The sequence below is a fragment of the Amphiprion ocellaris genome, chromosome 2 (genome assembly GCF_022539595.1).
Source record: "Amphiprion ocellaris isolate individual 3 ecotype Okinawa chromosome 2, ASM2253959v1, whole genome shotgun sequence".
In the NCBI taxonomy this organism is placed as follows: Eukaryota; Metazoa; Chordata; class Actinopteri; family Pomacentridae; genus Amphiprion; species Amphiprion ocellaris.
This window is the reverse complement of record NC_072767.1, coordinates 12,452,942-12,525,030: the sequence shown is the minus strand read 5'-3', so window position 1 is coordinate 12,525,030 and position 72,089 is coordinate 12,452,942. Positions and strand designations below refer to the sequence as shown.

General features: G+C 39.8%; 3 protein-coding genes across 4 annotated transcripts in view; 2 read left to right on the top strand and 1 right to left on the bottom strand.

Moving 5' to 3' along the window:
• Positions 1-349, top strand: part of LOC118471701 (small integral membrane protein 44) — a 9,051-nt gene extending 8,702 nt beyond the window's left edge. The window contains exon 3 of the mRNA XM_035957665.2: positions 1-349. This exon is cut by the window's left edge and continues 547 nt beyond it. The gene's annotated coding sequence lies outside the window, so the exon portion shown is untranslated.
• An 11,089-nt stretch (positions 350-11,438) lies between these two features.
• rhpn1 (rhophilin, Rho GTPase binding protein 1) lies at positions 11,439-37,368 on the top strand. 2 transcript variants are annotated; one of them, XM_023291205.3, is made up of 16 exons: positions 11,439-11,642; positions 11,819-11,912; positions 16,745-16,860; positions 22,731-22,859; positions 23,511-23,586; positions 24,156-24,233; positions 24,420-24,544; positions 25,914-26,080; positions 26,538-26,725; positions 27,618-27,774; positions 30,154-30,279; positions 30,432-30,626; positions 30,710-30,786; positions 30,892-31,038; positions 32,818-32,970; positions 33,062-37,368. In XM_023291205.3, exons 1-16 carry the CDS (start codon positions 11,620-11,622, stop codon positions 33,269-33,271), a joined length of 2,061 nt encoding a protein of 686 aa, XP_023146973.2. In that variant the 5' UTR covers positions 11,439-11,619; the 3' UTR covers positions 33,272-37,368. The 2 variants fall into 2 exon arrangements, with proteins under 2 accessions (XP_023146973.2, XP_023146972.2); XM_023291204.3 differs by having other exon boundaries at positions 33,059-37,368.
• Positions 37,369-56,431: 19,063 nt separating this feature from the next.
• On the bottom strand, positions 56,432-69,202 carry atpaf1 (ATP synthase mitochondrial F1 complex assembly factor 1). The gene is made up of 9 exons (XM_023291199.3): positions 68,988-69,202; positions 66,853-66,961; positions 66,489-66,551; positions 63,475-63,537; positions 63,324-63,374; positions 62,905-62,952; positions 60,723-60,818; positions 59,109-59,216; positions 56,432-57,235 (listed from the first exon to the last, which is right to left on the bottom strand). The coding sequence occupies exons 1-9, from the start codon at positions 69,200-69,202 to the stop codon at positions 57,053-57,055; spliced, it is 936 nt and encodes a 311-aa protein (XP_023146967.2). The 3' UTR covers positions 56,432-57,052.
• Between the last annotated feature and the right edge of the window lie 2,887 nt (positions 69,203-72,089).

The window sequence follows — 72,089 nt, the reverse complement described above, 5'->3', positions numbered from 1 at the left end:
GTAAGCTTTGACATGACAATACCACTCTGTTAATGTGACTTGCAGTTCACTGTAACCACTAGCAGTATTTAATCACCTTAAATATACAACACGCATCGATCAGTACTTATTGTAATGTTGCTGGTAGCAAGGTTAAACACTCCACCTTCATAAAAAAAGAAACAATCACAAGTTTTGAATCTTTCTTGATGCTGTGAGGCAAGATTAATTATGTTTTTGTAATTGTGGTAAAATTTGCATTAAGCACCTCAAATGACACCTTCGCCCTTTCCTGTATAATAATGCTGTAATTACTAATGGGCAAAAAAATTCTCTTTCTGATGATAAATAAATGTATTTTCTAATTTCATGTTATTAGCTTCAAGTGCTTAATCACCTTTAAGAGCTCTGGTTACACCGAAATGCAAAAAATCGAATATGAAAGTATCAAAGCCATTGTTCCGTTATCAGTGCTCAACTTTCTGGTCAAGTGTCTAAACGTGGCAACACCTTTGAAGCAAAAAAATTTTTCTTTTTTCATATTTTCAATAATGTCACATATAACGGCTATTTTCAAAGCCTTTGTTTACCTTTATTACCTCACTGTTAAGGGCTATGTAATGCTGCTGATGAGTCTGTCACATCACTCAAAGCTACAGCTAATGGGGCTTCTGTTTGTGTGCATGCGGTGGTTATTATCCTCTACACACACAGCAACCATAGAAAGAAACTGATGTCTATACTACATTTTTGTCTCACACATATACATATTTGAGGTGAAATAGAGGAGAGAAGGCCTTGAATACAAATGGTGGTGTAATAAAGCTGTGTTTAACTCTGCAGCAGTGAAAATGATCACCTTGAAGTCATCAAACACTGTATTCCTCTTAAATCACTGAATTAAAAACTCACTGGCAAAAGTGTTCATTTTATGTCCTTGTTTATTGTTTTCTTATATATTACAACCTCTAAATGAACCTCCTGATATCTGCACATTTCTGCTGTTTAAGTTTGTCATTGACCTTTAAAACTGTAATTTGATGGAAAGAAAATAGTTTTTAGATTTATTTTTAGGTGACAAACACAATTGCCAAAGCCCAAGGCAACAACAATAAACATCAAATACCACATGAAAAGAATTCAAAATAGAACAATACACGTATACATCCTCTCTTAGACATTTTGATTTATTTAATTTTAATTTTATTTATATAGTGCAAATTCATAGCACACAGTGAGGATGCTACAAAACTGTTCAAAAAATCCAAAATTTCCTTTGCATTCCCTTAAAGCAACATTTGGCTGCAGTGGGGACGAAAACTTCCTTTTACTAGGCAAAAATGTCTGACAGAGCCAGGCTCTGGGAGGGCGGCAAGCTGCTTCGTTTGTTGGAGTGGATTACAGAGGATAAAGAACAGGATAGCAGACAGAAAACAATGCATAAGAAAACAATAACGGCTTTGGTGTAAACTGAGGCCAGAAACTACAGATCAGAAACCTGTAGCTCCAGATCCACAGATCCCTGCAGAGAGGACAGAAGTTACATAGAATGTTGCCATATGAATGTATGGAGAGTGAACAAGGGAACTTCCAGTAAAGCTCCCAGCAAAACTGCCATTAAGAGTAGCAACCGAGGCCTATAGCAGCATAACTAAGGGATGGTTCAAGGTCACCTGAGCATCCCAAACTATAGGCTGAGAGATGGGAGAGATGGCGAGGGAATGTGGACGGATTAGGTGTGTGGTGTAGCAAGAATGGCATCTCAGCAGGTGCAGGAACCAGGTGGAGATTCTGAGAGTTGAATCGAGACAAAACCAGGTTGGATATAGACAGGCAGGAGCTGCAGCTATGGCAGGTACAATAGTACCTATCTACAGAGCAAGAGGCAGCATTCTCAGGACCAGCACCAATAGGACCTATGCTTACAGTTTACAGCAGCTGTCATTACATAAAATGTGGCAGTTTGCAGTGTTCAGTGGTTCAAACATAGCTTGTTTTTCACAGTCCAGCAGGTTTGCTGCGCAAAGGAAGACATCAGAAATATTAATAACATTAACAAGAAATAAAATGATTCACCATCAGTACTCATGTTGTGACTGCAGTCCATCATGACAAGAAATGCTGTTACTTCCTGTGGTACACCATGACCCCAGAAGTGTGGTCCTAAGAGTGTAGCCCCTGGCTCTGCAGACTTACTCTACTCACACATTTGGAGTGCTCACCTCCAGCAGCCAGGCCTGTGGTTAAGAGGTGAAGGGCTGAGGGCTGGACCTCAGCTCTTACAATACAACAGCACTCTCACTGAGTCTTCTCTCTGGAGGCTCTGGCAGGACATGCTAGCTGCACTTTCAAGGTAGCAAGTGGGCTAATTTCATGCAACATTTATGCTGTAGATGTCACAAACCTGCACAAGTGAAAGGTACAAGTAACTGTACTACAAAGAATAAAACATGCTGATGTTTTAGTTCAAATCTGATGAAACATGATCACAGCGTGTTGTCTTCAGTGCAAAGTGACTATGGGAGAGAATAAACGAAGACGGACTTTTCAGATTAGATTTATATTCATTAAATAACTGACTAATAAGTGCCACCTAATGGACATTCAAGAGCAGCAGGATTCCCCACATGAGATTATAGGTTGCTTAAATTATTGCATCACAAAAAAAAAAAAAAAAAAAAAAGATTTTAATTTACCTAAACTGGTCTGGGATACAGGGTCATTCTGCTATGGAAGAAAAAAACTTGAGTGTATATAAAAATCTGATCAACGGAGGGTCTTGTCTTTGTCTTTAAGAATTATGGGGGAGCTGTATAAAGATATTATAAATGCAATTAGTGAACCGAAAACATCTGTGTCCACACATAGCATCACTGCACACATCATGCTAGTCACACTGCAAAAGATGTGCCCTATTTACTTATTAAAATTAAAGCAGCATATCAAAAGCAATGAGCTGCAGAGTGGCGCTGTGGTTAGCACTGTCACCTTGCAGCTAGAAGACCTGGGATCTTTCTGCATGGAGTTTACATGTTCACCCTGTACATGCGTTGGTTTTCTCCATGTACTCCGACTTCCTCCCACAGTCCAGAAATATGCTGAGGTTAATTGGTGACTCTAAATTGTTCGTAGGTGTGAGTGTGATTGTCTGTCTCCATGTGTAGACCTGTGATAGACAGGTGACCTGTCCAGGATGTCCCCTGCCCCCCATGACCCTAATGAGGATTAAGCAATGTGCAGATAAAGAAATAGAAGCAATACTACTTCTGAATACGTGCAATTTCACCAGTTTCATTATCAGTATTTGCCGCTTATGAAGCATCGGTACAGTATCAGTGATTTTCTATTAACAGCATAGTCCTGTGCCATTGTTATTTTCCACATTCTGAAGAATCTGTGCAAGATCTAGATTCTCTACTTGTAAAGTAATCCTTCCAATATCAGTGGTACAGATTTTTATACTGATGTCCCTAAGTTTTGCGCTATCCCTTTGAGGCTGTGGAATCAATAAAGAATTAATTTAATTTGATTCATCTAACTACAGTACCACTGTGCCATCTCTAAATAACAAACTCAGTCACTCTTTATTTTAAGTGTTAGCATGTAAAGCAAAAACACTTTGAACAAAAACACACGCTTGTGTTGTACATTAAGAAAACCATAAAACAGGCAAGTCTACTTTTAAGAAACAAGGGTCAGATTTCAGGTCAGCCTTCCTCTGTATAATAGTACTGTAAACACCCACACCCACAGTGACAACAAAAGCACCTTAGGCATAGGTCAAAGTTGTCAAAATCTTAGATTATAGCGAAAAAATACAGTGAATAACTATGATTATATAATAATTATACTTAAATTATATAATAATTATGTAATAAAATAATGTACCATGTACCATATTCACATATCAGTGTATTACAGCCACTTACTGTCTTCACATGGTTACAGGTTTATCTGAGCTCTTAAAAAGTTCACCTCCATATCTCCAGTCCCATAACCAAATCAAAACCTGAAATGTCAAGTTTTGTGTAATGACGATTTATCTTAATAAAAACATCCTGACAGCTCTGATGAAGCCGCATCAAGAGAGGCTTTAATACAAATAATTTCACCGTATGAACCTGAAGTTACAGCTGCTGTACCAAATGTTTAAATGCCACATCACTCAGTTAAAAGAAGCACGTATTGATTCTGCTGCTGTGTGATGCTGAAGCTAAGTTTGATACACAGAAGTTATTTAGCAGCAAAAATGACTTCAGTAGGTCTATTAATGTTTCTGCTAATTCCAGAATTACATTCAGAACCTGAAAACTCGTATTTTAGATATTAATTTGATACATGGCAGACCTGCCTGAGCTACATTAACAGCATTATTTTAAAACACATGAAAATATGTTCAGGAACTTAATAGATATTCATGGTGCAGCGCTACCTGGACATAAGTGGGGTTTATCAACCCTGGCTGGGTCATGAAGATAGAAAATTGATCTGTCTTATTGTAATTTGCTATTTAATTCCTATGTATTTCAATTTGTTAAGGAAAACATAAGTATGTGAACCTCCACCTCCCAGTTATATACTTCATAGCAGCGGTGTTTGTTTGTTGAAGCTTCACTGCTTCATGCTAACCAAAATTTTTATTAATTGGACAAAATTTTATCATTTCAGTTTTCTTCCCTTGAATTAGAATTCACTATAACAAATTCCTTTGTAAGGTCAAACGAACAACAGAATAGAAATTTTATCTCAGTGGTGTCCTTGAAATGGCATTTCAAATCACAGAACCAACAACAACAACACTGATGCATTGCTTGGACATTTTACTATAAAACCACAAAAGATGCAGATGGCACTGGAATAACATGACCTTGGGGATGCTTGCTACAGTATGTTTTGCTTCAGCTACCTCATAGTCGGAGAGGTTCTTAAACACAGTGACCCGCTGCAGCGCTGCAGAGATGCAGGAAGAAATACCAATGAGCACAGGATGTGCTCATTGGTATTACAGCTAATGTGTACGGTGGTGAAAGAAGTATCCAGATCCTGAAGTGTTGTAAAAGTACCAATACAGCGATCTAAAAATACTTTATTAGAGGAAAAGTACATAGGTATTAGCAGCAAAATGTAATAAAAGTGTTTAAGTAAAAATAGCTGTCTGGCCTCTACTGAGAATACATAGTGAAAGATCAGTTTGTCAGCAGCACGTTCCTGCTGTAGCTGCTTACAGCTGCTGTACCAGTTCATGCATCTGAACTACTTTACCTCCAGTTTTGTATGGAGGGAGAGGAGATAAATTCTGTTATTCAGAAAGGAGGACTCAAATGCAGCATACACAGCAAACAGGCAGGTTGAATGAGCAAAAGGTTACTTTAACAAAGTGAACTGGTGGGGTGGATAACAAAAACTGGCAGGAAGGTAAAGCTGTAACACAAAGTGTCTGGAAGGTGCAGTAAAAAACTTCAAAAACTCAAAAGACACAGGGCTAAATAGATGCAGAAAATGTGGAAAACAGGCAGATAAACAGACAAACTGTACACACACAGAGGCTGACTGGATGAAGGGACTGGTGAAAGCAATGAGGACAATCTAAAAGAAGGGAACATACACTGAGGCAGAAAGCCAAAAAAAGACTGGGCCGGGACTATAGCCACCTGAAGGGTTATGAGATAATTAAGGACAAAGGAAAGAAGAAGAGGCAAAGTTCAGATATAAAACCGTGTTTTAATTTTTTGGGGATTTTTTTTTTCTTTTTCCAATCTTTGACTTTTGCAGAGATATTAGATCATTGGATCATTTACTGAAATGAAACCAGAGGGAAAAATCACAATTAGGTGAAACAACTCATAGTCATCTAAAATGTGAGTCTGACTAAACACTGCTTTTTGTTAGAAGCCAAAAAGGCTGGAAATCACAGCTTTAATTCTCAACAGTGTGTTGTATCTTAAAAATGTGTTACATAGTCAATAATAGAAAATATTCATGAACGAGTAATGCTGAGATAAATGTAATGGAGCAGAAAGTACAATATTTCCCTTTAAAGTGTAGTGAATCTCATTGCATAGAAGTCAATGAGAAAATGACTCCAATTATATTACCTAAGGAAACATTTTCCTAATGAGTACAGGGTATCAGTCACTAGTTTTAGGACTTTTTAAATACAGCATTAGATTTGATTAGATTTTTTTATTCATCACATACACATACAGTATGGCAGTGAAATGCAGTGACTGTCCACCAGGCTTCATAAATACAAAATGTTGAAATAGGTAGAAATATGAAATACAAAAGAAAAATATAATTAATGCAAAAAATACAAAGCGGTAAAATTACAATATACAAGAAATACAAACAGGCACAATGGACATATTTATGGTATGTACACAAGAGGTGGTGGATGTGCAAAAGTGAGGATGTGCGTTCATACAGAGAATGTGCAGTCTGTGTGATGTGCATGTGCAATGTTGCAATATTTACAGTTATATGTTTACAGTGGTGTAGTGGTTAGCACTTTCGCCTTGCAGCTAGAAGGTCCCCAGTTCGCGTCCCGGCCTTCCTGGAATCTTTCTGCATGGAGTTTGCATGTTCTCCCTGTGCATGTGTGGGTTTTCTCCGGGTACTCCGGCTTCCTCCCACTGTCTAAAAATATGCTGAGGTTAATTGATAATTCTAAATTGTCTGTAGGTGTGAATGTGAGAGTGATTGTTTGTCTCTATATGTGGACCTGCGACAGACTGGTGACCTGTCCAGGGTGTCCCCTGCCTTCACCCTCAGTCAGCTGGGATAGACTCCAGCCCCCCTGCGACCCTAATGAGGATTGAGCGGTGAATAGATAAAGGATTGATGAATGGATGTCACTAGTCCTTGTTTGTGAGGTGCTGACTGGAGGTCAGAGTTGACAGTCCTGACAGCTTGAGGGAAAAAGCTCCTCCTGAGTCTCTCTGTTTTCACCTTGATGAGGCGAAGGCGTCGACCGAAGCACAGCCACTCGAACAGCTCATTGTGAGGGTGTAGGGGATCCTTCATGATCCCTGGCCATGCTCCTACTGTTCATGTCCATTTTTAAAAAAAAAATCTGCTCACATGAAGAGTAAAATAGACAATAAAACAGGGTTTGTTTTAGGGCAAGTGTATCTTGTGATTGGCAGGTTTCCAGGTCCAAACGTTGTTACGTCTGGTTTCAAAAGATGGTGACACCACAATCCCAAACTTGAGGCTTCAAAACTGTTGTTCACAAACTGATGGGTGGCTACATCCATCTCTACATGCAGTGTATAGCACCAACCTGCTTTCTTATTTTGATCTGGTTGCTTTAGGCTGAAATATCTCAACAATTACTGGATGGCTTGTCATGAAATTTGTTAATGCTTTTGTGTCCCCTTCAGGATGGATTATCATCACACTCATGGCACTTCTCATCTTTTCCTTTACAGCTAAACAATTTATATTACCCAACATTGTAAAACATCATCAAACCGAATTACAGGTATAGTTATAATTTGAATTTCACAATTATACCTGCTAAATATTAGCATGTTACCATAGTTACAGTGAGCATGTCAGCACTCAGGCTTGCATTTAGCTCAAAGCACTGTGCATCCTGTGTAATTCATTTCAAAGTAAATTATTATTTGAAATTGGTTCAATTTTACAATTTTAAAATACTTTAAAAGATTGTATTAATTTAAAAAGTGCATACACAATAACACACATTAACAGTCAATTACACATAGATACAGTTTTGCTGTTTTCGCATGCATATTTAGTCAAATATTTTCCTTGTTTATGTTTTAAAACATGATATATACAAAAATGATTTGTGCAATGAATTGCCGGGGAAATGACCTCAGGGTGCAGATATCTACTAGAGAGAAGAACAATACAAGTTTAGTATGTCTGTGTCTATGGTTGCACATAACAGACTGATTCATAGCAAGCTACAGAGTTCATTTTTATTTGAAAATAAGAGAACAACACAAACGTACAAGATCAGTTTAATCTGAACTACATGAATTCATCAGAGTACACATATTTGAAATATTTAAATTCACCATTTCAGACAAGATTAAATGTCTTTTACCAAAAGGAGAATGTGCAGCAGAAGGTGTATCTAATTTGACAGAGCACAAATCACAACCAGCTGTGGTTTAAATTTTTCATCACCTTAAAGCACCTTTTCAGTTTGAAGTGTTTCTGCCTTCCTCTATCCTGAGGACAACCTCCAGCTTCTTACTGCTGAGTGGAGTTGTTGCCTGTCAGAGGCCTCCCTTGTAAAGAAATGGCTGACACAGGAGCTAATGAAAGGGCAGCAAGAACCTCCAGCCCACCCAGGTGACCATCTGTTACAGAAACTGCCCCCTTGCTCACAAAGTGAGACCTCCTGTCACCTCAGCAGCTTCAGCCCATGAGCTGTCACCTCGCCTCACTAGTCCTGTTACTCAGTGAGCACTCTGAGCCTTTGTCACCAGCAGACAGGATGATGCATGCCTGTATTATCATTTATTCAGTTTGTCAAATCTAACCAGAAGCTGCATAATGCTTCACATTTTAGGGAAGACTGGAGTTGTCACATCTTCTGTAACAAAATCACATTTTCAGATATTTGTGTCACAAACTTGCCTTCTGACTCATTGGATATAGACTGCAGATGGAAGCCTGCCACTTCCACGATGCATTTCACATGACTGTCTGTCCATTCTGGCTCCACTAACTGCATGTTACCAATTTTCAAGTTCCCTTTACTGGACAAAACAACAACCTCCAAGCAGCAGCCTACAAGCTACAAATTGCAAGTTTTGCAGAGAATCTAGATCATGCAGTAAGGCAGCCCCGATTGATTCTTTGACTGAAATAGCCATTTTAATGACAGTACTTGCCACCCTGTGTACAAATGTTCAACTAAAACAGCTCCCCCAGCACTGCTTGGCAGTGGCACTGCTGCCACATCTAGGGCTTAGCATGATCCAACATAATTATAATTATGAGTTTAAAGAAGTACAAACACACCAGAGTCAATCATACGTCACTGAAATGACGTGTAGCAAAACTCATAGTGGATATAAAGGATCGAAGTGACACTAGAACATCCACGTACAGTTCCACAAGTTAGAAGACCTCAATCAAAGTCCCATGAAAATACACTCATAACTAAGAATAATATAAATACTGAATTATCTTTCTCAATACGTCAGCTCTCACTTCATTTGTTTAGACAAAGGCAGCATTAAAAAATTACTTAATGTTGTTATTTATTTAATATTTGTGGGTTTTTTGTGACCTAGATGATGGCTTTTCTTGTTACATCACTTTATTTTCATAAAACCTAACCAAAGATTGCATTGAGTTACAGAAGCTAGAGGACCAAAGGCCTGTCTGACTGTGGCAGCAGGAGGGCTGGTTCTGTCCTGGACTGCTCCCTGGACTCCACAGAGGAAGTGGGTGAGAGGATGTGACTGAGGGGGCTTTAAGCAGCTCCTTCAACAGCAGACTAAGACATCCATCCTGCAAGAAGAAGTGCTATCGCAGGTCATTCATACCATCTGCTAAGACTGTACAACATCAGTATCACAAGCTGATGTTAACATAAACTGAACTTATATCATCAGCATCATCTCAAACCATAATAAAATTTGTACAGGAATTTTTGCACTGCTGCATCTTTGCAATTTACATTTATTTTACAAGCCACTTTATATTGTTATTGTCTACAGTGTAATAATATTGTATTCTTCATTTTCATTTTCCATCCTTGCACATATTTTACATATTATTAGTATTATTTTTGCTATAATACGTGTTATATTGCTGCTGTAAAAATGCTGTTGTAACAATGGAAGTTTCCCCTGGCGTGGGGGCAGGAAAGGAATATCTTATCTTATGCTTAGTTCACTGACTCAAACCTGCTTAAGTGGATATTCTTAACAATTTTAACTATTGATTAGCATCCTGCGCATATTAAAAATGACACATTTTGTGGCTCGGCTTTTGCTGGAGCATGTCCCAGCTGGGTCAGGGCGAAGGCAGTCTATCACAGGGCTACATGTATAGACAGACCACCAAGCACAACTGACATTCACACGTACGGATAATTTAGAAACACCAGTTAACATCATCATGTCTTTGGACTGTGAGAACCCACGCTGCACAGGAAGAGCATACAAACTCCACACAGAAAGATCCAGGGCCCGTTTTAATTTACTGCCTTATGAAAAAGCACAAAGCTGCCCCCAAGTGACCAAATAGTAAAATGCAGAAAGCAAAAAAATCTAGTTAAAAGGATAAAAATGTAGAATACAGTGGGGCTGGAGGTAACTAAGTGAATTTACCCAATGACTGTACTTACTTTGTCGATAAATATTTCATGTACAAAGAGTCTACAAAATAATTCACATTGTTGTAATACACAAGACCATACAAAACTCTTTGAAATTAACATCCCAACATTCACCTCCACTATTAAGACTATGCTGCATGCTAGGCCCACCGTTCAAAATAATTATTAATTCACTAACATTTACAGATAATTTTCTTGCTTTGGGGATGGCAAATTATAATGACTTAAAAATTTCATCCATGCATGAGCAGCTGGATGTAGACATATGTGCAATAACTTCTCAGAAAATTATAATTATTGTGTGTAAAATCATATTTTTAAACAACTGAAATGAAAAATAAATTAATAAATTCGACATTTTTTATTGAAGGAGCATTTTTATTCATATTTTCATATATCTTAAAAAATACCCGCAGGGGATTATTTGTATAAAATCAGTACTTAAAACTGTTTTTTTATATATATATATATATATATATATATATATATATATATATATATATATATATATATATATATATATATATATATATATATATATATATATATATATATATATATATATACTACTACTACTACTACTACTACTTCCAGGCTACTATAACGATAATAATAATAATAATAATAATAATAATAATAATAATAATAATAATAATAATAATAATAATAATAATAATAATAATAATAATAATAATAAATAGAATTAGAATTAGAATGGCTTTATTCATATTTATTCATACATGGCATGACGAATATATAAATAGTAGTAGAAGCAGTAGTAGTAGTGGTGGTTGTAGTAGTAGTAGTAGTAGTAGTAGCAGTAGTAGTAGTAGTAGCAATATTTTCAGTTCACAGAGAGGTGGAGCTTTTACAGTCTTTTCACAGCCCACCATGGAGCCCACACACAAGCCACAGCCCCAGCGTTACCATGGCAACGGCCCGCTGAGCAGAGGGACGCCTCAAATGGCTTGTGATTGGTCATATTAGGCTGTCGTTCGGTCCTGATCCTCCCTTTGATTGGTTTATTTGGCTGTCGCTCTAAAATACTGCAGCATGATTGGCCATATTCTGCATCCGCCGCCCACCTCGGAGAGTAAGCTCTTGCAGCTGCACACAACTCATAAAAAAAGCTAGTGGAGGAGGCGGTATTAAAGCGCAGAGAGCTGAGGCTGGTTTGTTGTCGGGAGTGAAAAGTTCATCTATTAGTATCTCCTCCTTGGCGTTTTGCGTTTACTTGGAATTTGATAGATTTGGCGAACAAGTTTGGAGAAATGTAGGGACTTCTCGGCTGCCAGTGTCGTTGGTTTACGATGGAGGAACCTGGAGAAACGAGGCAAGTGGTAAATGTTAGCTAACTTAACGTTAAGTTTAGTTTAATGCTGTTTGCGTCAAAGCTGTTATTTTCTTCGTTTAAAAGCTGAGAGTTGTGCTTAAAGTACACAGTATGTGACAAGTAGTTCTGCACAGTGGCTCATGAGAGAGAAAAACGACTGTCGTTGTTCCCCACAGAGAGTTTGAGATGTCCCTGTCAGACGGTGGGTCGGACGACGACATCCCCTTAACGCTGCCCGCAGATGGCAGCCACAGTGGAAGCATCCGAAAGGTGGGAGAACCATTTCTAGTGTTTGAACACGGTTCTTTGTGTAAAAATGCTTATAAACAATGAGGTTACTTTTAGAGTCTGAAATGTACGTACATTATATACAAGAATAACTCGTGTTATTGTCGGACATTATTTCTTATTTATACATAACATCAACAAGAAACACACATCTACACTATTTGAGATTTTAAAAAAAACAAAAAAAACAATTAAACCTAAACTTAAAAGATGAATTTGTCTGAACTGGCATGTTTAAGCATACAGTGTTTTTCCCGTAATAATTGTGCCAAAACGGTTTGGATTATTTTGTCACCTGTAGCATTGTTGTAAAAAACAAACAAACAAACAAAACAAAACAAGACAAAAAATAGCAACTGCTGTTTCCTTCCTTAACTCTTTCGGTGCTCCACTGATAACCAGTATTAGCAGGTATATTTGCCCGAGTTTTGACATGTTGACCTGTATTGACCAGCCTAATGCTTTGGAGGTGAACAGAATTTGAACTGTTCGATGGAAGGAAAGGTACACTAATGTGTTTTAATTGAAACTATTTGTAATAAAGACTGAAATAGGTCATTCAGAGACGTTTGTTTGGGAAGTGAACTTGCTTCTGTCCAGGGCTGCTCAAATGTTGTTCCAATTTCGGAGCTGTGCATTTCAACCTGGAGCCTCTGCAGCTTGTGGTTACCCACAAAACTGTCCACTGTGCAGGTCAACAAAGATATGTTGAACGTTGTCACAGAAACATAATGGCAACTTTACTTAGGGTAACCCACTGGACTGATTGTGTAATGTGAAGCTACTTTTTTTTTTTTTTTTTAATGTAGGCGCCATAAATCTAATTTCATTCACTTTAGGTAGTACCAGAGGTCTCAGTGGGCCGTATTGCAAAATTCCAGCAGATAAAAAACAAAATTGCAGCTGAATACAGAAAAAAAATCTGAAGTGGGAAAATAAGTGTTTTTGTTAATTGTGTCAGCTGATCCTTTAATTATCCGTAGATACTGTATGTGCATTTTAAATGTTAAAGCAGTTTTGCACCTCGATTTGCCCTGGCATTGATCTCATATCATGTAAAGTTAATATATCAGGCAGCATAAATGGAAATATATTATTGTGTAGTCTAAAAATGATCTGAGCACCCGAGGAAAACATGAATGAAAAGAAAATCCTGATTACAGACGAAGCATTTCACCTTCTGCTGTTTGACTGTGAACTGAACCATTGTCCAAGTGACACAGATACACACGTGGACAAAATTGTTGGTACCCCTCAATTAATGAAAGAAAAACCCACAATGGTCACAGAAATAATTTGAATCTGACAAAAGTAATAATAAATAAAAATTCTATGAAAATCAACCAATGAAAATCAGACATTTCTTTTGAACCGTGGTTTAACAGAATTATTTTAAAAAAATAAACTCATGAAACAGGCCTGGACAAAAATGATGGTACCCCTAGAAAAGACTGAAAATAATGTGACTATAGGGACATGTTCAATCAATGTGTGTCCTCTAATTAGCATCATAGGTGTCTATAAACTTGTAATCAGTCAGTCGGCCTATTTATCGGGTTACAAGTAGTCACTGTGCTGGTTGGTGACATGGTGTGTACCACATTAAACATGGACCAGAGGAAGCGAAGGAGAGAATTGTCTCAGGAGATTAGAAAGAAAATTATAGACAAGCATGTTAAAGGTAAAGGCTATAAGACCATCTCCAAGCAGCTTGATGTTCCTGTGACTACAGTTGCACATATTATTCAGAAATTTAAGATCCATGGGACTGTAGCCAACCTCCCTGGACGTGGCTGCAGGAGGAAAATTGATGAAAAATCAAAGAGACGGCTAATACGAATGGTAACAAAAGAGGCCAAAACAACCTCTAAAGACATTAAAGGTGAGCCAAAGTGGACTTCATGGGAGAAAACCAAGGAGGACACCATTGTTGAAAAGAAATCATAAAAAAGCCAGACTGGAATTTGCCAAACTGCATGTTGACAAGCCACAAAGCTTCTGGGAGAATGTTCTATGGACAGATAAACAGACAAAACTGGAACTTTTTGGCAAGGCACATCAGCTCTATGTTCACAGATGCAAAAATGAAGCATATCAAGAAAAGAACACTGTCCCTACTGTGAAACATGGAGGAGGCTCTGTTATGTTCTGGGGCTGCTTTGCTGCATCTGGTACAGGGTGTCTTGTATCTGTGCAGGTACAATGAAATCTCATGACTATCAAGGTATTCTAGAGAGAAATGTGCTGCCCAGTGTCAGAAAGCTTGGTCTCAGTCGCAGGTCATGGGTCTTGCAACAGGATAATGACCCAAAACACAGCTAAAAACAGCCAAGAATGGCTAAGAGGAAAACACTGGACTATTCTGAAGTGGCCTTCTATGAGTCCTGATCTAAATCCTATTGAACATCTGTAGAAGGAGCTGAAACATGGCATCTGGAGAAGGAACCTTCAAACCTGAGACAATGGAGCAGTCTGCTCATGATGAGTGGACCAGAATACCTGCTGAGAGGTGCAGAAGTCTCACTGACAGTTACAGAAATGGTTTGATTGCAGTGATTGCCTCAAAAGGTTGTGCAACAAAATATTAAGGGTACCATCATTTTCGTCCAGGCCCGTTTTATGAGTTTATTTTTTAAAATAATTCTGTTAAACCGCGGTTCGAAAGCAATGTCTGATTTTCATTGGTTAATTTTCATAGAATTTTTATTTATTATTACTTTTGTCAGATTCAAATTATTTCTGTGACCAATGTGGGTTTTACTTTCATTAACCGAGGGGTACCAACCATTTTGTCCACGTGTGTAAAGAAAGTCACCTGTACATGGAAGTATTTTGACGCAGGCTTTCAGACTTTTATCTGCACAGATGTCAAGCAGCCTCTATCCTCTGATGGTAGAGCAGAGGTGGGAGCTCGGCCAGAGGTCTAATCCACACAGGCACTCTGAGGATTACTTGACGTGCGCATGCTAAACAAACACCTTAACTGGGTGAGAGGGAACAAGAAAGACAAAGGAAGAAAGAGTGTGAGAAAATGAAAAATGTCCATTTACTAAACAAGTTGTCAGGCAGAGGGAGAGAGAAGGTGATGGAAAAAGCCACATGGATAAGGAAAGGGAGTGTTGATCATGTTGATAGTCTAACCTCTCCATCTGTCACATAACTGTACATCTGTTTGTCTTAAAGTGTGAAGGTGTGGTTCACACTCATACTGCTGAATTTAGTGAGCAGACGTTTAGCAGTCGGCTGTGGAGAAGCTGTTCTGGTGTTCTTGGCAAATTGCCCGTTGAAGTGAGATTTCAGAGGCTGTTAAATCTTCAGACAGATACACAACTCTGACATATCACCAAGTCCTACTAAACTTATTATCTTGCTGGGAGAAGGTTCTCCTGCTGTATCAAGGCAAATTATTATCATGTTAAGCATTCACAATGCTCTTCTCTCCTGGGCTGTTCGTTTTCCTACATCTCTGGCGTGCTGTGCTGTCCAGCATTGACATTTTGCTCTTTACACCTTTCATCATACATGCATATGCGAAAGGTATACATAGTGTATATAGTGTATATAGTCTTTATTATCTTTTTGTTTTTAGTTTTATCTTTATTCTGTTTTTTCTATATTTTGTCTTGCTTTTTATCCTGCTTTATTTTTGTCTGTTATTCATCACTTTCCCCCTTCTGCTTATGTCTTTTAAACTACTGATGTGTGGATTTCCACTGTGAGGGATCAAAGTTTATCTGTATTGCTAACTGTTTAAATTGCCCTTAAGAATTAGCAAAAATTCTAACGTGATATCTGGTTTACAGCAAGTAATTTCACAAAGGATCGCAGTATATGTCTGCTATACTTTTTCTATCTAGTTCTTTCTGCCTCCATAATACCTGAACCTATATTAAATGTTGCTGTCACTTTCTCTCTGACTCTCTTTACCCTTTGTTTGTGTAAAGTCAATTTGTGAAGGACCACATTACTTAGGTAAGTAATGTGGTCCTTCACAAATTGTTGTCACTCTGTCACTCTGCCAGCTGCTTTCAAGATGGTTATTACTGATTTGTTAACGAATTTAATAGTTCATCCCGACTCTCCTAAAATAGAAAAGAAAATTCCAGCACTCAATTTGAAATTTTTAGGATCTTATGTTTTATTTCTATCGATTAGCTTTATCACTCCGTCAAGGAATGCAGCAGAGTTATGTGATGATCGACGTACGTCTGTCTGTCTGTCTGTCTGTCTGTCTGTCTCTGTCTGTCTGTCTGTCTGTCTGTCTGTCTGTCTGTCTGTCTGTCTGTCTGTCTGTGTCTGTTCACATTATTCAAAAACGGATTTGGATAAAATTTTCAGGAAAGGTCAGAAATGAAACAAGGACCAACTGATTAGATTTTGGCAGTGATGCGGCTCATAGTCTGGATCCATGGATTTGTTAAAGATTTCTGTATCATTGCAAGATAGTGGCATGATGTCACTGTAACTATGACGACAAGTGAACACTATGTCAGCTGCCTGCTGACGATCACATGATTGAGATCCTGCTACAAATCCACCGCTGCAGACTTGTTGGGACTTATCCATCTGAAATCATGCGACTGAGCAGCCTTAGCAGAGTACTGCGCTCTCTGAGTACTTTTCTTGTTTTTACAACACATTTTACAGTCAGGGTTGTCATATATTGGGCCAGTACAGTACTTGTTACTTAGCTGACTCAGCATCAAGTCATACCACTTGACTTAGAAACAGAAAAATCAAATGGTCAGATTTCCTGTTGTAATTTGTCATGCCTCAATTCCTTTGCCTCTTCCACTTCTTTATTTCCTTTGCAGGGTTGTGATCCTTTTGCCCAGACGCAGCGCAGTAAACTGCAGCATCGACGAGCTCGGATCAATCAGCAGATCAACAAGGAGATGCGCATGAGAGCTGGAGCGGAGAACCTGTTTAGGTGAGCTGCTGGAATGGGTCAGACCAATGATCGTGATGCTTATGTGGTACACCAATACTTTGTCAATGCAGAATTAAGTTTGAAAAAAAAAACAAACACCTTTAGTTTTACTGTTTTGTCACTGTTGAGGTACTTTACATTGGAACATGTTAAAAATCCATGTCTACATCGCCCAACCTCAGATTAATTACAGATTAATCGAAATAAGTGATTTTATGCATGGTGAAGAAAAGGATTTAAAGACAAAATCAAGGATAAAAATGGTTAGGCTCTTTTTCGTGAACTATTTGTCATCATTTTCACTTGTTTCACATGTAATAAGGCAGGTCCACTGTTCATGGCATTCATTTTAATTGGAAAGGGCAAACTTACTTCTAAATCAGCTTATACTTTTTCAGATGTTATGAGAAATGCTATTCACTTCTCATCTGTGTGGCACCCCTTTGTTGACTTGTTAGCTCTATCACATTTGTGGTGCAGTCTGGTGAAGGCAAAAGGTCAGAGATCATTCCCCTTCAAAAGACACACACACCAGCACCGCCCAGTTTTATGCTTCTGTTAGTGTTCACTGTGCATGAACATGCATGTTTATGTGCCTGTCTCTATCACTATGTTGTGCTTTTTTTTGTCTGCTCTTTCATGTCTTTTTTAGAAAAAGTTTTTCACACAAAACAGTAGCACTGCATACTTTGGCAGCATGAGCACCAACAAGGCTAATCACCAAACTCACAGAACTGTGAATGGTTATGCGTCTTAAAGCAGCCAGCTGTCATTCACACAGTTTTACTGGTGAATAAACTGGGTGAAGTCAAAAAAGAAATGGTGGCAAAACATCAAAGTACTCTCTCTGAAAACATTAACATCATCTTTATCCAGCTCCTCTCTCTGCCTCTTTCTCTCCCCCTCCCTCCCTCCTTCCCTCCCTCCCTTTCTCCCTCCCTCCCACTCACTCTCACCCTTTCTGTCTCCTCAGCTAATTCTCAGGCTTGCACATGTTTAGTACCCGCTCTGAGGTATATTAGTACAGAGCTTGAAAGTAGACATATACAAATGTGTGTGTGTCTGTGTGTGTGTGTGTGTGTGTGTGTGTGTGTGTGTGTGTCTGTGTGTGTGTGTGCGTGTGTGTGTGTGTGTGTGTGTCTGTATGTGTATCTGAGTGTGACTGTGCATGTGTATGGATACATTTGATCTATGCTTTTGTAGCTTACAGCTTGAATAACCCACTGTGCAATACTCTGTGAAAACACAGTTGCAGGGCCTTTGCTGTCACTCCTGCACTCATAAAGATTCAACTTGGGAGTTAACGGAGGAGCAGAAAGAGCCACTTAATTAAAGCAAAGAGCTACTTTTTGCATCCTTAGTGGGGCTGTGTCAAAATCTAATACGATCAGCACAAAAGCAACAATGTCGTTCATTTAAAACAACCTCGCTACTATTCTTGTACTTGTATGGCTTCAACTAGTTTCCCAGGGATTGATGTATGAAAGATAGCAAGGTAATGAAAACGTTATTTTGATCATTATTTTTTAGTAATTTATCTTTTATACTGAAATGTTTGGCGGGTCTTTACAGAAAAAGTCCCCTGTATACATTTCCAGAATCCAAAGTGGCCTCTTCAGATTCATGCTTTTTTCTTGACTAGTGATCCAGAGTTAAACAAAAAAAAATTAGTTAAGCTGATATAGTACATTCAGATAGTATCCAAACGCTGTCACATTATTCACATTTTTTTAATGTTACAGCCTTACAATTAAATCCATCCCTTCTCATTAGGGTCGCGGGGGGCTGGAGTCTATCCCAGCTGACTTAGGGGGAAGGCAGGGAACACCTGGACAGGTTGCCAGTCTGTCACAGGGCCACATATACAGACAGACAATCACACTCATATTCATACCTACGGGCAATTTAGAATAATCAATTAACCTCAGCGCTGTGGGGGGAAGCCAGAGAACCTGAAAAAAACCCATGCATGCACAGGGAGAACATGCAGAGTCCATACAGAAAGATCCCGGGAAGGCCAGGACCGAACCGGGGATCTTCTAGCTGCAAAGCGAGAGTGCTAACCACCACGCCACTGTGCAGCCACTACGATAAAATCATTTACATTAATTGTTCCTTCATCGTTGTACATTCAATACCTCAAAATGAAATATTGAGAGAGAGAGAGACTTTTGAGAAATTTTTGCAAATATGTTGAAGAAGAAAAACTGAAATTTCAAGTTAATATAAATATTTTGACCCTTTACTGTCACACTTGAAATTTAGCTCAGATACTTAATCGTCTTTGAGCTGTTTCATCACCTACCTTGATTGCAGTTTAGCTGTTGTAAATTCAGTTGATTGGGCATGAATCATAAAGCACATACCTGTCTATACACTCATGGACAAAATTGAAAACTAGATTGATCTATCAATAGAAACTTTATTGACTGCTTTTGATAATCATAACTTTTCAAGCAAACATTGTTGTCTTTTGTAAGAGCGGAAATGGGCATGAAGGCAAAACGCATGCAGCATGCATGAGGCTTCTCAGAGCAAGCAAAATTATTCAGGTTTGCTATACTTGCTATCATTTTTTCACACTATGCATTCAGAAATATACAATTTGTAGGAAATGTATGCAGGCATTCACATTCAATGCCTAACTGATAACATTCATTGAATGTCTTGATACCTGCCATTCATCACCTCACAGTCACTGCTAAGAGTAAGACTTATTTCAGTACAAAAAAAACCACCAACATCAAAATGCATACAATTTACATGTTTGTTGGTGAGGAATGAAGGCTACTGAGATGAACAGGAAACTGTATATCTCAGATTTGGATTGCTGTTTTTAGCAAAACAGCCAAATGAACTGAATCATCTTGATCTTCAGAAAACAGGATTTTTTTCTGACATTTTGCATAGCAAGACATTCAAGCAACAAATTGTCATATGTGAATAGCTGGAACAGGTGGATGTTTGACATTATTGTTTGAATGATTTAAACAATCGGGTATCAGAGTTATCAGGTTAATTTGAAACAGGTTGTGATTTTCGTTCATTTTTTTTTGTTTCTTAAATCATTCCGCCTAATTCCATTTTTGACCGGATTCAGGCTGTTATCCTGAAAGGTGATGACTCAGTTCAGGGGAAATAAAAAAAAAGCTCTCCTGCCACTTCTATTGGGACGCATGGTTACAGAGACAAAGAGGACCCCCACACAGGCTGCCGGCCTGTAATCAGTCGGCTTTGTGTCCACCTCCCGTCCTGTTCCCTTGCAGAGATTCCCAGTTGAGCTCTGGCAAGCTCATCCCCCACTTATTTGTCTGGCACTGTCAGACCTTTTTTTTTCTCCCCCTGCCCTCCCCCCTTTCCAGGAAACTGGAATAGTCCACACACATCAACCATCTAGCTTTCATTTTCACTTCACTTGCTATGGAACTGTTGTGGCACTGGGTTGGAGTACAAATGCTGGCATGTGGGAGGTGACGGAGGGGTTCAAGATGCTAATTACAGATGGAAGAAGGGTTTTAAGATTGGCTGATGAAGACGTCATGCTGTGTGCTGCAGCATGTGTTTCTCTGTGGGAATTCAGCTGAGGGACAGTAACAAATTAATGCTGGTGTTCATGTCAGCTGGTTCAGTTATGACAAAAATATTTTAAAGTAATGTTTCCAATTTGTCTGATAACTTATGTGATGAATAAGATATAATTGTTTTTCCCTCAAAAGCTGCAGTATGTTGTGCGTGCAAGTGGGTGTGTACAAAGGGGATATTTGGCAGCCCATTTAAAGCTGACTAATCAGATTGCCCTTGGCTTGAGCCTAGATATAGGTGTGTGTGTGTGTGTGTGTGTGTGTGTGTGTGTGTGTGTGTGTGTGCGCGCGCGCGCGCGCGCATTTGCACGTGAGAGAGAGAGCGAGAGACAGAGAGAGAGGGGTACAACTGTTGTTTTACCTTCATCTCTGACTTGACTGTGTGGACTGATTAACGTAATTTAAGTTGAGTTCAGTTAAAACTTTGAGCAAAGGTTGGTCATGTGTTAAAGAATCACATGTAAAAACCCACCCAAATAGTTTCACAGTTCAAGGTGACTTCTTCCACATGCTTCTTATGTCCAATTTGCGGTCCAATATCTATATTTAGTTATTGAGTAGATAAAACATTTTTAAAAAGTAATTTTACAAATATTTTTTTCAGTCAAAATCACATTATTTACTCTTCATTTGTCACATGTAATCATATTTACAATAATTTGGAATAATCTGAATTTGATCATGTTATATTATGTGTATGTATAGTGTATATACACGCTGTATTGTTTATCTCTTCCTCTCTGAATCTTTTACCTGATTACAAATATCATGTCCCCTGTCCAGCACTATTTGCTGCCGTCTTCTTGCCAAAGCCATTCAGCCACAATTCTTTCACTTGCCCTGCTTGTGCTTTAGACACAACTCAGTCTTGCCTTCTTATTTGGCCAGTGACATTTAATGGTTGCATAATTAGGGAAATTTCCTCTGCCTCTTTGCCATCCGCATGTTGTATATCATCAATCACCATGGCAACTCAATGATGCCTCAGATATCCAGGAACATTGTGTGTTGTTGACCCCAGACCAGCCCACAGCAGTGTGAGCTGCTTTACTCAGCACTAAGACCCTCCCCCTGTGTTTGGTGGAGGAGGGAATAGTGTTTTACTGAATGAACAGTGAATGATGGAGGAGAGGGTGGAGTGAGACCTGCATCACTTTACTTTTGCACCTAACCTTACCATCATCAGTCTTGTAAAGCCAGGAGGTGCCAGGGGTCTCTGACAGCCAAAATGGGTCAAAACCCAAAAGCAGCTTAGGAACTATACATTTTTTCTTACACAGTACAGTGTGAATATTGCTTTTTTTTAATTACTGAAATGTCAGATATTTATGTGTACTGTCAAATTCAGATCTCACTGTTTGTCAATGGAAACAAATGTTAAACAAATGAAGAAGAGTGAAGATGGTCAAGTGGTATCTCTAGTTATATGTAACACAGCAAAACATATTGTTGTTTTGTTTGGTGTCAATTGATTAGTAAGGCCAATTATTAAAGTAGCAACAAGCTTAATATATTGCATTCTGTATTAAGTATAATGTTGACCTTGGTGGACTATGCTAATTCAGCAGTGGCAATGCCTACTGGCTTGCTTTATTATTTTACCCATCCATCCATTATCTATACACCACGTAATCCTCATTAGGGTCATGAGGGTGCTGGAGTCTATCCCAGCTGACTTAGGATGAAGGCAGGGGACACCCTGGACAGGTCACCAGTCTATCACAGGGCTACACATAGACAAACAATCACACTCACATTCACATTTATGGATAATTTAGAATCACCAATTAACCTCAGCATATTTTTGGACTGTGGGAGGAAGCCGGAGAACCCAGAGAAAACTCACACATGCACAAGGAGAACATGCAAACTCCACGCAGAAAGATTGTGGGAAGGCAGCGACGCAAACCGGAGATCTTCTAGTTGCAAGGCGATGGTGCTAACCACTGTGCTCCCTCTTTATCGTTATATCTGTTTTATTATTGTAGTATTCATGTTTTGCTGTTACCTGAGTAGTTTTTTAAGATCAGATCTAAATCATTTTTCATGTGGACAATTACAGATTCTGATTTTATAACAGAGTTTATTTTTAGAATCTTTTTGGATCTTTTGAGGACTGAACCTCAGATTTGTCATTTAGAGATGTTGGCATGTTGACTGAAAGTACTTTTAAAACACCAGATCTTTTCTCTGGTCACACGGGAAATGGAAGTTTGACATTACCTATTTGTAGCATGTTCTACTCTACATGAATAATGAGATCCTGTGTGCGTGTGTTGTATTCTGCAGGGCGACAACCAACAACAAGGTAAGGGAAACGGTGGCTCTGGAGCTCAGCTTCGTCAACTCCAATCTGCAGCTGCTCAAAGAAGAGCTGGAGGAACTTAACAGCAACATGGAGGCCTACCAGATGGACAGGTAGCTCCTACTACACACACACACACACACACACACACACACACACACACACACACACACACACACACACACACACACACACACGGTCCAGTAATTCTATATCCCACACATTCCAGACCACATTCATTAGAATAATGATTATTGCATCTACACCATGCACTGTGTGGACGTCCTCATTTATCGCTGGCTTTGTGTCAGCCAATTTGTTTTTGAACTTGACAGTAAGGTTTTAGTCACTGTCACGTTAAAGAGGCTGTGCATGTCAGCCAGCCTCCCTCCAAGTCTTGTGTGTGTTGTATGTCACAGCCAGGACATATTTTCCTCAACAGCCTAAGAACAGGGGAGGAAAAATCCCCTGATTAGAGTGTCATTAAAGACCCTGTGGCGTGCATACATGCAAGTTTGTGGTCACTGTGAATGGGAGGGAATGACTGTGGGAGGTGACAGGTCGCTAAGGGTTAATACTTGGCTTTAGCTTTGCTTATTAGCGGAATGAAGTGGCAAGTGCAGCGCCCGATGAAAACAAGCAGATGGCAGTGCCTAAGCAATCATGGTTGACACCTGCGCTACGCGCGTACGCTACTGTTTACCTGGATTAACGTGTGAAAGATCACACACAGACACACATACTGTACCCATGTGTTTTCACAGTGAAGCTGTCAACGTTCCCATGATCCCACTCGGCTTAAAAGAAACCAAAGAGGTGGACTTCACTGTTTCTGTCCAGGTGATGACAGCATCCATGTACCACTTTATTCACTTTCTTGCAGAGAATAACATTAGAAATCTGAATGGAACAATGATGGTGGAGGAATTTGGTTAGCCTTTTTTTACAAGCAATTTTCACTCTGATGGTAATTATAAGATACGAAGACAACGTACATCACTTGACTGGATTTATTTAGTACTGCAAAAACCAAATTAACCTCAATTCCATTTAATTCAATTTTATTTATATAGCGCCAGATACAATCCAGATTCTCTCAAGACGCTTTACAGAACCCATATGCCTCACATCCACAAGGGTTTTCACAGTTCTATTTCTTTAGCCGCATGCAGTAGTTTAATCTTCTGCACAAAATAATGTAAAAGACAAAATAAGGAGGCTCTAGTGTATTATTTCAAGCCTGGTATTTGACCGGATATGTAGAACAACATAGTACATAGATTTTCTTAAGGATTCTGAGGGGCATTTGCAGCTTTAAAGGTCCTCTGCAGTTTGTTGAAGGAGTAATACATAAGTACATGTGCACATGTGAAACAGATTTCCCATCATGTCTCTGTCTCTCCTTACAGGACTTCATCTGTGAGCACTACGGAGAGGACAGCTCTCTCTATGACAAGGAGATCAAAGAGCTTATTGAGCTCAGACAGGTTAATAAATGTGGCCATACAATTTCATACAAAACAAACATTCAACTGGTCCAGTATGAGACCTCTACTTCCTACAAGAGATGAAAGAAACGGTAGAAGGAGAAAAAAATATTCACATAAAACAGCTTTTGAGTGTCTGACATTCGATGTGTCGTTACATATGTGTGTTGTTGTTGTTTGGGTCAGGCCATGCGTACACCCAGCCGTAACCAGGCCGGCCTGGAGCTACTTATGGAATACTACAACCAGTTATACTACCTGGACCAGCGCTTCTTCCCTGCTCACAGAAATTTGGGTGTTCAGTTCCACTGGTAAGACCTGATCACTGTTCTTTTACAAACTGTGTTGCACTACAGAGGCAAAATGCAGTAACTAACTGGATTTTATATTAGCAATATCTACAAAATGTAGCTAAAACCAAGCCAAAAGAGAGCATCTGCACATTGTGTGGTGTCTTATTGCTGGCCAGACTGCAGTTACTGCGCTCCATAGATGACCAGGTATGTACACAGTTAGTCAGGTGGTAAAAGCTTTTGTTCAAACTAAAGGTAAGTTTAGTTACTGATTTTCCCCTAGTTATCTGCAAATGATAAAAAAAATGTATTAATAAACTGACATTTGAATTATTCAGTTTGTCAAACAATATAACTAATAAGACAGACGCTAAATCAGTGCATGCAATGAACAAGAAATGTCAGGTTAACTTTCTGCCACCCTCATTTTGACTGAAATGAATGAAATGTGATGATTTCACTGCTTTTAACTCACAAGGGTAAAAAAAAGTTAAAAATGTTATGTGGATTTTAGAACATAACATAGAAATGTGAAATGCCAACACTTGATTACAATGAGATATAAAAATTATATAATAATAAAAATCATAATGAAAGTTATTTTCTTCAAAAAACAAAAATGGTAAAGAAAGCTAAGGGAGGACATTTGTTAATAGATACTGTAGGAGATTGTCCAAAGGGAGATTACAGTACCTACATAATTTTTAGGTATTGTGTGGGTTTTATGTCAGTGATTTTTGAATTTAAATAATCAGCCTAAAGACCCATACAAATAATTTTTACATTACACTACACCCTCTGTGTTTTACAGTTTACCATCGAGCCTAAAAACTTTGAACCCCTTTTTTTAACTTTCATAGCTTCTGTAGTCACCACACCCTGCTTTTACACTGCGCTGCGGGTTATTGAATTTTGCAAAACCAATAATTTGGCCCACTTACATAGAGAGATAATTGGTGATTGGTCAAGATATTATGTATGTGCGTCAAGACACATTCACAAAAGAAACCAATTTACAAAGCAGGTGCAAATTATCCTAAAAAAATTAAGAAACTGTGAGATGTACACATTCACTGCCTGATGTTTTTGCAGCACCCAATAAATTTGACTTAAACTATATTTTTTTTAATCCCCAAAGATAATATACACTGCCTGCCATTAGGAGTAAGTACACTACGGGTTTAGTTTTAACAAAATATGAAAAAAACCTTTAACAGGACATTACAGTATGGTCAGATTATACAGTATGTCAGTTCCTTTGCTGAGTTTCAGGTGCAACTTAAAGGTGTTTACATTCACGTTAAATCATACACTGATTTATCATTACCCGTTCTATACAACGACCACAGCTTAATGCGTAATTTTATCTCTTTTTATTGTCTCTAAGGTATGACTCTCTGACAGGCGTTCCGTCGTGTCAGCGTGCGTTGGCCTTTGAGAAGGGAAGTGTGTTATTTAACATCGGAGCTTTGTACACGCAGATTGGAGCACGGCAGGACCGCTCTGCAGCATGTGGCATAGACCGAGCTATAGACGCCTTTCAACGAGCTGCAGGTAGTGGAAAACGGCACGCACACACACCTGGATGTTCCACTAGCATTGTTCATGTTTTGTAAAACTCCAAACATAAAGAAGCGTTGTTTTACAGTATCAGCTGAACCCCTGCTGTCCATCCATAGATAGGTGGGATGGGTGTTTTACACAAGAACAACTGAACCTGTTAACGTTTACCTCCTACATCGTAATTTAAAAAAAATCATTTAATTACTACAACTTCTAATTTTCCATCCATTTTTATCCTCTGTTGATCTTTTTTTCAAGTTAGTCAGTTGTGTACTCAATTCAGTTTTAGGTATTTAACAACATTCTAGTCAAATTATTTCACATGAACAATTTTATAAAATTCCTGGTTTACTATGTCATGAAATATGGTTATATGTTTTTTAATAGGGTTTAAGATCATTATATTCTACAGACATAACCATTTCTTTGTGTTTGTATATTTGTTTAGGTGCATTTAATTACCTGAAAGAGAATTTCTCCAATGCTCCGAGTCTGGACATGAGTTGCCCGTCACTCTGCATGCTGGTCCGACTAATGGTTGCCCAGGTGCAGGAGTGTGTGTTTGAGCGTGTCACACTCACCACACAGGACACACACTTTACCTCCCAACTCTGCCTGGCACAAGAGGCCGCACGAGTGAGTTGACACATCAATGGTTTGTCTGTGTTGTTGCTATTGATACACTGCAGGGCTCCAGGCTAACTTTTTACATTGACTGCACAGGTGCACCTAACATTTTTCACTGTACTATTTAGCACCGAATCAGTTCCCATTCAAATTGGTTGTTTGCTAACACATTTTGTCAGCTGATTGTAAACAGGAATAAATGTGCAGTTTGTTATTTTCCATCAGGCTGATCTGGAACTCTTTTTTTGGTTACATTATAAGCAGTGGTAAATTTTATCATCATATCTGATTTCTCACTGCCTTGGTTTGCCCATTCAAAAATGCTGCTCTACCAACCTCAAACCTGCCATGATACAGCGTTGTTTTCTTGGAGACATTGTGCTTTAACGTTTCAGTTTGGAATAAGAATACTTTGCCAGCAAAAGCTTTGTTCTCAGCAATATTTGGCCACATTCTCTGCAGTAAATGCAATGTATCATGTTGGCTGATTTGTCATATCTGTGTTTCCCACACGCTGAGTATGTCGGTGGTTTTGGGTGGTACTGTGTGACCCATGTGCATACAGAGACTTATCCAGAGAGTGTAACCTAGATCCCTTCTGAAGCTACAATTTACCAAACACCTGATATGCATTTATAGACCCTAAAGTCTCTCGACTGTGGTTAAAAACTAGCTAGTTTAAAAAGAGTGAAGTCAGGCATACTACTGTCAGATTTACTTTGGTTGAAACAGTAACTTTTCTACTTAAGCGGCTGCCCACAGATACACAGACAGTCCTACTCAATGCCAGACGCAGCAGTGTGAGCAGTAAAAATGTTAAGTTACACATGACAGAATTTTACTTGCATGCTGGAGCCCTGCCCTGTGATGCTCACTCTCTATGCACATCTGTACTCTGTAGGTGTCAGATGTTTACTTGTTGGTGCAGCAGACCATGACACAGCCTCTGATGAAGGACTACGTGCCATTTTCATGGGCGTCCATGGTTCAGGTCAAATCTGAACATTTCCGTGCTCTCTCACATTACTATGCCGCTGTTGCACTCTGTGACCATGTGTGTAAGTCAAATATTTAAATATTTTGTAAAGTAACTTCTGTCTAAACCACATTTAGTTTTTACTGTTAGTATTTTTATTTTAGGCATTTGGAAGACTTAATAGGCAGTTTTCAATTTCATTGGTAAATATCTTAAAAATGTTGAAGACATGGCAAATTTGATGTTGTGTTTTAAAATCTTTGTGAGGTCTAGACTTTTTTCCACAGGAGATATTTTGGCATATCATCGATGCTAACAGCTCGCAGATAAGTTAGGGGGCAGCCATAGATTGCCCTAAAACAGCGTCTAAGAACAATAACTAATACTGCTTTAAGGCATGAACTGTAGTTGCCAATAAAAGTGATAAAATAGAAAAACATTAACAAACAGAAAAGAACAGCAGACAGAAGTACAAAGGACAAACTGTCATTGATCTCAGTTAATCACAGTAAACAAGAGAGCACTATAGTGTCATGACACTCAAATGTTATCACTCCTATTTCTGTTAAAGTAATTGTTCCCTGATTCTCTGCTATCACATGCTGTTAAAAATAACTTTTACTGTATATTGGTTCCATATATTTGTTTTTGGCCTTTCACAATTACCTATAACCAATATCAACGATGCCCCTAAAAAAAACATATCTGTCAATCCTGGTTTGATTGCTCATAGGAGAAAAGAGGAAAAATTTTTTAGATGTACAAGATGTCCAAATAGCAAACAAGAAGTGTTTATTTGGAGCTGGATTGTTTTTGGTTTAAGCTTTGTGGGAGGATTTAGCTAACTATTGATCTAGCTATACACCATGTCCCAAAAGTTTGTTGTCCCCACTGGATCACATGTTTGATTGTTTGTCACCAAAATGAGTTCCACCTGATCAATCAGGTACTGTTCGGTTGTTTGTCTGGTCAAACTGTCAGGTCCTGTCTGACAAAAAGGCATTACACTCACAACCAAATTTTGGAAATGTTGTTACCATGGCAAAGAGTAAGGGTGGAAAAGCTACTCTTTCAGAGTGTGAGATTCGTTCACAGGCCATTGCTCTTTGAAATGCAGGAAAAACTGGTTAGCAGGAAGCTCAAGCACTTGGCAGAAATATCCGCTTGGTGCAGAAGTGGCGGCAAAGGTACAACAAAGGAGGATCCTTAAGACTTGCCTTGCTCAGGACGTCCATCTGGCCTAACTGCAAGAGCCAAGGATCTGATGAGAAAGGCCAAGGGTAAAAGACACCATTCATGCCGGCAACTCAGTCAGAGGCTGAAAAATCTTGGAGAAGATGTTTCTAAGAGCACTGTGCATCATTATTTAACAGAAACATTAGGGCGGAAAGCTTTAAGAGGCAACGTACCACGCGATTAACCAAACTGCAAAAGGAGAAGAGACTAACTTTCACAAAGAAGTACATAACTCTGACTCCATAACTATGTCTGCTTCAGGTCTCTCAGAGCTGTACACTGTGCCTCAAGGTACATTAACAGTGGTTAATGCAAAATATTATACCAACAACATTCTAGAAAAGGTACGACTTCCAGTTTTGTCCAAGAGGAAAAAATTGGGGCCTGTGACTGAATGAAAAATGTTTAACAGATGTTCAGACTTGGTATTTATGCAAGATGGTGCCCCTGCTCACACTGCCTGTAAGACCCAGCAATGATGTTCTGAGCATCTACCCGGCTTTCTGCGTAAGGAGGAATGACCACCAAACTCCCCTGACCTCAACCCAATTGAAAACTGTTTGAGAATCCTGAACAGTCTCATCGTCACCAGTCCACCACCGACCACCAAGTAACGGCTCATTTCTAGGGCTGTGCGGGAGTGGGCGAAGATGGAACCATCCACAACCAAGAACCTCCTACGTTCCATGCCTGAAAGAGTGAAAGCCGTGATCAAAGTGAAAGGGGAAATAGTGGTTATTGAATAAATTGGTTATATTGTACATTCAGTCTTTGAGCTTTGTTTTTCTGGGGAGAACAAACTTTTGGGACACAGTGTATAGCTATGGTAATTAGCATCAAATGCTGCCAGCTAAAAACAATGTCACAGATAATATGTTGATAGCTTTGGAAAAAAATGGCTTACAGAGACCATACTTTTTTTTTGGCCTTTTGTTGGCTTTATTAGACAGGTTAGTAAAGAGGCAGACAGGAAAGTAGGGGACTATAGCCCCTGTTCATGGGTCACCCGCTCAACCTGTTGAGCTATCTGGGCGCCCAGGGACCATACTTTTTTAAAACTTTGTTGATGTAAATTTCATCCAGTTAGTCTGTCAGTAAGTGTTCTGTCTTCTCCGTCATAGAATTGGTTCCCTAGTATCCAGTGCCCTCCAAAAGTGTGCTATTGCCTAATGCCGCAAAACCATCAGTTTATCAATACATGTTAACTTCACAATTTGCCTTGTAGTGTCTGCTGAGGGGCAAGACTGTGATGAGGAAGCAGAGAAGGCCTACCTTCAATTTTATGTCAACGTTCCTGCAGGGCCACCACTCTGCCAGATTCTACGAGATCCTGAAAAAAGACGAAAGCTTGGTGAGTTCATGTACATCAGCGGGAAGTACATTTAAGTTTATGTGCGAACATGAAGTTTAAAAATTTATATTCTAATTTCTTCAAATATTCTGTCTTAAAGTTCCATTAATTTATTTATGATACTTTCAAAAAATATCTTTGCCTTCATTAAGGTAAAGCCCATCTGCGGCGTGCAGTAATCAGACATGAAGAGGCCATGCGTGTCCACAGTCTGTGTAAGATCCTAAGGAAGATGGATATCCTGCAGGATGTGCTATCTCTCACACACAAACGCTCCTTGGATAAATACTCAGAGCTGGATCGAGAGGATGACTTTGATGAAACTGCAGAGGCCCCAGAGATTCAATGTAAGTTGCATCTATGACATTAGAATAAATTATTACGTTTAATCCATGAATAAATCACAATGACTGGCTTCTTGTTATGACAGCTCATACCCACTGGAAACCAGACATCACGCCACCCAACTTCTCTACAGTCCAGGTTACTGACATCTTCCAAAGACTGGTAAACCCCACAGGAAACGCACATAAAGAATTCGGTTAGCCACTTAAAAAAAATGTTAGCACCTATTGTAAAGTCCTATTGACGATGACTGTCCTTGTGATGCAGGGGCCTCTGTCGGTGTTTTGTGCGAGAGCTCGCTGGGGTCCAGTGCGTTTGATCTGCCTCCAGAGAAGAGAAGGTGGCCTGGGTCTTACACTCAGAGGAGACTCCCCTGTCTTGGTGGCTGGAGTGGTACCTGGAGGCTGTGCAGAGGTGAGACAAACTTAGCAAACCTGGAGCTTCGACAAAACAAAAATACTTTAAGTTTTTTACTGATGTCACTAGGACCGATATGGATTTTTCTGAGGCAGAAAAATTCCGATAACCAATTAATCGGCCGATTAATTAAAAAAAAAATATAAGGAATACAATAACTTATTTTTTTGGTCCCTTAATGCTTACAACAACAAAGATATGAATTACAGACAGAACATTTTACTGTTTTGCAATACTCTGTCCTTTAGCATTTGTTTAACTTTACAACTGAGAGGAATTTTCAAGTACAAAAACATGCAACAAAGCATTAAACCTTTGTTATATAACCTTAAAAAAGAGTCAGTCTATAAATGAGTTATGAAATACATCTTGTCTTGTACTTCTTGTTGCTGCAAATTAGAGGGAGGTTATATATATGCTGTATATAAGCAACATAATGAGTGAGGTTACTGGTAAAACATTATTTCTGCAGCCCTCTGATGCCCTTTAACGTTAAATCACATTTTCTCTCTCTACTATTGTCTTTGCCATGAAGTAAGGACTCATGTCAACCAAAATAAAAACCAGAGACGCCTTTCTCAGATGTAAAACATGTCTTCTTTGACAGAGTTGCATTTTAAATATATAATGGTCACAAATAGTCCGACACTAATGTTGCTCCATAACAACACACAGTGAGTTGCTGTTACAGCCTGTGGCACTGTGTTATAGTATTTTCTGACAAAGTAAAACTAAGAGTGGCATGACATCATGATGGTTGCTGAAGACAGACAGTAATGTTAATCTTTTGAACTGATTAAACCCCCTCCCCTCTGCGTTCACATCGCTCCTCCTTAAATGTGCCTTAACACGCAGCTGACGGAGTGATGAACGGTCATTCTGTACTCTCAAATATTTTGTACGCTTTAGTTATTTCTGCAGTTAGTTACTGACTTTTAAGCTGTTAGCTAATGCTATGCTAGGTTGGCATAACTACAGCGATGTTATTGCTAACATAAACAGACAAGGAGTAACTTAAGATAAGTTAGCACAGCTTTAGCAATGCAACGTAAATGAAAAGCATGACGCAACGAAGCACGTGCCACTCGTCATGACACACGTCAACGAGAATTAAACTGAAACAGGACACATGTTGAGTCATTGTTGATTTCACAACGTTGTTACAAACTTACCTGTCGGCTCAACCTACTCCTGTAATGTTGCCTGGCTGTAGCTTACTTAATTAAGAATATATCGGCGTTTAATTGGCAAAACTCTGGCCGATGATGATTATTTTGAAAAGGGCTATAATCGACCGATTTAATGGGCTGGCCGATAAATCGGTTTTCAGATGTCACTGTGTATTAAGGCTACAGTGATTTCTCACTCAACACTAGTAGACATTAGAGAGACGAAAGCAAATGAATATAGGAAATGATGCAGTCTTGTTAAAGAGCCCATATTCTGCACGTTTACATGAGCAGTTTTCTGTGGGAGAGAATAACTCCCTTGTGTGAACTTTGGGCTTTGTAAGTTTGCAGGCCTTTTATGTGCACACTTAAAGGAAAGAGAAACCCCAGAAGCAGAATATGATCTTTCTGTTAATGAAGAAGTGAGAATAGTTAAACTAGACTTCCAGGCTGGTTGTCACCCCTAAATGAACATATAGCAGCCCTGCATATAGGGATGATGATTATGTTGAAAACGTGTTCTCTTGGGAAAATGTAACAATCCCACATTGTGATTAAGCAATGATGTGGATTTTCAGTCCTTTTCTAACTGCTATGTGTTCCTCAGGAGGCAGGACTAAGGGAAGGAGACTACATTGTGGCCGTGGATGGACAGGACTGTAAGTGGGCCAAGCATGGTGAGGTGGTGCACATGCTGAAGAGCTGCAGTGACAGAGGGGTGGAGATCAGTGTGGTTACATTACACTCATACGATACACAGGTAAGGAAGGGCATCTGTGTGTGTGCATGTGTGTGTGTGCTTGGGTTGCCAGTGGCTGGATGCAAGTATTCTTACCTGTGTGTGTCAGCAGGTGGAGAGGAGGGCCATAGTGCCATCTCACGGCAGCGATAAGGAAAATACTCGGCAGCGTCTGCTGAGCGGGGCGAAGGGCCAGAGCTCCGCCTCCTTGTTGAACTGGAACAGGAAGAAAAAGCGAGAAGGCAGCGGTGTCACCAAGAGAATAGGAAGCACTTTCAGTTTGTCGTTTGGAAGCATCCGAGACACTGAGGCCATGTACTGAGACATGACTGCAGAGGAACCTCTCAGGGAATCACAGCAGTGGAGCACATGGTACAGTTAGAAAAGAAGAAACACAACCTCCGCTGTTCGAAGAGGAGGGTGATAATCCAGAGTTCTGACAAAAAAAATACATGTTTGCACAATCCAATGTATCTGACAGCTGTGGGCAGTCAAATATGTGGAGGCACATATACCAAGTAGTATACCTTGTGGCAGATGTGAACTTTGCAAGGATAAAAAGCAGCTTTTGCATCGGAGTCTAAAAGGTGTGTTCAGACAGAATGTGGGGCAACATTTATACAGTCTTGCCACATCTAAAGTAAAGTATACAACTGAATAATAATTGAGGAAAATTTTCCCACGGGGGTATAAAGAAAGGTTTACACAAGTTCAGTACTCAGAATAACAGCACAAAAATGACAAAGGAGGGAGGCTGGAGGGAAATAACAGAGTTGACATCTTTTGAGTTCAGTTGAATGCAAACACACTGCAACATCATTTCAATCATTACAATTTCATTTTCAGTAGACAACAGAAGGTTGTTGTCGTTGCTTTTATTTTTCTGCTATCTACTGTCTTTACAGTAGCATTTCTGGTGAAGCCACCTTAAAAGGGGAACTCCCTGCTTCTTTCTGCTGATGCTGTGTGGTGACAGGCCCCACTCACAACCTGTTGTACTTTCTGATGTAGCTCTATTGTTCGTTAGACCTTGCTGTAAAGCAGGGAGACATGGACCATCAAAATAATGTTGAATATTGCTGTGAAACTTAGCTTTTTCTGTGACCCCTATTAAAAAGTCATTTAAAAGAAACTTTATTAATTAACCCGGGGCTAACAGTAAGGCCACAGTTAAGAGTTCACATGTGAAAAAAAAAAACCAGTGCAGCATTGAATGTTGAGCTCTGACAGAATTTCAGGCATTTTTGTAGTTTTTCTGTAATCTAGATTCAAACTTACAATCTCAATCCAGTATTTTGGAGACAGTCCTGATCGAAAATTAAATGTATCTAAAGAAATAGCAGTCACCCTTTATTGATTAAGATCGACATACACCAGGGCCCTACCAACCAAGCTCACCAACCTGGATGTGAGTAAGTTCACATATAAGGCACAATGCTGGCACCAGATGAGCAGTCGAAACATTTACAGATCTAGAGCTGTAACCGTGGTGGTGTTAAATGGTCATGGGAGCAACTAAAGAACAAATATAACATTTTATTTAAACCGATAAGTAGGCTTACTGCTTAGAATTTTACAAGGCTTATTGCTTTATCACTCTCTTGTTTTGGATTATATTGCTATACAAAGGCCTATAGAAAAATAAAATTGCTTTGAATTTGCATGTTGTCAACAGAAAAAATAAATCAAGAACAACTGGAGTCTCTCCACTGTCATATCTATGCTCATTAGAGAAAGAAGAGTTTAGATGCTAGAAACTTGCCTTCCTAAAAGGCCCTCTCACTGTTCACGCACTGATTGATCAGTAGGTGTTGTTGTTTATTCACGTTGATCTGTCATCTCAAACATAACCTGCTCCAGAGCAGGTGAGATGTGTAGCATGAGTTACCATGGCGATATATCCTGGTAAGAAATGAAGCACCACTGTAGCCCTGAAAGCAGGGTTAAACATGAAGTTACCTCGATAACCTTAAATCCTGTTTCATTCTGCAGACCTCTGGTATCATATGCATTTGAAAGAGCACAGCTAGTTTGGACAGGCCACCTTTGTATTTTCTGATGTTAGTGATTTTAACAAGCAGATTTTTATTCTTTTTCACACCCTGTATCAGCACATCATGACTAAAATACCTCGGCTACTTCTGTCCTGACATGATGCTATATGACGCAGCTGCAGAGTTATTAGTAGTGATAGAAACATTACTAAAAGCTTGTTAACTGCATAGAATTATGTGAGACATCAATGTGAATTGAGAGGATGAAGCAGAGTGAACAAGGAAGTACTACATTTCTTGTGTCTTACATTAACCTGAAGTGGTCTCTAAGGTTACAAAATACTGCAACAGTTGCCTGTTTTCAACAATATTTTATTATTATAAATATTATTCACAGCAGACAAAAACCAAACTCAGTGTTTGATCAGTTTAGCCTCACAACTCACCCTGAACTTTACCTTAGGTATGATATTGGGCCTCACCCTCAGTTTAATATTCATTTTTTTTGTTTAGTTTCCTAATTTGTAGATGATTACAAGCACTTGACAAGTTTGATCTAATGTTTTATAATGTAGTTTATAATGCACTGTCAGAAATCCTTTGTTAATAATTTAGTTTTTGATGTTGCGATGATGAACGTGACGGTGAGAGATTGTGTATGTTGGAAGTAAAATGTGATACTGAGCAAGTGTGCAAGTAAAGGGCTTCTCTGTTTTATTACAGTATCACTGTGATGTTGTTGATGTCTGGGAACAACACAGATTGTCCAAGTCCAGTCACTGTACTCTATGTTATAGTCAGCCAATGCTAGAATCTATAGCTGAGGATGTTGATTGTTTATTTTAACTATATGTGAACTTTTCGTAAGATTTTGATACTTCTAGAATTGTGGCACAGAGATGTTGGTCTCACCTAAAAAATGAATACTGTGTATATTGCCGTGGCCTGTGTGTATTTTGGATTTATTTGTATAATGTTTGAGCCATGGTGGTCCATAGTCATGAGTACAGAAACACAGAGGGCACAAAGCAACTCTCAGCAGTTGCATTGTTTTGTTTATCTATTTTCTTCCTGCATTTACCACAATATTTAGTGTTTACAGGAACATTTTTTATAATATAAAGTTGAAAAACCAAAAGGACATTTTTTTTTTATTTTAAGAAATCAAAGCTTGTCAAAAAACCCTAAAACCTTTGCTTTGTCTCTCCTTACTTTGGTGTGATGTCTCTACTCTGTGTACGTGAGTGAATATTTGGCACAACTGTGTTTATGTCTGAATATCTGATTATCTCTAATGACTCTACAGTGCTGTTCAAAGATCTTAGGCAAAACATTAGGTTTATGGTTTTAGCAAGGTTTTTAATTAGCATACATATTTGATTCTGTCACTTAATTAAGATACAAGAAAATACAGCAAATATAAATAAATAAATAAAAATCTCAACAAAGGGGCTTCTGTAGGCTAAAATCAGTTCTTACTGTGGCTTCCCTTTGCACTGAACACATCTTAAACTGCCTTTGGTCAAGTGTCACAGAGTTTATTCAAGTAATCTTGTGGTATAATATGGAAAGTGTCTGTCAGCGCTTCTCTAGTGGTTTCTTGGCTGCTGGTCTTCCACAGAAGTCACTCCTGATCTAACCTTTCCATGTAGAGCGTAGAAAGGTCTCAGCATCCAGATGAAGCTGTCAGATGCTCAACAAATCCTTTTTCTAAACTTCTACTGGTCTCTCAGAGAAGTAACTCTAAGAAACTTCTGACCAGTTTTCTTAGCCAACTTGTACTTTTGTGTATTTCTCCAGATGCTTCACATTTTAACAGCTGGAATACCAAACCTTTCATATCCAGTTTGTTTGCTGATTAGCCTTTCAAAGTGTCCTTGCTGATTTAAAAAAAAAAAAAAAAAAAAAAAAAGATTATATTCCAGTCAAATTGTGTAATTTTTGGCATTTTAAATGGAATGATTGAGACTTTAAATATTAGCAACCATACAATTAGTTAAACTCTTAAGATATGTAAAGCTCAACATTAAAAAACATGGATTTAGACCCAACTTAGAATCATACAACCATAACCAACCAATCAGAAACTTTTGACATGTTCTGAGTGAAAATTGGTGCAGTGAATCTTATATTTTCTGTCCAAAGTAGTTCAAGCAGACGTGTTAAATGCAAATGGCAGTCACAGTAAATACTGACTTTAGCCTGTTACGTGTTTTATTCTGAAATGTTTGTCTTATTTGCATAAAGATACAACCAGATAATACAGCAAAGAGTGAAAGATGCATGTGTATGCTTCACTATAACATTGCTAGAACACAAAAACTGATGGTGGCCTTAAGAATTTAGCACAATACTGTATTTGGGGATTTGCACACTATCTTTTTCATGTACAAATACAATAAAAGTGAGTAAGAACTACTGTCAATACTTGTGCTGCATTTGTGGTATTGTGTGCAGCAGCTGACAGCATGGATGCTTGGTTTTGCTGCATTTATTCAGGGTATTGATGCCTCTGTGGCACACAAATGTATCTCATTTTGACTGCACCAAAACAATACATTGTGTTTTGGGTTACAACTTCAAATCACGTCATTTATTCATACTAGTTTTTATTTTGCTCATTAGTGGCAGTAGTTGTCATCAATGTTCCCTGTAATTTTTCATGAGTCTGAGCAAACACACAAACTCCCTGAGCGTCCCTTGGACCACTGTGAGCAACATCAGACGTGTTCACTGTGGTCACACCAGCATCACATCCGTTCAAGTTACATGGTTCATTAAAAGAATCAAATTACAGCATTTACATTTCTGTTAAAACACTTTGTCAACAGGAGCCAGTTGAAGGCTGCAGTGATTTTAGTGACACTACAATGTATAAGAGTGAAGTTATTGAATATTTGTCTCTCTTTACTGTTGCAGTGGTTTTGCAAATTGCAGACGGACCCTGTTCACTCCATAGACACCAATGTTATTCCTGTAGCTTGAAAGACAGCTACTTTTGATAAAACTGGGCTTGTAGCACATTGTCTGCCTTACAACAATGGGAAAGAGGCACCGTTTATGTTTTGACAACCTATATCTAATGAGTTATTGATGCTGGAAGTCCGAATCTGTGAATATCTTTCCAACTTTACTGAACTTGGGGCCACTACCACCTAAGGAGTGATATATTTAATTTTGAAAAAAGCATTTAGCCATACTTAAAGCTTTAAGTGCTTTATTAACACGGAACTAAAAATTTTGTATTGTTTTATTATCACAGGTTCTATCTGAAAAGAGGTGGCATCATTTTAAACAGTGAAATCAAACTAATAAAATGTAATGACCAACCAGTGAGCAATACTGGATTCTGCAAAAACATAAACAATTTTTTTAATCTAAATCTTATCTTAACACAGTTAATGTATGAACTTATTTTTGTGTGTATGCATGTATTTATTGATTTATTTAGTACTGTTAACATATCAGAGTTCTGAGTGAATTTTTCTTAAGATAGGCAAAGGCCATTTATTGATTACATATAGGCAATTAAATGTTTATTAAAAACTAAAAAGCATTAAAAAAAAAAAAAAAAACAACTTAGGCATTTATTGAGTCACTAAAATACTGTAGAGTACAGACCACATCAGCATGATTATAAGCATCCTCTGGTAAATTAACAACCAGATACTGATGTCTCTCACCATATGGACTTCAGGAGATGACTGGGGGATGATAAACTGTGACCTACTGGTTGGGTTCTCTCTGTTCTCATGTTTCTTACATGTTTGTCCCCTGACAGCTGGGTCGTAATGTTTTTTGAGCAACACACCATACTATGACGTTTTTACAATGATGGTTCTACTATGGAACCAGTTTGACATGTTCAGGTTTTCTTTGTGTGAAAACTCAGAGATTTCAGGTATCAGAAGGTGGTTTTCAACTTTCTTTGTTAACTTTCTGTTTCAACTTTAAACTAAATTTCCTTCACTAACCCCGCCCTCTGGACTTCCAGTAAGCTGTGTTCCTATTGGCTGTCCAGGTGGCTGCTTGGTGTTATCAGGAACACCTGAGCAGCTCAGTGTCTTCCTGCTTTATTTAGCTGCAGACAAACATTTCCTCTGCTTCACTTCACCACTGAACCGGGTTTGACTCTGTTGCTTTAGTTTGTTTTTTAGGCGTTGGCTTGCAGCTTCCAGCAGTAAAATCTGTGTTTCTTGGTGTGTTTTAGGGCTTTGTACTGGATAGTTGTCTTGGTAAATGTGGTTCTTCAGCCACAGTTAGCACATGGTGCTAATGTGTGCAGTGATTAGTGGATTTGGTGCAGCTGAGTTGTGTCTTTATCTTGGCTGTAGTGAGTCTTCAGAGGTTTCTGGTCAGACACATTCTGTATTCTTGTTTCTGAACCAACGTTAGTTGTCCAGAAGGTAAGAGTTCCTGTCCTGATTCTCTGTTCTCAGAGGTTCTCTGGTAGGCTGCAGGAGACTTTAGCATTTGGGTTGTGCTAGTTTGGTTTTTGTACGGTTTCATTTGGACGACTATCTTGAGGCCCCTCCATGTGGTTTAGTGAGGTTTTCTGGAACAGTTCTACAAAGCAACCTGCAGCAGAAGAGACTGAGAGTTTTTAGGAAGTTCTGGAGAGCAGACTTTAGAGCAGCAGAAACATTTGTCAGCAGTTTGAGCAGGAGAAGGTGAGCTTCAGAGTAGAAATGAAACAGAAACCTTCTTGACCCGTGTGGTGAGGTCCTGTACCAAGAGTTTGAGCAGGTTGTGAAGAGTCTGTAGTTCTTTGGTCTGAAAGCACAAGAAGAGTTGACTCATTAAAGGAGAAAACGGGAGATACTGTTGGTTCTTCTGTCACTCTGCAGTTTCCTTAGACTGAATATCAAGTTTATATTTTAAATGATTTACCATGTGAGCCCAAGAAGACTTAAATAAACTCCCTCCATCCCCTGGACACTACATAGTTTATTACGATGTTAAAACCTTTTTTGTGTGTTTTTGAGTTTTAATCATAGTTTTAGCATAGTTTTTTTTCTCTTTGCTTGTTTAGTTTTGTCATCTGTGTGAAAGATGCTAAACAAATAAAGCTGAATTGATAAACTGAACAATTGACTAACTCATGACTGTGACAACAGAAGTATTTTCATTGTGGTTTAAGGGTTTGTTTCATTTTTAAGGTTGGGGTTAAAATCTTGACAGAAAAAAAAGATTAAAGAAATAAACTACAGTAAAAAAGCAATTAAAGGAAAAAACATTTAATATAATAAAACTTTTTAAAAGAAAATTAAACATTAAATACAATTAAATTATATTAGACAAAATATTTAATTAGATAATTAAACGGAAGATACAAAGCATGTAAATATGAAATTAAACAAAAACATTAAACATTAAAGATGAAATATTTTAGATAATTAAACATTTAAAAAATACAATTAAACAAGAATATTACACATTTAGAAAAATACAAAACATTTTATTAGATTATTAAACCTTTAAATGTCAAAACATTTAATTAAAAAATTAAATGTTTAATCAGAAAATTAAATCTTAAAGACAATAAAACTTTAAATAGGAATTAAACAGAAAATACAATGAAGCATTAAAAAAGAAAATTAAACATTAAAAGGTGGTAAAACATTTAAAAAGATAAACCTTAACAAAGATTTAATCAAAAAATTAAACATTGGGAAAGAAAAGGAAATTTTTCAAACAAGCTGATAAAACATTTGAAAAAAATAACAATTTCGAAATCAGATCAGACAACAGAACAGAATAAAAGGTGAGAAAAAGAAACAATAAAATGATCAAAAGAGCAAAAACAGATAAAGGCCTTAAAGTGTTTTCTAGTCTGAAATGAAAACATCAAGTTGTTTCTTCAAACATTTCCTCTTTCTATGTTCTTGGTTTGATTGTGGACAGATTTACTAAGAACTCATTTCAGAAAACTGCTTTTCAGATAAAGTCTACTAGTAGTTGAAGGCATTGATCAAACTAATGTTAACGTCTGATCTCCACAAACTTTACTGTTCAGTGAAGAGAATCAAAGATCGTTCAGGATTTCTAAAAAACCCACAGGTGAAAGTCTGAGAAGAACTCAGATGGATGATCTAAATGTGAAATCAAGACTCATGGTCACAAGTTTTAAGGCTTCTGTTAACCAGAAAGTTCAAATTAACAGAGAAGTACTGAGAAACTTTTAAAATTTCAGTCCTCAGACTGTCTGAAGGTTCAAACTAACAGAGAAGTACTGAGAAACTTTTACGATTTCAGTCCTCAGACTGTCTAAAGGTTCAAACTAACAGAGAAGTACTGAGAAACTTTTAAGATTTCAGCCCTCACACTGTCTGAAGGTTCAAACTAACAGAGAACTACTCAGGAACTTAGAAGATATCAGTCCTCAGACTGTCTGAAGGTTCAAACTAACAGAGAACTACTGTGGGACTTAGAAAATTTCAGCCCTCAGACTGTGTGAAAGCTCAGGTCCTGAGGACTCGGGAGGTGTGGAGGCTTTGAAAGTCTTGGAAGTGAGGGTTCAACCCTCCAGCACAAAGGCTGAAGTCCAACCTCCTGAGAAAAACGGTCGAGACGAGACTCGAGTTAAAAACAAAAACTCGAAATGACAAAAAATAGATGATAAATGTGCAAAAAAAAGATGAATTAGTATCTGAGCGAGTAGCTCAGGGGATAAGAAGAGTGACTACCAACTGGAAGGTCGCAGGTTCAAGACCCAGCACTGGCCTTTTTCTTTCTTTGTCTTTGCCAGGATTTTGAAAAAATTTAAGAAGGGTCTGGTCTTGAACCAGCGACCTGCAGCTCCACAGGTAAATCCTTAACTCACTGAGCTACAGATCAGATGAAAAGAAATAATTTCGTCGTCCCTTTGACATCGTAGTTTCCAAGTGACCACATGGGTGGAGCCAAGGCAGAGTCTGGGTGGAGTCAGGGCGGAGAGTAGGCGGGGAGGTGGGTGGTGGCCTCCCCCCTCTACTCCCCCCACCACCCACCACATCTTCCCCCGCCCGACAAGTTCTTCGAGTCTCGATGAGTTCCTCGAGTCTCGACAGGTTTTCCCGAGTTTCTTGAGTTTCCACGAGGTCGGAGGCAGAACAAGTTGTCATGAAGAGGTGTTGAAGTCGGCCAGGATGGACTGACTTTTTACAGCGACTAGAAGGAAGACAACTAGAAGAGCAGGTCTTTAACCACCATCCATAAAATCCATGGAGTCGGCTCCAGAGAAATGAAGGGAGGTCAACTTTTATCAACCTCCATCCAGATGTTCAACTTGATATCTTTGAGATTTTTAGCACCACAAACCTTTAGTATCACACTTTATTATCCTTTTTTAGGACTTGCATGGAATCCACCAGCAGATTTAGTTTTTGTTGAGAAACTTTATTCTTGTCGTCGTGGGACTGAAGTATTTAAAACTCTTCCTTCTATTTGACCTCATGCTTATTAGTTTTAGTGGAGAAAGTTTGAATTGTCAATTAGTCTCTTAAAAACTAAATAATAAATTGGATTAGTCAAGAGGTTTAAATTTCTTACTTTGTCATATTTTAAATATGACAAATAAATATAAAAATAAAGCATCTTGAGACAATTTGACCTGTAATTGGCATTATATAAATAAAATTGAATTCAAATTGTATGTATCTTGTAATGTTGGAGTAATTCAGCTATATATGTTAGAAAACACATTTTCTTTGTCCATTAATCTCTCGTTTTCTCCAGTAATTCATTTCTTGTTTTGGTTTATAAAATGTCAAACCCAAATATATTCAGTTTACGGTCATAAAAACCAAAAAGATTTACATTCATGATGCAGGAATCAGGCAGTTTTTCACTTTTTATCTTAGTTTAGTCAGAAAGATAGTTGATAATGTGTATATTGTTGCAGCTTGTGAGCCGTAGAAGGTTTAAATCTTTGGGGCCGAGTGTCAGAAAACAGTTAGAAACCAACATCAACAAAGCACTCAACAAAGGGAAATCCAACTTTTGCATGACAATGTCTAATTAAAGGACATTTATTTCCAGCGTAAATGTGTGATATTCATCCTCTGGAGCTTTCTCTTCACATCACATCTTCCACCTGGACTGGTTTGGTCGGGAGCATGTGCAACAAACATTTGAAAAACTGCACTTTAACATCAATGAATGACACTGAAGTTTAATCTCTACATAAATGAGACTGAGTCTGGATGTGCTGCTCTTTCATTAACTCCTAAGTTTAGGGAAAGTTCATACAAAAGAGGACAGTTCAGATAAGACTTGAGAATGAGCTTATTTTGAACAAACATCTCAGACTTTCTGAGCTTCAGCACCTCTAGCAAGATATTTTAACAACAAGTAGCTCAAGAGATCCAGAAGTTGGAGAGAGTTAGCTTTAGCTGAGCCAAAGAACATGTGGGATGCTAACCTAGCAAACATTTCAGACTTTTCTCTGTGAATTCTGAGAAATAATTTACTATTTAATGACAGCTACATATCTTAACTCAGTCTCATTAAAACAGACTCTGATTCATTGTCATCCATCCATATTAAAGTGCAGTTACCCAAAATGTTTGTTGCATGAGCTCCAACAAAACCTGCCCAGGTAGAAGGCCACTTTGACAAACAGGAAGTGGACGATTCCAAGCAGATTTATAGAAGGGGGAACCAGACTGTACTAAGTGTGGTCGAGTATAGAGGGGTGTTTTGTGGGTTTTTAAGGCTGATGATTATTAGTGAGACATTTGGAGTAGATATTCATTTGCAGTAAATGAAAGTATTTAAAATCTTGAGTTAAACTTAGAAGAACACAAACTCTAACAGAAAACTTTGTTGATACGTTTTTGTTTTGTTTACAGATGTTAAGTTAAAGGAGTTTTATTCGTTACATATAACCAATCAAATCACTCCAGAAGACAGAGCGACCACAGGTAGATAAAGGTTCAGAGCCAAAGTAGCACCATTTTTAAATGTATTTATTATCGTAAATCAGTAAAAAATAAAATACTGATAATCAGTAAATCAGTCAGCCCACAATTACTACAATTCTACAATGTATGTCTCTTTCCTTTGACTTGTTATTTGTACAATATACGATGTAAATGATGGCGTTTTTTCATACCAAAGGCTATACTATGATGTTTTCTAAGAGACATACGATGCTACTCTGGTTGTTCTGGCTCTGGGCCGCTGCACTCCTCCTCTGTTGTTTTCTGGATTGTACTCAGCTGCATGCCTTCATCCACCCGGCCTCCGTTGACTCGTCCCGCCTGTCGTCTCTGGAGCTGAAGCTGGATTGGAACAGACCAAAATACAGTCCAATCACGATGCCAGCTGCCTCTCAAAAGGCTCCTTCATCTGGTGGAACTTCTTCTGAGGGGAAGCTGAGCTGGCCCGGCAGAACTTTGGAGATGTGTTCCAGTGGTTGGTGGATGTGTGGGGAGATAGAGAGGGACCTTTGAATTGTTCAGAAAGGAAAACAGGGAACCCATTGGTAGTTTTAGTTTAGGATGCTACTGCGGTGTGTTTTTGGGTTTTAAGAGGTGAACAGGAAGAGTTTTTTTTCGTATTGATTATCTTTTACTTTGTTCCTGGTTGGAATGCCCATCAATGTCAACATGAAGTTCACTTTTAGTTCTGTTTATTTATTTTTATTTTACTAACACCCATTTGTTTTTAACCCCCTCACATGTTGTGTTGTTGTAAAACTTACTCTTTCAAATAAATTCTTGTCTAACCCTCTGGAAACCAGCGTTTAGACTGTTTTTGTGTTGCTCCTCACCTACTGACAGCTGTGGACTAAAGGCTATACTGTGACGTTTTTAGAGCGACATGCTATACTATGATGTTTGTTGGGCGACACGCTATACTATAGGCCTTTTTAATTGACATATTACTGTGACTTTTTTTTGTTGTTTTTGTTTTTTTTTAAGCCACATATAAGAATTCGAACAGTTTTAAAGGTTACTATACTTTTACTTGTGCAATGAAATTATTATTTTATGGTATTTTTTAGATGACACATTATACTCTGATGTTTTCTTGAATTACATACTATTTTGACAATATACTGCGCTATGACATTTTTTGAACCACATATCATACATGACAATTTTAGGCAACATCCTATCATTTTGCGCTTTTTGAACCACATAATAATCTATGTTCTGTTTTTTTTCTTGCCAACATGCTGTACTATGAACTACAGGCCATACTATGTTATTCTTGAGTAAAGCATACTATACTTTGACATTTTCTGAACTACATCCTATACTATGGCGTTATACACAGAGTGCTTTGGCTACATGTTGATTTATAATCTAGATTTTTTTCTGTTTTGTTTTTTGACAGGATTACCACAGACCTGACCGTGAACACCGTCGACACCCACCTCAGGGAGACGCTGCCTAAGATCTCAAGGCTGCTTGGTCGTGGTCTTTCTGGCACGTACTCTTCCAAGATGAGCCGGGAAGTTTAACACTGATGGAATGACACCAGGTCTAAGCCGACAAACTTCCAATTCCTCCTCAATCCATAGTCTCTGGGAAACCTACATGGAGTAAGAAAAGTAGACAGAGAAGTAATTGTCTGTACACAACATATTAAAAAGAAATCATGTTAATAAATTAAGTACAAAGAACCGAATTCGCCAATATACTGGAGACCAGAGCTATTTAATTTGATAAGTATAACCTTGTTTAGTAACATTTCAATTATTTGAGAGCAGTCCTAAAGAACTGCCTGTAATCCCAATCATAAAATGGGTTTGGAGGAAGAACATAGATGGTAATCTGGATATACATGGGTTAGGCTTTATAACTACTATTGGTAGTATTGGTGGTAGTAATAGCAATGTGACTACTACTAGTAGTAGTGGTAGTACACTAAGTACTGCTGCTGATACTGGCACTGCTACTACAACTTGTAATACTATTACAAATGCTGATACTACTTCTACAACTCTAACAGCTGTTTATACTACTACTGCTGCTTGTACTTTTAGTATTACTACTACTGCTTGTACAACTATACTACAGCTACTATTAATTGTCCGGTATTTGGTTGTCAAGCTGCTAGCTCGCCTTAGCGTTTTGCTAGTGGCTAACTAGTTAGCTCTCATAGACTGGAAGCTCTCAACAAGATTTCATAATGAAAAAAGAGCCAAAAACTATTCTTACCTATGAAAAGTCATTCCAAGTTTCCTTGTCTCAATCGTACGACGCAGTGTGTAATTGTATGCAGCACAGTGAGCCGGCATACTTGTTTCCGTTTTCACGCTGTCTACATCAACGGAATGCACTGAAACTTTGCCCCCACTAGCTTAGCCTTGCAGTAGCACGCAGCTCAAAGGGGCGTGTCCTATCTACTGATTCATATCTATGACAACAACGGTGGCTGCACATAAGGACGCCTGACGTTCATTAGCTGCGTAAATACCATTATATACAGTCTATGGTAAATACGTATGTGAATCACATCATTGGCTGCAGCAGCCAGTCACCGGTCACTCACTGACTCACATTGAAAAATAGCACAGAATGAATTGTTAGGTGTTTATTTTATTTACAATTTAGGTTGGATTTTTTTTTGTGTGCGCACAGATTTTCTGTGCGCGGAGACCGTGTCAGCAGTGCGCAATTGCGCACGCGCGCAGTTTAGATGGAACACTGGTTGTCATCCAAAGCTACTTTAGCAAAGTTGTTGGCTTTAATTAGATACTTTGTGCAAAGAAAGTAATGTTTTCACCTAACACTAATATCTCACAACTAGTGTTTGAGATTTAAAGGTTTCTACTGTGGTATTCATTCAAAAAAAAATTTAAAATATTTTACTATTGGCACAACAGTATTGGGAATTCCCATGTCTGCTTTGCCTCCACATCAAACTTTCATTTGAAGCCATGCTTTGCATCTACCTGGATAATAACCCAAATATCCAAATAGCATCTTGGACACAAAGCACAACTGAATGACAATTACTGCATTAAGACCGCTGCAACTGACAACAAACACCAATGAAATCAGAATGAACTCCGAACATAACACCAATGAAATCAGAATGAACTCCGAACATAAACTGGATGCCTTCAATTGTCACAATTCAACAATCAGGATTTGAAAATTAATACACCTGGTATTATAGATATTCCAATCCATCACATACTTCCCCTCAAAATTTGATGTTGTCCCCAACATCACAACCTCTAACCGTAAGTGTCACAATGCAGTTAAACATATTCAGAACACTTGTTACAGGCTGGAACTCTTTTGATACATTGTTTTGTCTCAGTCCTTTCTTTATCAGTTCAATTGCAGAGTTTAACTCATTTCTCTTTTTTTAATCCTTACAACACATCCTGTATGTCCCAAAATCTGATAAAAGGTCAAACTGTTCACGGCATGTCATCAGGATTCACCACAGTCAACTTTGAAACGAAGTCCTTAGCTGTACAATGTTTGACACTCAGCTCCATGAGTTCATGAGTGTAAGTACGGGGAAACACTGTTGTGGTTTATATCCCATACAGACAAGGATACTGGTTATAGTAAGGCTGCAATGGTTGTGTCCATACTTGAGGCCTTACATAACACGGCAATGCAGAAAGATTATAACAGGATGGAGTTCCAATTTTGTCATATCTGAGGATCTTTGGTGGCCTACGCTGTCTCTGAGGCCGCTGAGGTCTCGCTTCCATCTCGTTCTCCTGTGTGTTGTCCACAGAGGGCAGTAACGCCTCCTCCTCAGCATCAGGTCCAATACTGTCCTGAATATCATGGCTTTCTGGTAGGTCATCATCACTATTCTCTGTCTGATATAGTTCTGTTGCAGGTTCGTTTTGGTTGGGTACAGTCACATTCTGTGTGGCAGGAGTCTCTCTCACTGGTTCTGATGGTTGAGCAATGATCTGAGGTGGCATGAAATAATAATCATCCTCATCATCCTCTTCCTCTGACTCCTCCCTGACTTTGTCAGTTACTGCAGTTTTCCCTTTCTGTTTTGCAGGTGGGTGCATTTTAGCTTCCAGAGGTAGATGATCACACGGCAAAAAGGAGATTTCGATGCAGAATCCTTGACTTTCCTTTTCCCTGCTCAGGTCTTAGTTCATAGATAGGGACATCCTCTCCTACTTGTCGAACTACAGTATGGATGGTGTCTTCCCAGTGATTTCTCAACTTTCCAGGTCCACCATGGGGGGTCAGGTTGCGAATTAACACACGGTCGCCTGGGAACAACACTGAGCTCCTGACTTTGCCATCATATATCCTCTTGTTTCTCTGAGCAGATTTTTGTGCATTCTCTCTTGCAATAGCATATGCCTCTTGCATTCCTTGCTTCCACTTTTCAACATACTCATGCTGGTTACAGCTCCCTGCTTCGGTGGGCAAGTTAAACAACATGTCAATAGGTAGTCTTGGAGAACGGCCATACAGTAAGAAAAATGGGGAAAAGCCAGTTACCTCTGTATGTGTGCAGTTATAGGCGAATATCAGCTTATTCAGAGAGCCTTTCCAGTTTGTTTTGTCTTTGTAAGAGTCTTAAGCATCTGCATTAAGGTTCGGTTGAAACGTTCGACTTGACCATTCCCCTGAGGGTGGTAAGGGGTCGTCCTTGATCCGGCCACACTACAGTATTTGCTCAGTTGTGAGAAGAGCTGATTCTCAAATTCTCCCCCTTGGTCATGGTGAATGCGTGTTGGAAATCCAAATTTTAGGGCATAATCATTGAATATTCTATCAGCCACAGTTTTTCCAGACTTTGATGTTGTAGGGTATGCCTGTGCGAAGCGAGTGAAATGATCTACAATCACCAATATATATTCATAGCCACCTTTACACTTATCCAGGTGAAGGAACTCCACTGACACAAGTTCAAAAGGCTGAGTGGTGACAATGTTTACAAGAGGGGCCCTCATTTCACGGCTAGGTTTTTTTTGTTTCAGGCAAGTACAGGTCATTACATACTGTTCTATTTCTTGCTGCATATGTGGCCAGAAAAAGCGATCTCTAATCAGTGACACTGTCCTGTCAGTTCATTGGTAGCCCATCTGGCTGTGTAACTCTTTTAATGCAGTTATCCTGTATTTTTCAGGCAGTACCAACTGTCTTCTGTGGGATGTACTTCTCCATAGAACTCCCTTTTCATCTACATCCAACTTGTCCCACTCACGAAGGAGACAACGGCTCTCTGCATCAAATTTTCTTAGTTCTTGATGCAAGGGTCTAGCTCCAGACACTTTGCACTGTAAAACTGGCCCTATGTGTGAGTCGTCTTTCTGGTCCTGCTGAATTTGTGCTGGTGTTAGTGAAATAACTGAGGTATCTTGGACATCAAGCAGACTATTAATAGAGATGGCCATTGACCACAAAGCATTTGACTCTGGCTGTGTCTCTACTGCCTGAGTGGTTGTTCCCACTGCATCATAAGACATCTCCTCTGTGCACTCATTCATGAACTTCTCAGTATCTACTGGCATCCTGGACAAACTATCAGCATCAATGTTTTCTTTGCCAGGGCGGTATTTGATAGTAAAGTTGAAATCTGCTAGCTCTGCCACCCATCTACAACCAGTGGCATTCAATTTAGCTGTGGACAGCACATATGTCAAGGGATTGTTGTCGCTGTAAACTGTGAAAAAGGGGGCATAATACAAATAGTTACGGAATCTTTCTGTTATCGCCCATTTAAGAGCGAGGAATTCCAATTTACCTGAATGGATGTGATAGTTTCTTTCTGATGCGGACAGTGTCCGGGACCCATATGCGATGACACGTAGTTTTCCATTTGGTTTTTGATACAGTATAGCTCCTAGCCCCTTGTTGGATGCGTCGGTATGTAAGACAAACGGCTGGGAAAAATCTGGAAAAGCCAGGACAGGTGGGTTAACAAGACAGTCTATAAGCTGCTCTAAAACTTGTTGGTGTGAGCCTGTCCATTCAATTGGGGTGTGAGATGGCACCACTTTCACATTTCCTTTCTTGTACAACCTCCTCCCCTGCGGCTGTGGGTTTTCTGAGGGGGCAGGTCCCTTAGTTAGCTCATAGAGGGGGCTAGCAATGCGAGAAAAGTCTTTTATGTACTGGCGATAGTAGCTCAACAGTCCCATAATTTGTCTCAACTCACCCACTGTTTTTGGCTGTTTTTCTTTCAGTGCTCTGACAGCAGCAGTGTCAGAAGGATCTATTTTATTCCCCTGTGCTGACACTATTCTCCCAAGGTAGCGGATTTCAGTTTTGAATAGCTCACATTTGCTTGGTTTTAGTTTAATGCCATAATGCCTCAGTCTCTGCAACACCTGTCTTACATCATTCACGTGACTTTCAAATGTTTTGCTATACACAAGGGTGTCATCTAAATAGGGGACACATATTTTGTCTCGGATGCCCTCTAAACACTCCTCCATGCAACGCTGGAAAGCTGCTGGGGCATTCATGAGCTCGAAAGGGATCCTGGCCCATTCATACAGGCCCCATGGTGTCACGAACGCTGTCAAGTGCTTGCTGTCTTTGTCCATAAACCCCTGATGATAGGCCTTTCCCTGGTCTAATAGTGAGAACATAGTGTTTCCTCCAAGACCATCCATGATATCCTGAACTCTGGGGATTGGCTGCCGGTCAGGGTGAGTCTTGCGGTTTAACTCTCGATAGTCTATGAACAGTCGTAAAGAGCCACATTTCTTTCTAACACAAAAAACAGGAGAGGCATAGGATGAGTGTGATTTCTCTATCCACCCCTGTGCTATGAGATCCATCAGGTAGTCCTTAATCTCTTCATATAAGGGTTTGGGAACTGAAATATAGGTTCGTACAACCGGCTCAGGATCTTTCAATGAAATTTTCAACTGGAGCTTCTCAACACAACCTATGTCACTATCTGAGCGGGAGAAAGAGTCTGACTCCTCCCTCAGCATCTCATGAACAACCTGCCTCTGGTTCTGATCTAAGTGGCTGAGATCAATGGGGGGGTCCCATGGCTCTGCACTTACTTCCTGGTCTTTATTGTTTTGGGCCCGAATAGTGTTCACATCAACAGGTAAGTGTGCTTCTTTAGTAGCTCTGACTGGATACACTGATGTGACTGACTGCACTGTACCTATGGCTACTCTTCCTGTTAACATGATGTCATGGTCAGTCGGGTTTTGGACACTAAGAATGATGTTTGGTTGTGCCCCTTTTCTCACCAAAACAAGTGTGTCACAAAAATCTAGTCCCTCTGGCCACTGGGGGTTTTCATCTGGCTCAAAGACTAATGTGGTGTCTTCTCTGAAGGGTTTAGCATGTACTCTACATTTTATCTGGACAGCACTATGACTTGGTATATTCAGTTTCTGATAGGCTGTCTTCACTAGGTACTCACTTGTTCACTCAACACTCACTGCTTTAATAAATGCCTTAACTGTCTTTTTCTTTAATTTAGAAAAAGCCATATTAACTGTTTTTATTAATTTCTCTCCCTCTTCATCATTTGTCTGTTTGTTCTGGCTGTTAATAACAACACGTTCAATAACATTGAAACCGATAATTGGGCGGGGCTGCTGGCTACCTTTCATGACCAACATAGGGACATGAAACTCCTCTGTATCAGCCGCTAGCCTAAAGGTCACTTCTACCCACCCCACATATGGAATATCTGTGCCATTAGCTGCCTCAATCTGCAAGGGAGAATCTGGTTCAATAATCTCAGCTATGTCTCTCAGTTTGATGTCAGGAAAATGGTTCGCTTTCCAGACCTCATCAATTGCAGAAACCTGTGAGCCGGTATCCCAGAGTACTTCGGTCCACTTTCCTTGTAGGTAGCAATTCAGGAGACATTTCTTTCCAACCAGTTCAGTCACTGTTGAATGTTCATTTGTCAGAATGTGTCTTTTTTTGTTTCTCATTGTCTTGCATGAATGGTTTTGTTGTGTTTTCAGCTCTGGGTGTGTGAAGAGTTTACAGTTTCCTTTATGTTCTGACCAGTGACTAGCCTGGCATTTCCTGGAACAGTAAAGTGTTGTTTTGCACCCCGAGCACTGCTGAAGCTTCTGATGTCTCTCTTCTTCACCACAGTTGGTGCATTTGTTGGACCCTTTAGAGGATCTGGTCACTCCCTGTCCCTCGGGGGCAACTGGTCCTTGTTTAAAGGTCTCTCCCTCACAGTGTTGAATTGTCCTCTGTATCCTCTGCATCCAGCCCGGAAGTGCTCACTACTCCCACACCTGTAGCAATGCATGCAGTATTCCTCTCCTTGCTGCTGACACACAAAACAACGTGGTCTGGGACGTGGCACTGGATATCTCTGTGATGCAAACCTCTGCTGAAACTGAGCTGATCCTGTCATAAACCTCGGGCCACTAGCAGCACGATGCTCCAGCACTGGTCCACTTGGCTGATGGAACTGGGGCTGAACATAAGCAGGGTGGTTGGCTGCTCCATAATCTCCAATCTCTTTGGTCGTATATGGTCTCGGTGCAGTCTCTGTCTTATGGATGGACTCTCTGATTTGCGATACCTCTGCCTTGAGATCTTTTAACAGTACTATGTCTGCTTTGATTTCTTTTAGGTCAGACAGCACATCTGGGGGGAGTGCGGCGATGTTTTGTCGAGTTGTACATTTCTGTTCTCCACTTACATCACTAGACTGGACAGTGTGGACGCCAGCATGCCGTTGTGGTGCAGTCTGCCTCTTTTTATCTTGTCTCTCTTTTTCATGAGCACAAGCCATATTTAGTTTCTCTAATAGCAACTCATCTGTGGTGGTTGTTTGCAACAGGTAAGGCTGGAGGTCAGTTTTTATGTTGTCATTTTGTAGGCCTGTGAGTACGGTGTGCATGAACATGCTCTGCACTAGTGCAGGGTTATACTTGAGGCTAGACTCAGCTTCCTGTGATGTAAACAATATTTTCTGCCTGAGATCCATTGCTCTAATTAGAAAGTTCTGTGGAGTCTCTTTATTGCCCTGAACCTCCGTGGTAAGCTGTTTGTAGAGCTCAGTTGCACTCCTCTCTTGGTAGCGGGAGCGAAGGATCCTCCTAAGAGTAGGCAGGGACAATTCACTCTTGCCTTCCAGATAGCTCTGCAGTTGCAGGCTGGGTACAATGGCTCTAATAACAGCATCCACTATTTCTGATTGAGGGTAACCTTTGCTAAGACCATTCTCAATTTGGCGGGCCAGGCTAGAGAAGGTGAGTCTGTCCTTTTGCCCAGGTTCGCCGATTTGGCCTGAAATTTTAAAGTCTTTTCGCCATGGCGGGTTGTTTGCATTAGCAGGGGCTGTGTGAACAGGTACAGATTCACTGCTTGCTAGAATCGTCCCATTGTTATTAGCTCGCTGCTGCATTTCAGTTTCTTTCAGTTGCACCATAAGTTTTAACTGTTCCAGCTCTTTCCTTAATTTCTCCTGTTCCTCAGTCTCTTTAGCTTGTTCTGGTATGTCATTCTTGTCAGTTCCTAGTAGTGACTTTATTGTGTCCAGCAAGCTCAATAGTTCTGACATGCCTTCATCTTCAAGTTTACTGAGTGCATCACATTCAACATAGTTACTAATAAAGGAGACAAGAGCATTACGTGTTTTGCCAACAACGTTTTCTCGGCTTGTTCCTGATATGCTAAGGAAGTCACTTATTTGCAATAGCTGATCTGTGGTAAGTTGAAAAAGATTTCCTTTAATCTCAAACTTCACATTCTCAATCTCTGAATCCATCTTGGCAGGTGGGTGGCAAGCAGTGCTGTGGAATGATGTTGTGCCTGTTACCGTGAGTTTTGTTGCATCCTGGTGAACACTTTACACCTCAGAGTGCACGCTTTCCTTGGCTAGGCTCTCACTCCCGTTTAGCTGCAACCTCTGCCACCTGGGTTAGTTTATGGGATGATCGATGCGGGATGCCTTCCTCTCTTTTGGGACGCCAAACCTCGCCTCTTTCATCCCAGCGGTGCCTCCAAATGTAAAAGCCCTGGAAAGAGGAGTGATGCGTAAAAAATGCACGGACACAAAACTTTCCTCGGCCATGTGTGTATTGACTGAGAGGGGCAGCGGAGTGTACCGTAAGCTTGCTCAACAAATTGAAACGCCCCCTGCTGGAGCCCTCCAGTAACTGCTGTTACAATAGCATCTTGGACACAAAGCACAACTGAATGACAATTACTGCATTAAGACCGCTGCAACTGACAATAAACACCAATGAAATCAGAATGAACCCCGAACATAACACCAATGAAATCAGAATGAACTCCGAACATAAACTGGATGCCTTCAATTATCACAATTCAACAATCAGGATTTGAAAATTAATACACCTGGTATTACAGACATTCCAATCCGTCACACAAGGGGGGTACAGTGAATTTTTTTTTTAATGTAAAAAACATTTTTTAGCTGTAAAATGTGCAACTGTATTAGTAGCCTGTTTCTAAAAGAGTCTGGTGGTTTACAACAGCCTTTCAGAGCCTTTAACCCCAAAATAGAAGAAATAATACAGTGAAGTTGGTGAGAATGGATGAAAACTGAATTCATGGCTTTAACAGCTTTAACTCCATCCATCCATTATCTATACACCTTAATCCTCATTAGGGTCTCGGACAATTTAGAATCACCAATTAATATCAGCATGTTTTTGGACTGTGGGAGGAAGCCGGAGAACCCGGAGAAAACCCATGCATGTACAGGGAGAACATGCAAACTCTATGCAGAAAGATCCCGGGAAAGCCGGGACGTAAATTGGGGATCTTCTAACTGCAAGGCGAATGTGTTAACCAGAGTCACTGTGCCGCCCCAGCAGTAACTCATATAGTGTATCAGTTATCTAGAACTGCATTAACTGATTTTTGACCTCTAGAGGGCAACTAATCATCGAAAGACACTGCTCATCTGCCTTTCATTGTCTATCTGGGTAATTGCTACAGCTCTTTAAATACATTCTTACCTTTGAGAGGAGCTGGTGGACGACGCTGGTGGATGAAGGGATGCTGTTGATGATGCCCTCTCCTCTCCTGTCTGTCACTGATTTTATTCTCTGAAGGTACTGCTGCTGAAGGGAAACATGTCAGCTGGGCGATGGATGGGGGCTGAAATCTGAATCTCTTTCAGTCTAAGAGTCTAACCAAGTTTGGTAACATCACCTGGTTGAATGTATAACAGTAATTGAAGGTCCTGAACCACCACAGAGACACAACACTCAAGAGGACTGACTCAAGCCTGCTTTCACAGCACACACTCTAAAACACTGAACACACCTTTGGTAGAAATTTGAGGCTCTTCCCTTACTTGTACTACACTACAACACAGAGGGAAACGCTACCTTTTTTTATTTAACTTAGTTTCAAAATTAGGATTTCTGGCTATGAAACAAACTTCTACCTGCCTAACAATATGTATAAGTATACGGTTGATTCATCCATTCAATTGGCAAAAAATCCATTTGCAATTAATTTGAAAACATCAGGAATACCTTGCAGGGTAACTTTCAGTATCATTATTCATCTTCAGAATGTGTTTCCAGTTTAAACATGTATAGCTGAATTACTCCAATATTACAACATGTCATTGACTAGAGTAGTCTTCCAGTGTTTGAGTGGAGTTGTGGGTGAGCTGGAGTGCTGAGCTGCAGAGCCAACATTCTAAAGGAAGTCACTGTATAAACTTACTACTAAACCACTGTAAAGCAGGAAGGGATCATTTTCTTGGAAAAAACCTCTCAACATGTAACTTCGATACAGAGTTTTTAGGGGTTAAATCAACAGCAATTAAGGCCCTTCAACAGTTTTTAACTGAAAAAGTTCTGCAGCGAAACGTTTCTTTAATATGTTTCATATAAGAGTATTCTTAATACTTTCAGTACATTTTCCTGATTCCTGTAAGGCAGCGGTGTCAAACATACGGCCCATGGGCCAAAACCAGCCCGCAGGACGACTTTGCAAAGTGTAAAAAATGACAAAGAAGACAGTAACCGCAGATTGCAAATTTGTAAAACCATAAATTTTAAACAATTTATAGATATTGACAAATTGTTTGACCATGAAGTAAAATACTAGATTGTTCAGTTCCAGATAGCTATGACTGAATGTTTTGAGCCTTTGTAGACTCACTGTGATCTGTAAGTTTTAATGCACATGTGTAAACGATCAGGATGTTCATAATGTTTTGTAAAAAGATAGCTCATTAAAAGTGAACATTTTCAGAATGCACTTTTTTGCATTGAAACAAAGAGAAAATGTGGAGTGTTATTTATTGGTTATTATGCTGTGATTGTAGCAGTGCGGCCCACTTGAGATCAAACAGGGCTGAATGTGGCCCCTGAACTAAACTGAGTTTGACAGATGTGCTGTAAGGGAAGGACACAAACTAAATGTTCCTCCAACATGTTTAAAAAGTCACTAGCTCACTGCATATTTCAGAAATCACAACCACAAAGCTTCATGGAGACAAAATGAAGAGATGGTCAGATTGCAAATGTTGCATTTTCAGACTTCAGCAATATTAGTGGCGTGCATCATTCTCACTATTATAGACAGGAATAACGGGAGCTGAAGGTGTTCAGCAAGTAGGTTGTGGAGTCACTTTAATATTGAACATTCACTCCTTCCATGTTGAAAGGGGTCAGTCAGATCTCCATTCCTTTTGGAAATTACAAGCAGGGTCAATGAGTTATTTAGACTCCACCAGACACCACTCAATGATTATGCGTGTGATAATGACCCACAGCGCTGAAACTTAACCTTAGGGCTTTGTCTAACCCACACAAAGGTTTTTTTTCCAAGAACAAGGAGATGAAAAATGTGCTACAATATTCAGAACGAACAGGCAACTTGGGGAATTAACTGTTTATAGATGAAAGTTAAAATGTTTTTTGGGTTTGTCTGGTCCAGTCAGATATGAAGAACAGGATGATTCATTCTTTATAGAATAAGCCACGGCCACAATATTTTCTGTGGTTCCAAATGAATACACAAGATGTGTTGTAGATTATTTGAGTTCATAACAGGCAATCTGTGCTTCTTTAAGTTCCTTTTCCTAAATCACAGCTGCTGCTGCACACTTTATACACAGAATGAGAAGCAGCTGCATCCCAGTGGAAGGTGCTGAGTGATAAAACACATCTATTTGTAATGTTAAATGAGAGCAACAGGTCCTGGACATGTGACAGCAGGTGGTCTGGTGGTGACTCAGGAACCCCCAGGGGAAGCCGTAGAGCCCAGCCCGCTCTGCTCCAGCTCTGCTATCACAGACATGTGTTTGAAGTCTGTGGGATGGTGGTTAAATGTCTCCACCAATCTGTACGTCTCCTGCCTCTGCGTGCTGTAGAACAGTTGCACCTGATTGGCCAAGCACTGAGCCTGGTGGACGGTCTGGGGAAACAAGGAAGAGAGGATTTATATATGGGCAATATGTCTTTACCCATGAATCAGTCTCCTTTCTGTCCAGGTCTGACACTACAGCCGGAGTGTATACGGGTCATTCCAGAACTAGAGGACATTTTAAATTCAAACCATCAAATTTCAAATAATCCATGCACAAAATACTAAAACATGCAGTTGTTGTGTAAATGTACTTGGTCTGAGACCAAATGTAAAATAAACTAGGAGAAAAGAATGTTTGAAAATGTTTTTAAAATACTAAATAAATCTGGAGTTCTCACTAAAATAGCATTTTTCTCTTGACCGACCCCCCGATGACCAAACTGAATCTCAAATAAAACTGTTAAAATTTAATTTTTGGCATTACTTTTTTATTTTTGGTGTCTTTTTAATTGTGGGAACATATTTTTAATCAACATAATATTTTAAACAAGAAAAGTGCAGCACTCCACCAAAGCTGCTGTGTCCTTGTATCATTTCCGACGATTAAGTCTTGATAAGTCTGCAGTGGTGGATTTGTAGTAGGATCGCAATCATGTGATCATCAGCAGGCAGCTGACGTAGTGTTCATTTGTTGTCATAGTTACAGTGACGCTGTGCTGCTATCTCACAATGATGCAGAAATCTTTAACAAATCCATGGATCCAGACTATAAGCCACTTCACTGTCAAAATCTAATCACTTGGTCCTTGTGTCATTTCTGACCTTCCCTGAAAATTTAATCCATTTTTGAGTAATGTTGCTAACAGACAGACAGATTAACAGAAGGACAAACATAGGCCGGTCATCACATAAATTTGCCGCGTTCCTTGGCAGAGTAAAAATAATTATCATGCAGGGAACGTGTGTCCCACAACAACCCTGTTAGCATAATCTTTTTATCTGGTAGTAGAAGAAAACAGTGAATCACATGAAACGCTGGAATTAACATTATCAAACTGTTTTCCTAAAGAATGGGTAGAGAAAGCTATGTCCTCTCTTCTATTTTTCACATTTTCATAACATTGTCAGCCTTGATTGAATGTCTCACTCTAGAATTAGAATTAGAATTAGAATGGCTCTATTGTCATCATACATGGCATGACAAAAATATAAATAGCTTCCACTGGATGGTGCACAACAACAAGCAATAAGAGATCAAATATCAACATTAAATAATAGAATCAAATGTACATATATAACAAAACAATATTAAAAAAGACAACATCTGCAAAGGAGGCAAGATACGTGCAATATGGGAGGTAGATGAAATGGAATAAGAACCAGTAGAATATGATAAATATGTTATGAAATTGCACGAAAGCAGCAAAAAGTGGCATTGTGCATTCAGGTAGACAAGTGTTTGGAGTTCAGGAGCGAGTCTGATGGACCATGGGTAGAAACTGTTCCTAAGCCTGTTTGTCCTGCATTTTGAGGATCTCTACCTCATATTATCAGGATCAGACTAATTCTTTAGACTGTTTTCCATCAGTAGGTTTGTCCTCTTGGTCAGCAGTAGCAGCAAGCTAAATATCTAGCTTCTACTGCTGAGAAAAAGCTAACATTAGCATGGATTAGCAACCCTGTTACTGTGATTAGAGTAGGGCTAGCAAACAACACAGAAAACATGGAATAAAAATGGTATCATTGATGTGTAAGCTGAGCTAATCAAGCCTTTGATAGATTATTACCTATTACTGATGAATATGGAGTAGAAAATTGTAAAAGAGAAGGTTCATTTTTAAAAAAAAAAAATTTGATGTCAAAATGTCCTCCAGTTCTGGAATGACTCAAATAATAGTGTATATAACAGTGTATAGTAATGCATGTAATAAAAAGAGATTAAAAACATGTTCTATTAATTAGGGTTTTTCTATGAACTTACTATGAACCTGGAGTCCATCTCAGCTGTCATGAGCACAACGCCCTTCTCCTTCTTCAGGTCTGGGTAGTGGTAGAGGATCAGCTGACTGGGAGCGTTCTCACCCAGCGTCTGGACACAGGTAACATCCATTTAGCATCTCAATGAGCAACAGTATGACTGGAGTTCTTACATTCAGACATTTCAGTCCATAGAACATCTACCAACCTGTAATCATGTAAAGAGTTACACCAGGATGTTCTACAATATTATACAAGGTTTGTTGACTGATATGGATTTTTCAGGGCCAATACTGGTTATTAATACTCAACTAGTCCATTAACCAATGTTTGGAACTGATAGACATTTGCATTAAAATGAAATCTTGGTGTAATAATCTAACACAAACGCAAAGCACCACTTAAATCCCGTTGTTAATTTATGTTTAATTAAAAGAGAGCTTTTCAATATTTATCTTTCAGTGTTGATAGTCATTACTCATGACCAGTTCGATAGTACTGTAGGCAGGGCGCTGCTGGAAAGCACAGTGACTACAGACAGAGAACGGCAAATGCATCGGAGCCAAAGAACCACATTTGGATATTTTTTTTCTCTTGGGAATGGATTACCAAAAATAAAAATACCAAGAAACAAACAATCTGAGATTTGACATACAGACAGTTGTTCGATCCCTATTTTCGGGGCAATAAAACATTTAAATTTACCTCTGAATATGGGGTTTTATGAATGAATGCAATTATTAAAGCCAGAGTTTTTTTTTTTATGTATTTCCAGACAACAGAAAAATAGGCAAAGGTAAATAGTAAATGCAAAAAACTTAGACAAGCATTCCAGTTTTTGCTCATCTACACATCCCCTCTTTTTACTACAGTAAAAATGTGATGACTGGAGACTCAACTTTCCAAATAATAGCTCAACTAACCCTTTCACTTGTTTGTATTTTTTTGGTCATTTTTTGGCAGGTTAAGTTGAGGGGCAGACATGAAAGTAGGGAGAAGAATGAGGGGAAGACCTGCAGCAAAGGGTTGTCAGCTGGAATTGAACCCTTGACCACTGCATCGGGGACTATAGCCCCTGTTCATGTGTCGCCCGCTCAATGTATCAAACTATCCGGACTCACTCCTTGTATTTCATTAAACCAATCACAGTTGTTTTGGGCGGTGATAATCTCTGGATGCAGCTCAGATGTCCCTGCAACATTGTTTTGGTGGAACATTTGCACAAAGAGAGGTAAGAAATGTCATAAGGACAGCTAATTCATCAAAATAATCCAGCTGGCCTGTCTTCTTGTTTCTCCAAATCCTCAGCAAAACTTGCCACTTTTAGTGTTCATTTTTAGTGGAGCATGGAGGTTGGTAACACACAGACAGTGGAGGAGAAGAAAGCTGCATGAAATGTGTGTCTACATCCAGTGAGTCAGACTACTTGAAAGCTATGAAAGGTCAACCACTCAGCTAACATCAGCTTTAATATCAAATTCAGCTGGCTAGTGAAACGGTTCATTGTTGGTTTATAGATGTCAGAGATGAGAAGCTTTGGAAAGTGTTTGCTGGGAGCCCTGAGAATGTTGGGCTTCTCAGCAGCATGTGAAGGTGTTGTGGGTGTGAAGGGGTTTACCTGGACATTGATGAGGGAGGTGAAGTGCAGCTCATGTCCGGACCACTGACCCACAAAGAACTCGTAACCCTCTTTCTGGGGTAAAGCGTAAAGAAACTGAAGACGAGAGAGACTGTGGTGATGAGTTAGGAAAATACAAAGGAAACATTTCATGTGCTTGATGATCTGATCATTAATAATTTTCAGCTGCTGGTTATCCAGTAGGGCTGCACGGTGGCTCGGTGGTTAGCCCTGTCGCCTTGCAGCAAGAAGATCCCCAGTTCGCGTCCTGGCCTGGGATCTTTCTGTGTGGAGTTTGCTTGTTCTCCCTGTCCATGTCTGAGTGTTCTCCGGCTTCTTCCCACAGTCCAAAAACATGTTCAGGTTAAATGGTGACTCTAAATAGTCTGCAGGTGTGAATGCGAATGTGGATAATAGAACAATGAAGGTTTCTTCTGTTAGCGTATGTGGTAAACTTTACATTGTTGAGGGTGACGTTCGAGAGGAGAGATTGCTGGTCAAGAAGACATTGAGAGGACAGACGAAATGGTGCTTATTGTCCTCTCCAGGTTTAACCAATCTGCATTTGTCTTCTCTGAGTTGTAATGGATCAGTGTTAAGCGCTGCACAGCATTTTCAGGGCCACTCAGAAGTACCTACTCTGGAACACTCTTTTCTCACCTTATAATGACCCCCGAACAAGTTTTACAGGTGTGTTACCTGCACTCAGAACACACACAAAGATTTAGGCCACCCTAAAATGACAGTATTATCAGTGGACATGTCTTATTTAAGCTGCACAGTGGCTCAGTGGTTAGCACTGCTGCCTTGTAGCTAGAAGATCCCTGGTTCACATCCAGGCCTGGACCTGGGATCTTTCTGCATGGAGTTTACATGTTCTCCCTGTGCAGCGTGGGTTTTCACCAGGTGCTCCGGCTTCCTCCCACAGTCCAAAAACATGCTGAGGTTAATTGGTGATTCTAAATTGTCCGTAGGTGTGAATGTGAGAGTGATTGTTAGTCTCTGTGTAGCCCTGTGATAAGGCTGGGTTATGCTTTCTGCACGAACGAGTCGTGTGGAAATGAGACGCTTGGAAATCCGCTCCAGAGAACGTGTGTGACTTTATACACCGTGCGAGGTCTGCTCCTAAACTGCAGGGACAGTGTATCGCAAACACACGTCTATCTAGTCTGCTCTAGTACTAGAGTACAAGTTTGCCATTGTTCACACCACTTACAACATGGCAATTTACCGAATAGTTGCATTTCAGCAGTTAGTTTTAATTTCACACCATGAATTGTTCATAGCCCGGTTACCACGGTGATCTCTGTGTGATGAATCGTATAAATGCATGCATTTCTGAACTTCTGCTGCTGGGAGCTGCTGTTGTTCCGCCAGCTTTCCACAGGTCTCCGTCCACGTTGTTAGAATAATTTGGAGGCGCACAACGCGGAAATGGCTGCACAGTGGTGTAGTGGTTAGCACTTTCGCCTTGCAGCGAGAAGATCCCTGGTTCGCGTCCCGGCTTTCCCGGGATCTTTCTGCATGGAGTTTGCATGTTCTCCCTGTGCATGTGTGGGTTCTCTCCGGGTACTCCAGCTTCCTCCCACAGTCCAAAAATATGCTGAGGTTAATTGATTACTCTAAATTGCCCGTAGGTGTGAATGTGAGAGTGATTGTTTGTCTATATATGTAGCCCTGCGACAGACTGGTGACCTGTCTAGGGTGTCCCCTGCCTTCGCCCGAGTCAGCTGGGATAGGGTTCAGCCCCCCCCGTGACCCTAGTGAGGATTAAGCGGTGTATAGATAATGGATGGATGGACAACGCGGAAATTTTCTGCTTGAGGGGGCGTGGCTGCCAAAATGACATAATTTGTCCACACAGAGCCGCACAGACCTCACGGGCGTGGCAAGCATAAAACAAGCTATAGACTGGCGACCTGTCCAGGGTCAGCTGGGATAGGTTCCAGCGCCTTTAATGAGGATTAAACAGTGTATATATAATGGATGGATGGTTATTCAGTAATTTGCACCTTTTCTGCCACAAGCTGACTATCAGCAGCTTTGTCTTTCGTAGCAGAACAGGTCAGTGTTCAGAAAATAACCACCGTGTCTGGTGATACTGACACACTGATAATCGTATGCTTCACTTTAGTGTCTGCAGCTTCTCATCATCGTGTCTCATTCTGAGCAGTGAGCTTACCATCGGGCAGGACTTTGTTCTGCTGGAAATCACCTCATAGATCTGTGTCTGCAAACACAAAGAAAGACAAGTCATCAAATTAGTACCATGCACGTCCTGATGTGAACACTCCTCATCATTGCTGGATTTCTAAAACTGTTTACAGACATTTTCTATTTACTAGCATAATTGTGCAACTGTACAGTCAGTGTTAAATAGACAAACACCACAACTGAAGGCACAACTTTGCCACCAAAGCACACTGAACTAAGAAACACATTTAGGATATGGCTAAGAGAAAAAAATCTGTGCACAACAGGTCGTTAGCAACAAGGGGCAAAAATGACCTCTTTCTTTGTTAATTCAAAGCAAGTGTGGACGAAAAATTAAAGAAGCAAATGTCAGCGGTAAATTCAAAACATTGGGATTCATCAGCTCACCGGGATGACGGCGCTGATCGTGTCCTTCGCAGAATAAAATTTCATCCAAAGCTGAGGGGAGAATATAAGAACAAAGCAGAGGTAAGACAACAAACAGCTCCAAAAGGTTTCACCTGCCACAGGAAGCAATTTGACCTCACCCCCCACTCACCTCTGCAATTTCCTCACCCGTCTTGTCCTTAATCATTTCCAGGTTAAGGATGGAGTCCAGTGTCTAAAGAACAGCACATTACAGTCTGTTAAACACTGTAGCATCATCACCAAAATGATCAAGCCTACTACAAATAAAATGGCAGGTTTTGAGTTAGTGGAGTGTATGACAAATAAGAAGCCTTTGCATAATCACACTGAGGTGATATAAATCTGTCAGAAGATCAATAATGAACTTTAATCATAAAGCATTTGTTGAAGCCCGTGGTGGCTGTGCTTTCCTTTATGTGGTGGATCCCTTGTGGTCTCTGGCATGGTCTTTTGATTCCAGCTGGCTGAAGATCTCCAGACCCCACCTGTCTCCATTCTGGAGCTCCTGATCTGCTCTGAAGCCCTCACTCATTTTAAACCTACTATCCTGCCTGACTGGTCCACCACCCAGTTTCCTCCACCAATTCAACTGCAGCAATCACCACATCTGGGCTTAAATCTGCAGCCAGCCTCACAGTCAGAGCAGCTGGGATTTAATGTGGGCGGTTCGCCTTGGTGCCTCTCACTGTCTTGTGTTTTGTGTCAGATCAGATTCCTTTACTGTCATTTCTCACGTGGTATTTAGAAAAATACACAGGCTGAAATGAAATGCTGTTTCTCACCAGTACCTGCAAACAACGTCATATAAAAATCTTTAAAAGTGAGCGTTATGTCAAGTCAAGTCAGCTTCATTTATGTAGCACATTTAAAAAACAACCAAGGCCGACCAAAGTGCTTTACAGTTCAAAATAGAAAACAAAACATAATCTGTGAGGAAATATACAGAGCAAGATAAACAATGACGTATATCAAGGTGTCAGCGCTCAACTACAATTAAAAGCCTGAGACTACATGTGTGTCTTCAGTAGGCACTTGAAGGTATCAAGAGACCGAGCAGTTCTATTTTGAACAGGTAATTGGTTCCACAGACTGGATGCAGCCACAGAAAAGGCCCGGTCACCTCTGTTTCTGAGCCTGGATCTGGGAACTTTAAGCACCATCTGACTGGCTGACTTCAAGGGATAAAACTGGAGCATGGAAATATAAAAGCTCAGATAAATAAGAAGGTGCCAACCCATTTAACACCTTAAAAACAAGCAATAAAATCTCACAAACAATTCTAAAACAGGCAGGAAGCCAGTGGAGTGAGGCTAAAACTGGAGTGATGTGCTCCTGTTTCTTTGTCCCTGTTAGAAGTCAGGCAGAAGCATTTTGTGCCAGCTGGAGTCAATGAAGCGACGTCTGATCAAGACCCACATACAGAGAGTTGCAGTAGTCTAACCTAGATGTTATAAAGGCATGCATGACTCTCTCAAAGCCATTGTGGACAAGATAGGACTTTACTCTGGCCAACAGTCTCAATTGAAAGAATCAGGTTTTGACAACAGAACTGATTTGTTTGTCAAATTTTAAAACACTGTCAAAAATCAGACCCAGATTTTTTGATAAAGGTTGATTATAGCTTTCCAGAGGGCCAAGAGCACAGATGCAGTTGCCTAATTGATCTGGACAGCTAAAAACAACAATCTCTGTTTTGGTTTCATTGAGAGAAAGAAAATGAATGTCCAACTATGATTTCAGATCCTCTAGGCAGTTTAGTAATGGGTGTAATGAACCATCAGTTTTGGGTCTAATTGGTAAATAAATCTGGACATCATCTGTAAAACAGCGAAAGGAATATGTAACTTCTGTTAGCAGCAGTGTAACTATGTCAGCTTGTGCTTTCAGCAGCCACCAAACTGGTTACTTGGAGCTCTGAGCTAACATACACTTCCACTGATTTGTCAATTACTTTTGTTAGCTCGGGGTGTTGTTATTATGTCTTTAAGTTTGGCTAGGGAGCTTAGTGTGGTTATTTTTTTCGCTACTTTTTACGACCATGTTAGCCTTCCTTTGGTTTTAATTAATTCTGAGTTAGCAACACCCACCAGTCCTGTGTTCTGTGTTGTATTATCACCTTTTCTTTTGTTAAAAATGTCACTAAGCAATAAATTGCTTTACTAAACCAAGAACACAAGGTTTTTTATTATCCTCCTAGCTGTCTAGGTGTAGCTGAGTTGTAATACACTTCAATATTGAGGCTGAACCATTTACGACAAAAAATATTGCAGTTTCAACAACAGTGTGCAGTTTTCTTTTTATATGATATTATAAAAATTTCCCAATAGTTTAGTTTGTTACTTTGAAATTCCACCACTATCAACCATTCTGGAATTATGTTGCAGTTGTTCAGCAGAGCAAATATCTATAAAGATAATGATCACGTAGAAATACAGAGAAGGGTTGTACTTAGTTGTAAATTTACACAGTGGTTTCCTTTATAATGTCAGATCTGTGAATGTCTCACCTCTTTCTCCACTAACCCCTGCCTGCTAGCTGCAGCTCAGCACACCAGCTCACCCACAACTCCACTCAAACACTATAAGACTACTCTAGTCAATGACAAATTGTAATATTGGAGTAATTCAGCTATACATGTTTAAACCGAAAACAGATTCTGCAGAAGAATGATGATAGTTGAAAGTCACCCTGCAAGGTATCACTGACGTTTTCAAATTAATTGCAAAATGATTTTTTGCCAATTGAAAAATAATAATAATAATGAACATTGTGTTTGCTGATAATGTCATAAGCCATGTCCAACCCACTTTTCAAGGCCATATAACAAATTTGCAAAAGGTTAGCTCAGACTGTTGCCATATTACTATTTTCTTTATGAGAAAGCATTAGTGATTAGCAGAAAGAAATCCCTGGGTGCCCAGGTAGCTCAGCTGGTTGAGTGGGTGACCCATAAACAGTGGCCTGGGTTCGGTTCCAGCTCACAGCCCTTTGCTGCAGATCTTGCCCCTATTCTTCTCCCTAGTTTCCTGTTTGATTCTCAACTTACCTGTCAAATAAAGCCAAAAAAAATTAACTGAAAGAAAGAAATCCCTGCTACACTGGTGTACGTGTGCTGTTTATACAGTTCTCCTTCCCTCAACTCACCTTGTTCTTGGTGAAACCTCCCGATGATCCATCACCAGTAGCCATTTGGTCTCTTTTCTCCAACTGCAGAGATTGAGACGAAGAAAGATATTAAAGTTCTCCATTATAGCGGTGATAAATACAAGCATGCAGGACGTCTTGCTCCACCTATGACTAACACATTTCACTGCACACCGTTACTGTTTAATTGCTCAGTGATTTTGCAGTTTTATCCGGTTACTAAAAAATACACATTAAAAATGTGTGAGGATTTGGCTGTGTTTCAGTTTGTGACTTGAACTTGTGTAGTATTTTGGGACTTCAAGGACTGTCAGAGCATATATTCCTGGTGTCCAGGCCTACAGTGAGCCCGGCTGATACTCACCTCCTGCTCCATGAGCCTGATGAACTCGGCCTGCTTGGAGTGTCCGAGCACCTCCTTCTGGGCCTCATGGCGTTTCTCCAGCCGCACCTTATACTCCTGTGGTTTGGCACTGAAAACAAGTCGAACCAAATCAGTGATTTCAATAAATGTTGTAGCCATTTTATTTTAAGAAAACATTTGGTGTTCCCTGACTTTCAACAACCTGTTAAAATGTTATATTATTATTATTTTTATTAAAACAATCCGTTTGAAGATATCAGTTTAGGATCTGGGACTACATGATGGAAGTTTTCTACATATAATAGACTGAGCAACACAGAAATTAATCAAGCATGAAAATGGAGTGTAGCTGCAGCATTTTTTAATTATTTACGGCCACCACCCTTCACCCCCAGTAGAGTCTGCTGCTACAAAGCCTGTAAAAAAAGTCTGATTTATAAATAAATTCTTACGTTTACAATGAACAGGCTAAAGTTAGAATTTTTTTTCACAGAAATTTAACATGTATTTAATGTTTCTGGCTTATTTTGTTTAAAGTCTCACATGTCAGCAGGTCACACATTTAAAGACAATTTCATAGTTGTAATTAGTTGCACCATGGGAGGCCATGGCCACCTCTGTAACCTTATTGGCCACCCCTGATCTGCGGCTCATTCACTGAAAGCCCATGTCCATGTTTCTGTCAATGACAGTGACTGAAAATGAAGTGAATGGTGATGTGTATCTGCTGCCAGCCAGCTGAGCAATCCATCCAGAAACATCACAGTGCAACACATATGTTGTGCCTTTAGGTGACTGAGGCACACAGAGACCAATCCAATCACAGAACATCTTTTATGTAAGCTGAAATTTGAACAAAAGCTGTAGCTTAGGATCTTAGTGCTGCATTTGATACAGTTGGTTCTAACATTTTATTACAGAGATTGGAACATGTTATTCAGAATAAAGAAATGGCATTAAACTGGTTTAAATCATATTGAGCAGATAGATTCCAGTTTAGTCATGTTAATAATGGTTCTTCTGCTCACACCAGAGTTAGTTATGGAGTTCCACAGGGTTCTGTGTCAGGACCAATATTAATTACTTTGTACATACTCTCCTCAGGCAATATTATTAGGAAGTACTGCATAATTCTCTGTTATGTAGATGACATCCAGCTACATTTATCTATGAAACCAAACTCCAACATGTCTGAAGGACAAAAAGGCCTGGATGACCTGTAACTTTCTTCTGCTCAATTCAGACAAAATTGAAGTAAATGCATTTGACCCCAAACACCTCATAAACACACCGTCTAACCAGATAGTTACACTTGATGACATTGCCTTAGCCTCCAGTTCTACTGTAAAGAACCATGGAGTTATTTTATATCAGGATATGTCCTTTAACTCACATAAATCACATCTGGTGAACGGCCTTCTTGCATCTACATAATATTGTCAAAACCAGGAACATCTTGTCTCAGAGTGATACTGAGAAACTAGTCCATGTATTTATAACCTCTAAGCTGGACTACTGTAATTCTTTGCAGGATAGAAATTGAAATCCTGCCTCTAACATATAAAACTCTTAATGACCAGCTCCATATTATCTTAAACACCTTACTCTACTAGATCATCCTGATAGAGCCCCTCACTTTCAGATTTCAGGTTTACTTGTGGTTCCCATATAGTTTCCAGAAGCAGAATGGGAGACAGAGCCTTCAGCGATCAGCTCCTCTGTTGTGGAATCAGCTCCCAGCTTGGGTTCTGGAGGCAGACATCATCTCTACTTTAAAGATCGGGCTTAAAACTTTCCTCTTTGATGAGCTGATAGTTAGGGCTGCTCAGGATCACCAGAGCCATAGGTTTAGACCATAGACTGTATAATTATTACACACATTATATACAGTCTATGGTTTAGACTCTCCTCTCTCTCAGTACAGTTATACCTCACCACTACATATCACTAACTTTGAGTCTTCATTGGTCCCATAGATGATTGAAATATAGGCCGAATGTATCTATAGCTTTCGAGGACATCTTCCACGACACCCAGGATGTATGTTAAGTTAGCAAACATTACATGATTGTGAAAATAACCACCTTGGTGGCATGTCTCTGAGCATGCTATGCTGCTGGTAGCTGTCTGCTCACCTGCGCAGCTGCTGGATCTTGTCCTGGTATTTGCTGTAGAACGGGTTCTCCTCCAGGTCCGGCTCCTTCCGCACGGAGAAGGCTCGGAAGTGCGCTGGGACCAGCCCAGGAATAAGCGTCCGGATGCCGGTTGCCCTGACCGCTAACATCCCCCGGTACAAACAGGACATTTGTACCATAGCCGCCGCCATCTTTCCATCGCTCCCGTCCCACATCTATAAAGTTCCGGCGGGGAGTGTGTTTTAGCATTATTGGTTCCGCGAAAAGACACGTAAAGAAAAATTTAATAAAGTAATTATTTCAATGCTTCAAACGCTTCTATTATTCATTCTAAAAACATTAAAATGTATCTTTTGCAGTGCTATCTACATTCTATGTAGATAAAATTGTGGAACTGTTCGTGAAGATAAAACGATCATGAAAAACAAACAAGAAAACACTGCTAATACATTAATAATTGTATAATTAAAGATAACTAAGGATAAGGATAAGGATAAACTTTATTGATCCCACAGTGGGGAAAGTTCACCGTTACAGCAGCTCCAAAGAAAAAGTATAAAGGCAGTGCAGGAATGGGTAAGAAAAAGAAACACAGTGCAAACATTGCAGAAAAAAACCCCTGATATACAGATGATTTTTTTTTCTTCCTATAAATATGTAGAAGATTATATACAAGAGGATGAGGTATCAGTTATTGTACATAAGTAGGAGGATGCATGTCTAAAATGGGGGAAGAGAAAAGTGCAGCAGTAAACAGTACACAGTGGAGTTTATAGTGCGGCATTGTACAATCTAACAGATGCTGGAATAAACGACCTGCGAAAACGTTCCTTCTTACACCTAGGGTGTACCAGTCTGTTGCTGAAGGCGCTTCTTAAGGAGTTCACAGTCTGATACAGAGGGTGGGAGGTGTTTCTGATGATAGAAGACAGTTTGCCCAGAGCCCTCCTCTCTCCCACCACCTCCATGGAGTCCAGGGGGCAGCCACAGACTGAGCTGCTCTTTTAATCAGTCTGTTGAGTCTGTTCTTACCACGCTCAGAGCATCCCCCTCCCCAGCACACCACTGCATAGAAGACCATGGATGCCACCACAGTGTCATAAAAGGTCTTCAGCAGTGGCCTGCTCATACCATATGATGCGAGTCTCCTCAGCAGGTATAGACGACACTGACCCTTCTTATACAGAGAGTCGGTGTTATCTGTCCAGTCCAGTTTGTTATTTAGGTGAACACCCAGGTACTTGTAGGTCCTCACTCTCTCAATATCAAGTCCCTGGATGTTCAGCGGTGGAGTGTATGAGGGTTTCCTGTGGAAATCGATCACCATCTCCTTTGTCTTGCTGGCGTTCATTTGGAGGTGGTTCTGCTCACACCAGTAGACAAAGTCCATGATGACCTTCCTGTACTCACAGTCGTTCCCCTCTGACAGGCATCCTATGATGGCAGTGTCATCGGAGAACTTCTGGAGATGACAACTGTCTGTGGGGTAGTGGAAGTCTGATGTATAGAGGGTGAAGAGGAAAGGTGAGAGTACTGTACCCTGAGGGGCTCCTGTGCTGCATAGCACCACATCAGACACACAGTCCTGTAGCCTCACATACTGTGGTCTGTCTGTGAGGTAGTCCATGGTCCATGCAGCCAGCTGGTCACAGACCCCCGCCCTCTCCATCTTCACCCTAAGCAGTGAGGGTTGGATTGTATTGAAGGCACTAGAGAAGTCGAAGTACGTGATCCTCACGGTGTTTCTAGTGTCCTCCAGGTGAGACAGGGATCTCTGCAGCAGGTAGAGGACGGCTATATACATATACATACACATACACACACACACACACACACACACACACACACACACACACACACACACACACTATTTTGCCAAAAGTATTCGCTCACCTGCCTTGACTCACATATGAACGTAAGTGACATCCCATTTCTAATCCATAGGGTTCAATATGAAGTCGGTCCACCCTTTGCAGCTATAACAGCTTCAACTCTTCTGGGAAGTCTGTCCACAAGGTTTAGGAGTGTGTTTATGTGAATTTTTGACCATTCTTCCAGAAGCGCATTTGTGAGGTCAGACACTGATGTTGGACCAGAAGGCCTGGCTCTCAGTCTCTGCTCTAATTCATCCCAAAGGTGTTCTATCGGGTTGAGGTCAGGACTCTGTGCAGGCCAGTTAAGTTCATCCACACCAGACTCTGTCATCCATGTCTTTATGGACCTTGCTTTGTGCACTGGTGCACAGTCATGTTGGAAGAGGAAGGGGCCAGCTCCAAACTGTTCCCACAAAGTTGGGAGCATGGAATTGTCCAAAATGTCTTGGTATGCTGAAGCATTCAGAGTTCCTTTCACTGGAACTAAGGGGCCAAGCCCAGCTCCTGAAAAACAACCCCACACCATAATCCCCCCTCCACCAAACTTTACACTTGGCACAATGCAGTCCAACAAGTATGGTTCTCCTGGCAACCGCCAAACCCAGACTCGTCCATCAGATTGCATCAGAGAATGTGTCTCCACTGCTCTAGAGTCCAGTGGTGTCGTGCTTTACACCACTGCATCCGACGCTTTGCATTGCACTTGGTGATGTATGGCTTGGATGCAGCTGCTCGGCCATGGAACCCATTCCATGAAGCTCTCTGCTGAAGCACTGTTCTTGAGCTAATCTGAAGGCCAAATGAGGTTTGAAGGTCTGTAGCGATTGACTCTGCAGAAAGTTGGCAACCTCTTGGCACTATGTACCTCAGCATCCGCTGACCCCGCTCCGTCAGTTTACGTGACCTACCACTTGGTGGCTGAGTTGCTGTTGTTCCCACACTGTGAGCTGCCTGACACCAAGCTGTTGACTCTAAGAAACTTGTCTTCTGATATTTTACTACTTTCTGCAGTACAAGACTATTCAAATAATGCTCAGTTTATGCACATTTCTCCAAATGACTTTCTGAAACACTTTCTGAAGCCACAGTGAAGATACATTTTTTTCCAAAAATCTTTTCTGTTTCCTTAAGCAGTTCAGTTGCAGCCTCTACTGATTAAACCTCCATTGTTGCAGAGCAGCTTTAAGTTGTTAACCCACTTGTTCCCCGAAAAGTCATTTTTGCATAA

Coding starts and splice junctions, on each gene's coding strand:
- atpaf1 (XM_023291199.3), bottom strand. CDS start 69,202: ATGTGGGACGGGAGCGATGGAAAGATGGCGGCGGCTATGGTACAAATG. Junction 66,962..68,987: donor AAGATCCAGCAGCTGCGCAG/GTGAGCAGACAG, acceptor ACTTGTTTTCAG/TGCCAAACCACAGGAGTATA. Junction 60,819..62,904: donor GAACAAAGTCCTGCCCGATG/GTAAGCTCACTG, acceptor TCTCGTCTTCAG/TTTCTTTACGCTTTACCCCA.
- rhpn1 (XM_023291204.3), top strand. CDS start 11,620: ATGGAGGAACCTGGAGAAACGAG. Junction 26,081..26,537: donor CGCCTTTCAACGAGCTGCAG/GTAGTGGAAAAC, acceptor ATATTTGTTTAG/GTGCATTTAATTACCTGAAA. Junction 31,039..32,817: donor TACCTGGAGGCTGTGCAGAG/GTGAGACAAACT, acceptor TGTGTTCCTCAG/GAGGCAGGACTAAGGGAAGG.